The sequence below is a fragment of the Somniosus microcephalus genome, chromosome 2, assembly GCF_052327205.1.
Source record: "Somniosus microcephalus isolate GS21.2 chromosome 2, FLI_Smic_1.0, whole genome shotgun sequence".
Taxonomy (NCBI): domain Eukaryota; kingdom Metazoa; phylum Chordata; class Chondrichthyes; order Squaliformes; family Somniosidae; genus Somniosus; species Somniosus microcephalus.
In genome coordinates this window covers 367011532-367076263 of record NC_140988.1, presented here as the reverse complement: position 1 = coordinate 367076263, position 64732 = coordinate 367011532, and the positions used below count along the sequence as shown (strand labels likewise).

Sequence of the window (64732 nt, the reverse complement as noted above, 5' to 3'; positions counted from 1 at the left end):
GTCAAAGAAGGTGAGTACAGGTGTGGTTGTCAGCACTGTTTTGAGGTTTATCCACTCTTGTTCATGTCTTTCTGTCCATGCGAACTCATTTGTTTTATGTAGCAGGTCTCGCAGACAGGCTGTCTTGGCTGACAAGTTAGGAATGAACTTTCCAATGAAGTTTATCATCCCCATGATGCGTAGCACTCCTTTTTTGTCAGTGGGTCGGGGCATGTTGAGTATGGTATTTACTTTTTCCATATCTGGCTCTATTCCTTTACCAGATAGATTATCTCCTAGGAAAGTGACTTCCTGGATGCCAAACTGACACTTGGCTTTGTTGAGCTTCAGTCCATTCCGGCGTATGCTCTGTAGCACTTTAGTCAGTCTCTCATTGTGTTCTTTCAGTGTGGAGCCCCAGATGATGATGTCATCAACATAGACCCGAACTCCTTCCAGACCTTCAGTTATGTGTTCCATCGCTCTATGAAAGATTTCAGATGCAGATATTATCCCGAAAGGCATTCTGAGGAAACAATACCTGCCAAATGGTGTGTTGAAGGTACAGTGTTTGGTGCTCTCTTCATCCAGTTTTAGTTGCCAAAATCCTTGTGAGGCATCGAGCTTTGTGAAGTATCTGGCACCTGACATTTCACTGGTGATTTCTTCTCGCTTGGGAATCTGGTAGTGCTCACGTTTTATGTTTGCATTTAAGTCCTTTGGATCCATGCATACTCTTAGATCATTGTTCTTTTTCTTTACACATACCATGGAGTTAACCCAGTCTGTTGGCTCTTTGACTTTCCTGATGACTCCTAGTGTGGTCATTCTGTCCAGTTCTTTCTTGAGCCGGTCACGCAGGGGTGCTGGAACACTCCGTGGAGCATGTACCACTGGCTGAGCATCCTCCTTTAGCTGGATCTTGTAAGTGAATGGTAGAACTCCAAATCCTTTGAACACATCCTGGAAATTATTCACTGCAGAATCCAGCAAGTCATCTGGTTTGCTTATGGCACAGTTTATACGGTAGACTCTCTTGACCAGTTCTAAGTCCTCACAAGCTTTGTCACCTAATAGTGAATCAAGTCCTTCAGCCACAACAGAAAACATGAGATGATGCACTTTGTCTTTGACTGTCACTTTAAGTGTGCATACACTTAAGCTATCTATTTTCTGTCCATTATAGTTCTTCAGTAGTACTGACTTTTTCTGTATTTTGGGCTTTTCTTTCATATTTTTAATGTCACTCATACTGATTAAGTTTGCTTTTGCCCCAGTGTCTAGTTTCAATGTTACTAATGCTCCATTTACCTGCAGTGGCATTATCCATTTGTCCTCTTTTACTGCATTAACTTTATGTTCAGCATTGTCCATTCCTGAGGGCTGCACATTTTCTGTATCCTTTTTGATATTGTCACATGACACCATTCCTACAAAAAATGTCTCACTTGAATCAGTGCCCTCAATCACATTGACTTGTTGCCCTTTCTTTGTTTTTACTTTTGAAAAGCATTGTTTGGCAAAGTGATTCTTTCCATTACATTTTGTGTACATTTTCCCAAACGCAGGTCATTGTCTTGACTGGTGCTGGTATCCACAGCGTTTACAATTAAAAGTTCCATCCTCTGATTGCTTTGCATTTCTGTTCTGCCCATGTTTCTTCCCCTTGTAGGACACAGCATCGACAGCAGCACAGTCACTCATTACAGTCGCATCATTATTAATTTCACCGAAAGTCTTTGCGTGCTGTTGAGCTAGCTCACTGGTATGGCATATTTTCACAGCATCCTCCAATGTTAGTTCGGTTTCTCTCAACAAACGTTCCCTGACTTTTTTTATCATGAATACCAAACACAATCTGGTCACGAATCATGGATGATTTCAGTTCAGAGAAATTACATGTCTGTGCTTTCAGTTTCAGATCGGTCACAAAGCTATCAAAAGTCTCATTTTGCTGCTGTGTCCGTGAACGGAACATGTACCTCTCATAGGTCTCGTTCTTTTTGGGAGAACAATGTGTATCAAACTTCCTTAGCACATCGTCCATCTTTTCTCTCTCCTCCTCTTGATCAAATACAGCATATTAAATACCTCTATCACCTGTGGGCCTGCAACCGTGAGCAGTAACGCTATTTTCCTTGCGTCTGGCATCGTACCGAACCCGATGGCGGCAATGTAGAGTTCGAATTGTTGTTTGAAAGTCCGCCAATTGCAGTCGACATTCCCCGTGAGTTTCAAACCCTCCGGTGGCTTCAAATTCTCCATGTCACGTTTCATAATATTCAGCAGATATTACCAATCCTGGTACCATGTTATGTTCATAAATAAATAGACGTTTTCATTGTGAACAGCTAGCTTGAGCTAGTCATTTATTCAGCCATGTGGAGTAGTGTACAGGCATCCATCTTGACTACTGCCCTGTGGGTAGCCCCCTACTAAACATACAGCTCCACCTAGTGTACCATTCTAGAATGACATGTTACTGATCATTACAGGATGTGTTGGCCCGCACTCCCCTACTCTTCTTTGAATAGTGCCAGGGGCTCTTTTACGTCAGTTTAATATCTGATCTGAAAGGCTGTTAAAGATGCTAATATATGTGCAGGTTGAATGTCGTGGCCATTTCTGTTGCAGTGAAAAGCACATGGTGCCAAGAGATTATTCTTCATGCTAATAGTCGACAATTGGCGGGACTAACCTCTGGGGTAAGGGCTGGATTCAATCCAGCATCGCCTTGAAATGGTTTAACTGCCTTTCAGATGAGACTTTGAACCGAGGGCCCATTGGCCTTCTCAGGTGGATGTACTCAAAGAGGAGTAGGGGAGTGCTGTTAAAAAACGCTTTGAGACGTCTTGAGTTGCGAAGTGTATCTTTTTTATGCACACCAATGCAAACAGTGAGAGTGTAACACAGACAACTAGCACTGAAATGCTGAGGTGACAGACAGGCAATCTCCAGCCAGTAGTTATTTTTTTAAATGAGTTCCTCAATGTACACAATAGAAATCCACTTTAAGATGACGGGTTGAATGGTGTGATTGTGGAGCGGGCGGGGGTTGGAGCTTTGTAGATATTCGTGGGACGGGTGATCCTAGGTTCCATGAAGAAGGGCTTTCTATGCCATCAAAAAATCAATCCAAATAGAAATCCCAATTAGCATTTGGCTCAAAATTTTCAAATCAGTAATTGAACCAATTGCACTCTATGGCAGTGAGGTCTGGGGACCACTAACACAACAAGATTTTGCAAAATGGGACAAACACCCAATTGAGATCCTACATGCGGAATTCTGTAAAAGTATCCTCCGGACTCAAAGGAAAACAGTAAACAACGCATGCAGGGCGGAACTAGGCCAATACCCATTAATAATCACTATCCAAAAAAGAGCCACCAAATTTTGGAATCACCTACAAATGAGCAACCCCCAATGCTATCACTACGACGCCCTGAAATGCCAAGAGCTGACCATAAAGAAGAATACCCTCAGTCAACTAGTCCTGGGACTCAATAAAGTAACTAATAACAATACTAACAATAACCAGCCCCAGGACAGTGACAGGGTAACACAAAGAATTCGACCCAACACAATCGTCGCTAAGCAAAAGGAAAAATATCTGTCATATTGGGCAGAAACAACAAAAACCCAAAGCAAACTCAATTGCTACTTGGCCCTAAACAGACAATACAACATAGCTGATTACCTGACCATGGTAAAGGATAACAAACTGAGAAGAACCTTGACAAGGTACAGACTTAGCGAACATAGCCTAGCGATCGAAAAAGGCAGACACAGGCAGACCAGGCTGCCAAGAGAAGACAGGATATGCTCTCACTGCAGTCAGGGAGTAGTTGAGACAGAGATGCACTTCCTCACAGCCTGTGGAAAATATCAGGGCATCAGAGAGAATTTCTATCAAAAATTCTCACAAATATGCCCTGAATTCAGAAATCTGACTGACAACCAAAAACTCCCATTCCTACTGGGGGAGGAGAGAAGCTGTGTAACACTGGCGGCACACTATGTTACAGCTTGCCATGAACAGAGGGACAACCAGTAAACTAAGACAAGAATATATATAAACAAGGCAAAAATATATTTATAAACTCAGGGATATACCTGTTTATACACTGTATGAATGGAACCGCGTTTATGTGTTCAACCATAAATGTATTTTGATGCTTTGGCAACATAAGATGTACCTTATCATGCCAATAAAGCGATTTGTATTGTATTGTATTGTACTTACGCAATCCTATGACCCAGTTATGTTTACAGGAAGATTAAGATTAAGCTATTTCTAGGAATCAGATTTCATGGTGGGTGGAGTTAAGTTTTAGAGAATCTGTTGCCTAACTCCCGAGACTCCCATCGATCTTATAAAATGCAAGCGGGAGCCATCATATATGACTGAAAGAGACAAGATCAATCGGAACTCTCAACTCAGATGTTCAGAGAGTGATAGCCCTCTGAAGTTGGAGCTGCAATGCAACCAATACAGCCGCTCACCCTCATCCTACTGCTTTGCACGGCTCTCAGAGGTACAGTACAATTCAGGCAGTGTACAACATTTCCAGCTTTTTTCCAGTTCTGACGAAAGGTCATCGACCTGAAACGTTAACTCTGTTTCTCTCCTCACAGATGCTGCCTGACCTGCCGAGTGTCTCCAGCATTTTCTGTGTTTATTTCAGATTTCCAGCATCTGCAGTATTTTCTTTTTGTATTAGTGTACAACACAGTCCTGGATCAAGAAGTAACTGATATGTGTAAGCAATGGAAAGTGGTTTAAATGCGTATTTATTGTATAACACCTAGCGAACACTCACTAACCATAGGCATACTTATATATCTCAAAGGGGGCAATAACTGATTATATATTAATGTGTGAAAGGGAAAACTTGTTTCTGGGTGAATCTCGCTATTTACCCAGCTCACCACCTTTTCAAGGGCAATTAGGGATGGGCAATAAATGCTGGCCTTGCCAGCGATGCCCACATCCCATAAACAAATTAATTTTTTTTTAAATAGACTGTTTAGAAATATTGATTATCTTAATATGTAATTTTAAAGAGTTGAAAGATGGGAAAATGAAACGAGAAAGAATACTTAAAATCCAGTGTCATGGGTTTGAAAGTGTAATTCAGTATTCCCAGCAATGTACAGTTTCACCCGTCATACTGTGATTGAGAGACCTGTGTGTATACATATGCGTGGCTATATATTTTATATATATATTATATGTACAGTGCTCTAGTGACATACTGTACATTATTGTGGAAACTGAATTCTAATGCTTGACTTCTCAGTATATTGAATAACCATGCACATTATATATATTCAGCCCGAAGAAGCATATCATCTATTAGAATAATATTGTTCTGAGTGACAAATGTTTTGACATCCCTTATCTGCTTTTTTGGTGAAGATTTTAACCCATTTCTTTTAAATAGATCAACACCTTTGTTAAAGATGGAGAAACTTCACGCTTCTTGACAGATGGAGAGTTCTTGCTGAAAGCACGCTGCCCCAATTTCTGCCCAGTTGTGTTAGGAATGGTGAACAATAGGCGATGAGCGCGAATAGATATTTCAATGTAACACAACCGTAAGAAAAGTTCTGGGCTTTCTGCACGGCGCAGACCCGCAGAATGTTGTGTCAGCGAAACTTTCAGCTTTCGCACCAACTTGCAGCTGATGGCATAGCCACTGCGATTCCTAATTATTGATCAGGAGAAAAAAGCACAATGCCAAACACTGCTCCTGGTTGGAGCCGTTTGATACTGTGTCAATCAACATCTTGAAAAGAGAGAAGGGTGAAAACTTACTGGAAACGAGAGTTAGAAGGATAAGTACAGATAGAGATGATCAGTTTTTGTCAGCAGCCAAGTAAAGTTATGCCACAAAAAAGCAACTGGGCAAGGATTTAGGATATAAGAATGAATCTGTATTCTGGAGTTTCACTACTTTTAGAGGAGGGGGTAACAAGAATCTTTCCTCAGGTAAATAACTGGGTTCAGTAGAAATGATAGAAAATGAGCTGTCTGGTCAATGGAAGGAATGGGATTGATAAATCTTTTGCCCATTGTCTTTTGCCCATTGCCTTTTCCCCATTGCCTTGTGCTATTGGCTTGTTTCTCCCCCTTCTTTGTCCCAGTGCATGGGGTATAACTTTTTACTGTGTTTTAAAGTTAAAGAAAATATTTCTCCCGACCTATCATTATACACCTCCCCAGTTTACTAATGGTGTGGAGATGCCGGAGTTGGACTGGGGTGGACAAATGTACGAAGTCACACAACACCAGGTTATAGTCCAACAGCTTTATTTGAAATCACAAGCTTTCGGAGCGCTGCTCCTTCTTCAGGTGAAGTGGAGAAATGCAAAAAGACACAGCTTATATAGTCAGAGAATCATGTCAGATGTTTACAGGTAACCTTTCCAACTGCCATTTATCACACCTCGGCAGAGAGATAATCACAGCAGTCAAAGGTGTGAATGGTGTCCAAACAGGTCAGTCAGGGAAACATTACATCAAAGAACAATGAGGTGGGGTCACAAGGGGTCAAATATTGCAGATGCTGGGGTCTGTATGAAAAACAAAAAGACAGACAAAAAACATTTTTTTTGGCTGGAAATCACAGCAGGTCCGGCCGCATCTGTGTAGAGAGAACAAGCCAATGTCAACTCGAGTCTGGATGACCTTGCATCAGGTGGGGTTACATGTAGCGTGACATGAACCCAAGATCTCGGTTGAGGCCGTCCTCATGGGTGCGGAACTTGGCTATCAGTTTCTGCTCGACGATTTTGCGTTGTCGTGTGTCTCGAAGGCCACCTTGGAGAATGCTTACCCGAAGATCAGAGGCTGAATGTCCTTGACTGCTGAAGTGTTCCCCGACTGGGAGGGAACACTCCTGCCTGGTGATTGTTGCGCGGTGTCCGTTCATCCGTTGTCGCAGTGTCTGCATGGTCTCGCCGATGTACCATGCTCCGGGGCATCCTTTCCTGCAACGTATGAGGTAGACAATGTTGGCCGAGTCACATGAGTATGTACCATGTACCTGGTGGGTGGTGTCCTCACGTGTGATGATGGTATCTGTGTTGATGATTTGGCATGTCTTGCAGAGGTTGCTGTGGCAGGGTTGTGTGGTGTCGTGGTCGCTGTTCTCCTGAGAGCTGGGTAATTTGCTGCGAACGATGGTCTGTTTGAGGTTAGGCGGCTGTTTGAAAGCGAGTAGTGGAGGCGTGGGGATGGCCTTAGCGAGGTGTTCGTCGTCATCGATGACATGTTGAAGGCTGCGAAGAACATGGCGTAGTTTCTCCGCTCCGGGGAAGTACTGGACGACGAAGGGTACTCTGTTGGTTAGAGTCATAGAGTCATAGAGTAATACAGCACGGATAGAGGCCCTTCGGCCCATCGTGTCCGCGCCGGCCATCAAGCCCTGTCTAATCTAATCCCATATTCCAGCATTTGGCCCGTAGCCTTGTATGCTATGGCATTTCAAGTGCACATCCAAATGCTTCTTAAATGTTGTGAGGGTTTCTGCCTCCACAACCCTTTCAGGCAGTGAGTTCCAGACTCCAACCACCCTCTGGGTGAAAAAGTTCTTTCGCAAATCCCCTCTAAACCTCCCGCCCTTTACCTTGAATCTATGCCCCCTAGTTATTGACCCCTCTACTAAGGGAAAAAGCTCCTCAGCATCCATCCTATCTATGCCCCTCATAATTTTGTACACCTCAATCATGTCCCCCCTCAGCCTCCTCAGCTCCAAGGAAAACAAACCCAACCTGCCCAGTCTCTCTTCATAGCTGAAGCGCTCCAGCCCTGGTAACATCCTGGTGAACCTCCTCTGCACCCTCTCTAACGCGATCACATCCTTCCTGTAGTGTGGCGACCAGAACTGCACACAATATTCCAGCTGTGGCCTAACCAGTGTTTTATACAGCTCCATCATAACCTCCTTGCTCTTATATTCAATGCCTCGGCTAATGAAGGCAAGTATCCCATATGCCTTTTTTACCACCTTATCCACCTGTTCCGCCGCCTTCAGGGATCTGTGTACTTGCACACCCAGATCCCTCTGACCCTCCGTCTTGCCTAGGGTCTTTCCATTCATTGTGTATTCCTTTGCCTTGTTAGTCCCCCCAAAGTGCATCACCTCGCACTTTTCCGGGTTAAATTCCATTTGCCACTGTTCCGCCCATCTGACCAACCCATCTATATCGTCCTGCAGACTGAGGCTACCCTCCTCGCTATTTACCACCCTACCAATTTTTGTATCATCCGCGAACTTACTGATCATACCCTTTACATTCATATCCAAGTCATTAATGTAGACCACAAACAGCAAGGGACCCAGCACCGATCCCTGTGGTACCCCACTGGCCACAGGCTTCCAGTCACAAAAACAACCTTCGACCATCACCCTCTGCCTTCTGCCACTAAGCCAGTTTTGTATCCAATGTGCCAAGGCACCCTGGATTCCATGGGCTCTTACCTTCTTGACCAGTCTCCTGTGCGGGACTTTATCGAAGGTTGTGTCCCGTGTTTGTCTTCTGAGGAGGTCTATGCGATTTTTCGCCAGTTAAGAGAGATTTTTTAGGTGCCAGTTAAAAGAGAGTTTCCTGTATTTAGATGTTTTTTATATTCTTTTTTATTGTGTTTATAGTGAATTTGCCAACCGCGGTTTTACTAACCACGGGGATTTTCAGGGACGTATTCCCCGCGGTTGGGGAGGGATTCCTGTATTTAAAATGAATACATAAAGCCAGCTCACCCTAAACATTTATTGACGGAAAGACTGCGGTAGTTTGGTTTCAGCTGAATGAATGTGTCAGGGATTGTTATGTTTGTGTGTGACTGTGTTTGTATTTGTGTGCGTGTATGTTTGTGCTTCGATGTTAAACTGCCAATTGCTGCTGTTGTGTTAATGTTCATTTAGATTGCATTGTGAACTTCTTTCCAAGCATTTTTTTTTAAAGCAGTTTTTTAAAGCTGCTCTGAACATTATTTGTGCTGTTGCGCTCTGTGACGCACTTTGAAATTGGAACAGAATTTGCAAAAAAACAAAACAAATCTTCCGAACATTAAAATCCCTTCAAAACGGCTTCCTCACCTCGAGATTTCTGTCCTATTTTAAAGTAAGAACTCTGCATTAGATGATATTTTAAACCATGACCTGTGAGTGCCACAGTGCCAAAAATATTCGCACTGAAGTTTCTCAGTGTCGTACTGTGATTGGCAAATCAGGCAGAACTTTGTCACTTAAAGGATTGTGGAATATGTTACCAGGGATGGGTATTTACACTGTACAAATGGATTGCAGAGACAATTAGGGGGTAGGAGCTGTTTAATGGCTTTGCTAAAAGTAGCACAGAGATGCATTTCCATGTTTTGCTGTAGTAAGAAGCGACCAAGAGATACAGTGAGAGGGAGAGTAGACAAGGTTGATCTCTGAAGAAGTGGTGGGCCTGTCAGAGAAAAAAAAGAAAGATTTGTATTTATATAGCGCCTTTCAGGAGCTCAGGATGTCCCAAAGCACTTTACAGCCAATGAAGTATTTTATGAAGTGCAGTCACTGCTGTAATGTAGGAAATGCGGCAGCCAATTTGCACACAGCAAGCTCCCACAAACAGCAATGTGGTAATGACCAGATAATCTGTTTTAGTGATTTGACTGAGGAATAAATATTGGCTCCAGGACACCGGGGATAACTCCCCCTGCTCTTCTTCAAAATAGTGCCATGGGATCTTTTACGTCCACCTGAGAGAGCAGTCGGGCCTTGGTTTAACGTCTTATCCGAAAGATGGCACCTCCTACAGTGCAGCGCTCCCTCAGTACTGCATTGGGAGTGTCAGCCTAGATTTTTGTGCTCAAGTCCCTGGAGTCCATTCACCAGAAATATGATGTTCCTACTTATCCAAATTTATAAATAAAACTAAAGTAAGTAAAGCAACGAAAGAAAAATCCACCGAAAGAACCAGAGGGGAGATGAGGAGATATTATTTTACGCAGCAAGTTGTTATGATCTGGAACGCGCTGCCTGAAAGGGCGGGGGAAGCAGATTCACCAATAACTTTCAAAAGGGAATTGGATAAATACTTGAAGTGAAAAATTTGCAGTGCGATGGGGAACGGACAGGGAAGTGGGACTAAGTGAATCGCTCTTTCAAAAAGCTGGCACAAGCACATTGGGTCGAATGGCCTACTTCTGTGCTGTATGAATCTATGATTCCTATATTTACAGGGAGACGGGGTAGGTGTGGGGAGCGCGGTAGCACGGGGAAATCTGGACAAGGCCGGGGACACAGAGGCCCTGCCGAGTTTATAATTTTTTTATAATTCATTTTCTTCCGTTTCCTGCCCGGCAGCCGGCCAAATTGACAAGGTTGACCAGTTGCTGTGTGGGAAGACCAGCGGCAGGAGGACCCTTGGGCGGGGGGTGGGGGGTACGGTCCCCGGCAATCGAGGGGACAGCAGGTTGCAGATCGGGACTGGGGGGTGGTGGGTGGTCGTCGAGCGCAGGAGGAGGCTAGAGAGGAGCCACGATCGGGAGGGGGGAGACTGAAGTTTTCCTTGAGAGGCCGGGGGGTGTGGGGGGTGGGGAGCACTCCTGCTTCTCCTGGCCCACAGGGAGTGCTGTAAAAAGGCACTTACAGTCTGGAGCCGGCAGCTCCCACCTCCATTTCGCTGCTGGGTTTTCCTGAGCCCCGGGACACCCAGCCAGCAGCAGTTAAATATAAATCAGGCTCCAATTGCACAAGGATCGGGTTGGGGGTCGTGATTTTTAGGTTTTAAACCCGCCCCCCCCCAACCCCGACCTCCTCCCGCGCATCGGTGTGGAGTTAACATCGGGGCCTGTGATTCTAATTCTAACCTTATTTTTATTTATTCATTCACGGGCTGTGGGCGTCGTTGGCAAGGCTGGCATTTATTGCCCGCCCTTAATTGCCCTTGAGAAGGTGGTGGTGAGCTGCCTTCTGGACAACTGAGGGGCTTGCTAGACCATTTCAGAGGGCAGTTAAGAGTCAACCACATTGCTGTGGGACTGGAATCACATATAGGCCAGACCGGGTAAGGACGGCAGATTTCCTTCCCTAAAGGACATTAGTGAACCAGATGGGTTTTTATGACAATCCAGTAGTTTCGTGGTCACCATTACCAATATTGGCTTTTTATTCCAGATTTATTTAATTGAATTTAAATTCCCCAGCTGCTGTTGTGGGATTCTGAACTCACCTCTCTGGATCTTTGGTTCAGGCCTCTGGATTACTAGTCCAGTAAAATTATCACTATGCTACCAATCCTCAACTACTACCCCAGTTCCACTGATCAAACCCGTGAGCATCTGCCCTGCGTGGGTCAGTTCGACAGTGGGCCATGCCTTTACACCCATGAGGCCAGCTGGAAGCCTTCACCCAGCACCTTGCCTAACCCAATAGAAAAGTACTGTGGATGCTGGAAATCTGAAATAACAACAGAATGTGCTGGAAACACTCAGCAGGTCAGGCAGCATCGAGGAGAGAGAAATAGAGTCAACGTTTCGGGTCGACCTGAAACATTGACTCTGTTTCTCTCTCCTCGATGCTGCCTGACCTGCTGAGTGTTTCCAGCGCTTAACTTGCTTAACCCGTTGCCTTGTTCCAGTTTTGATAACGCTGACTTATCCCTTGCAGGGAGATGCTGCACAAAGAGTCGGAAGGGGCGCTCTGTCCAATCCCAAAAGTATGAAATAGCCATGGCGGAAAAGCTGACTGAGCCCTTAAGTTTTTTATCGAAGAATACCACGGAGGTGAGGCTGCCTACCTTTGTTCTCTCCCCTTGTTTGCAAAGAAAAAGGAAGCTGTGGACAGGGCTTGCTTAAAAATAGTTTGAACATTCTGACTTAAGAACATAAGAACAAAAGAAATAGGAGTCCATTATAAAAGATGTAATAGAAGAGCACTTGGAAAACAGTGACAGGATCGGACAAAGTCAACATGGATTTACAAAAGGTAAATCATGCTTGACTAAGCTACTGGAATTTTTTGAGGATGTAACTGGTAGAATAGATAAGGGAGAACCAGTGGAGGTGGTGCATTTGGACTTTCAGAAGGCTTTCGCTAAGGTCCCGCATAAGAAATTAGCGTGCAAAGTTAAAGCACATGGGATTGGGGGCAAGGTACTGACTTGGATAGAAAACTGGTTGGCAGACAGGAAGCAAAGAGTTAGAATAAACGGGTCTTTTTCCGAGTGGCAGGCAGTGACTAGTGGGGTACCGCATGGATCGGTGCCAGGACCCTAGTTTTCACAATATATATTAATGTTTTAGATGAGGGAACTAGATGTAATATCTCCAAGTTTGCAGACGACACAAAGCTGGGTGGGCTTGTGTGCTGTGAGGAGGATGCCGAGAAACTCCAGTATGATTTGGACAGGTTGGGTAATTGGGCAGATGCATGGCAGATGCAGTATAATGTGGATAAATGCGAGGTTATCCACGTTGGTGGCAAAAACAGGAAGGCAGGTTATTATCTGAATGGCACTAGATTGGGAAAAGGGGAAGTGCAATGAGGCCTGGGTGTCCTTGTGCACCAGTCGCTGAAGGTAAGCATACAGGTGCAGCAGGCGGTTAAGAAGGCAAATGGTATGTTGGCCTTCATAGCGAGAAGATTCGAGTACAGGAGTAAGGATGTCTTGCTGCAGTTGTACAGGGCCTTGGTGAGACCACACCTTGAGCATTGTGTGCAGTTTTGGTTGCCGTATCTGAGGAAGGGTGTTCTTGCCATGGAGAGAGTGCAGCGAAGATTCACCAGACTGATACCTGGGATGGCAGGAATGACGTATGAAGAGAGATTGGGTCGATTGGGCTTGTATTCGCTAGAGTTTAGAAGAATGAGAGGGGATCTCATTGAAACTTGTAAAATTCTAACAGGACTAGACAGACTAGATGCAGGAAAGATGTTCCCGATGGCGGGGGAGTCCAGAACCAAGGGTCACAGTCTAAGGATAAGGGGTAAGCCATTTAGGAATGAGATGAGGAGGAATTTCTTCACCCAGAGAGTGGTGAACCTGTGGAATTCTCTACCACAGAAGGCAGTTGAGGCCAATTCATTAAATATATATATACAAGAAGGAGTTAGATATATTTCTTAAGGCTAAAGGGATCAAGGGATGTGGGGAGAAAGCAGGGACAGGGTACTGAATTTGGATGATCAGCCATGATGTCATTAAATGACAGAACAGGCTCGAGGGGCTGAATGGCCTACTCCTGCTCCTATCTTCTATGTTTCTATGTTTCTATGAGCAGGAGTAGCGCATACGGCCCCTCGAGCCTGCTCCGCCTTTCAATAAGATCATGACAGATCTTCGACCTCAACTCCACTTTCCCGCCCGATCCCCATATCACTTAATTCTCCTAGATTTCAAAAATCTATTTTTCTCAGCCTTGGCTATACTCAATGATTCAGCATCCACAGGCCTTTGGGGTAAAGATGACCTTCTCTCCAACATAAGGTCAGAAATGGGGATGTTCGCTGATGACTGCACTGTGTTCAGTGCCATTCGCAACTCCTCAGATAATGAAGCAGTCCATGCCCCATGCAACAAGACCTGGACGACATTCCGGCTTGGGCTGATAAGTGACAAGTAACATTCACGCCACACAAGTGTCAGGCAATGACTATCTCAAACAAGCAAGAGTCTAAACACCGCCCCTTGACATTCAACGGCATTACCATCGCCGAATCCCCCACCATCAACATCCTGGGGGTCACCATTGACCAGAAACTTAACTGGACCAGCCACATAAATACTGTGGCAACAAGAGCAGATCAAAGGCTAGGTGTTCTGCAGCGAGTGTCTCACCTCCTGACTCCCCAAAGCCTTGCAACCATCTACAAGGCACAAGTAAGGAGTGTGATGGAATGCTCTCCACTTGTCTGGATGAGTGCAGCTCCAACAACACTCAAGAAACTCGACACCATCCAAGACAAAGCAGCCCGCTTGATTGGCACCCCATCCACCACCTTAACCATAACATAAGAAATAGGAGCAGGAGTAGGCCATTTGGCCCTTGAAGCCTGCTCTGCCATTGAATAAGATCATGGCTGATCTTCTACATCGTATCCCCTTTCCTGCACTATCCCCATATCCCTTGATTCACTTAATATTCAAAAATCTATTGATCTCTGTCTTGAATATACTCAACGACTGAGCCTCCACAGCCCTCTGGAGTAGAGAATTCCAAAGATTCACCACCCTCTGAGTGAAGAGATTTCTCCTCATCTCAGTCCTAAATGGCCGACCCCTTATTCTGAGACTGTGACCCCTGCTTCTAGACTCCCCAGCCAGGGGAAACATCCTCCCTGCATCTACCCTGTCAAGTCCTGTAAGAATTTTGTATGTTTCAATGAGATCACCTCTCATTCTTCTAAACTCTAGGGAATATAGGCCTAGTCTACTCAATCTCTCCTCATAGGACAACCCCCTCATCCCAGGAACCAGTCTGGTGAACCTTCGTTGTACCCCCTCTATGGCCAGTATATCCTTCCTTAGGTAAGGAGACCAAAACTGTGTGTAATACTCCAGGTGTGGTCTGGGCCCTATATAATTGCAGTAAGATGTCTTTCCTCTTATACTCAAATCCTCTTGTAATAAAGGCCAACATAACATTTGCTTTCCTAATTGCTTGCTGTACCTGCATGTTAACTTTCAGTGATTCGTGCACAAGGACACCCAGATCCCTCTGAACACCAACATTTTCCAATCTCTTATTTAAATGGAGAGAGATTACAAAATGCTACAGTTCAGAGGTACCTGGGGGTCCTTGTGCATGAAACACAAAAAGTTAGCATGCAGGTGCAGCAAGTAGTCAAGAAGGCAAATGGAATGTTGGCCTTTATTGCAAGGGGGTTGGAGTATAACACCAGGGAAGTCCTGCTACAACTGTACAGGGTATTGGTGAAGCCACACCTTGAGTACTGCGTACAATTTTGGTCTCCTTATTTAAGGAAGGATATACTTGCATTGGAGGAAGTTCAGAGACGATTCACTAGGTTAATTCCAGAGATGAGGGGGTTGACTTATGAAGAAAGGTTGAGCAGGTTGGGCCTATACTCATTGGAATTTAGAAGAATGAGAGGTGATCTTATTGAAACATATAAGATACTGAGGGGGCTCGACAGGGTAGATGCAGAGAAGATGTTTCCCCTCGTGGGGAAATCTAGAACTCGGGGGCATAGTTTCAGAATAAAGGGTCGCCCTTTTAGAACTGAGATAAGGAGGAATTTCTTCTCTCAGAGGGTCGTAAATCTGTGGAATTCTCTGTCCCAGAGAGCCGTGGAGGTTGGGTCATTAAATACATTTAAGGTGGAGATAGACAGGTTTTGCAAGATAAGGGAGTGAAGGATTATGGGGAGCGGGCAGGGAAGTGGCTTTGAGCCCAAGATCAGCCATGATCTTATTGAATGGCGGAGCAGACTCGAGGGGACAAGTGGCCTATTCCTGCTCCTATTTCTTATGTTCTTATGTTCTCACCATTTAAAAGATACTCTACTTTTCTATGTTTCCTACTGAAGTGGATAACTTCACATTTCTCCACATTATATTCCATTTGCCATGTTCTTGCCCACTTATTTAGCCTGTCTATATCCCCTTGAAGCCTCCTTGCATCCTCCTCACAACTTACATTCCCACCCAGCTTTGTATCATCAGCAAATTTTGATATATTACATTTGGTCCCCTCATCCAAATCATTGATATAGATTGTGAATAGCTGAGGCCCAAGCACTGATCCTTGCGATACCCCACTAGTTACAGCCTGCCAACCCGAAAAAGACCTGTTTATTCCTACTCTCTGTTTTCTGTCCATTAACCACTCCTCAGTTTGTGCTAGTATATTACCCCCAATCCCATGAGCCCTAATTTTGTTTAATAACCTCTTGTGTGGCACCTTATCGAATGCATTCTGAAAATTCAAATACACCACATCCACTGGTTCCCCCTTATCTATTCTGTTAGTTACAACCCCAAAAAACTCTAACAGATTTGTCAAACATGATTTTTCTTTCATAAAGTCGTGTTGTCTGTACCCAATACTATTATTATTTTCTAATTGCCCTGTTACCACACCCTTAATAATAGATTCTAGCATTTTCCCTACTACTGATGTCACGCTAACTGGTCTGTAGTTCCTGTTTCCTCTCTTCCTCCTTTCTTAAATAGTGGGGTTACATTTGCCACCTTCCAATCCATGGGAACCCTTCTTGAATCTATGGAATTTTGGAAAATGGCAACCAATGCATTTACTATCTCTATAGCCACGTCTTTCAAAACCCGAGGATGTAGGGTCATCGACCTGAAACATTAACTCTGTTTCTCCACGATGCTGCCTGTCCTGCTGAGTGTTTCCAGCATTTTCTGTTGTTGAATAAAAATGAGTTACTTGGTGCTGCAGCATAATCATAGAATCATAGAATGATACAGCACAGAAGGAGGCCATTTGGCCCATCTTCCCTGTGCCGGCTCTTTCGCTATCACATTTGCCCCACTCCCCCTGCTCTTTCCTCATAGCCCTGCAATTTTTTTCCTTTTCAGTATTTATCCAATTCCCTTTTGAAAGTTGCTATTGAATCTGCTTCCACCGCCCTTTCAGGCAGCGCATTGCAGATCACAACAACTCACTGACTAAAAATAATTCTCCTAACCTCCCCCCTCAGGCGGCACTCCCAATAACTGGCTGAGCTTCCTCTGGAGCCTTGAAATTAGATCAACATGTTCAGGACCCCAGGGTATTGGCAGAGATTCTCTTCTTATATGCAAATCACATATTTTGGATTCTGGTTGCATTTGTGCGGTGTGTCAGAGGACATCGCCACCTTCTGCCAGCTAGTTCGTTCATTTAGCTTTTTGGATTTCTTGGTCCACCTTTGCTGAATTCTAAAATGCTCCAAATCCTCAGGCTTACTGCTCTTTTTGGCAACATTATAAGTCTCTTCCTTTGATCTAATACTATCTTTAACTTCTCTTGTCAGCCACGGTTGGACCACTTTTCCTGTGGGGTTTTTTTGTCTTAAAGGAATGTATATTTGTTGTAAATTATGTATTAATTCTTTAAATGCTAGCCATTGCTTGTCTACCTTGTCTACCTTTTAATGTAATTTCCCAATCTACCTTAGCCAACTCACCCCTCATACCTACGTAGTTTGCTTTGTTTAGATGTAAGACCCTAGTTTTGGATTTAACTAAATCACTTTCAAACTTAATATAAAATTCTATGATATTATGGTCACTCTTCCCTAAGGGCCCCTTTACTACAAGGTTATTAATTAACCTTTTCTCATTCCACATTCACTCCCTCCACCATTGGTGCACTGTGGCTGCATTGTGTACCATCTACAAGATGCACTGCAGCAACTCGCCAAGGCTTCTTCGGCAGCACCTCCCAAACCTGTGACCTCTACCACCTAGAAGGACAATGGCAGCAGGTGCATGGGAACACCACCACCTCCCAAGTTCCCCTCCAAGTCACATACCATCCTAACTTGGAAATATATTGCCGTTCCTTCATTGTCGCTGGGTCCAAATCCAGGAACTCCCTCCCTAACAGCACTGTGGGAGTACCTTCACCACACGGACAGCAGCGGTTCAAGAAGGCAGCTCACCACCACCTTCTCAAGGGCAATTAGGGACGGGCAATAAATGCTGGCTTTGTCAGCGACGCCCACATTCCCCGAACGAATATTTAAAAAAATAACCTGTTCCCTAGTTGGTTCCGCAACATACCGATCTAGATACATACTGAGGTTTTGCTTTTTAATTTGGACCCCAACTCCTCAAATTCTCTCAGCAGAACCTCATTCCTAGGTCGTTGGTACTTACGTGGACCATGACAACTGGATCCTCCCCTTCCCACTCCAAGTTCCTCTCCAGCCACGAGGAGATGTCTTTAACCCTAGCACCAGGCAACTCAACCTTCGGAACTCCCCGTCGCCGCTACAGAGAACAGTATCTATCCCCCTGACTATACTGTCCCCTACCACCACTACATTCCCTTTCACTCCCCCCACTTGAATGGCCTCCTGCAACATGGTGCCATGGTCAGCTTGCTCATCCACTCTGCAGGCTTTCCCCTCATCCACACAGGCAGCAAGAACCTCATACCTGTTGGACAAGGGCAAAGGCTGAGGCTCCTCCAGCACTGCACCTGGGGTCCCCTTACCTGCCTGAGTTGCAGTCACACCCTCCTGGCCCTGACCACTAACCAGACCTGTACCACTACCTAACCTAAGGAGTGTGACTGCCTCCTGGATCAAAGTGTCCAGGTAACTCTCCCCATCCCTGATGCCCCACAATGTCTGCACCTCAGACTCCAGCTCAAAAACTCTGAGCTGAAGTTCCTCAAGATGCAGGCATTTACTGCAAACATGGTTGTCCGGGATCACAATGCTGTCCACAAACTCCCACGTGCTGCAGTTGAGGCACACCAGCTGCACTGCCATCCCTATATGACCTTGTTCTATTTAATTAAATTTAATTAAATTTGTATTTGGGTAACTTAGTTTACAGTTTAGTTTCTTGATGACTTAATTGATCTAGATTAAGTTATGGGTAATAAAATTATATATCTACCTGTAACACAAAGCACTACAAGTAGTGTAGGCAAAAATCAGCAACTCCTTCCTCCTTTTCTCCGAATTCCCACACTTTCTAAATTCCCAAATAAAACACCCTGTTTAAGTCCACTCCGTTTAATCCCGCTCTGTGCAGACCATTTAAGGGGAAGCTAGATAAACACGTGAAGGAGAAAGGAATAGAAGCCTGTGTTGATAGAGTTAGATGGAGTAGGGTGGGAGGAGGCTCTTGTGGAGCATATACACTGGCATGGGCCAGTTGGGCCGAACGACCTGTTTCTCTGCTGCAAATTCTATGTAATTTAGAATTTTCCTTCCTCTACTCCATCAAAAATGCTCACTCTTGCTGGGGTAAAGTTTCACGGGTGCCGGTAGCCGAGACCAGGAGTGTCGATGGGTTATTCAATAATGGAGGGACTCAGAGCCCTCAAACAACATCCAAAGGTGTGCACTGAATCGTGATCAGGAGTTTGATTTACCACCCCTCACTCCACTTAGCCCTAGGGGCATTGCTGCCGATTGCCACATCCAACGAGAGTGTCACCTGAGACCAGGGTTTGTAATATGGAATTCCATGCAACTGGACGTAAGACAGGAAATACTGGGAAACACTCAGCAGGTCAGGCAGCATCTGTGGAGAGAGAGAAACAGAGATAACGTTTCAGGTCGATGACCTTTTGTCAACCTGAACCGTTGGCACGGCCCCGATTTTAACTCCAGGTGGATTCCCCGCTCAGGCCCGAGTTAAAATTTCAGTCGGGTCTCAATGATGTCATCGGGGCTGCAAGATGCGTATGTAAAGAAGGACCCAGGTTGGCTCCGGGCCTGTGTCCTTGCCGCCTGCTCAGGAGAGCAGGTTAAAACTGCAGGTGTTGCGATCATGGCGGCTTTCGGACAGGTAAGAGCCGGGGGTGACTTTAACCACCCACCCGCCAGGTTTCTGCTGAGCGAGTCGGGTTAAAATCATCCCCAACTCTGTTTCTCTCTCCACAGAGGCTCCCTGACCCTCTGAGCATTGCCCAGCATTTGCTGTTTTTACTCCAGATTTCCAGTATCTGCGGTATTTTGCTTCAGGTAGTTTGACGTGTTGTCCCTTTCAGTGGGACTGTACTGCACACTGATGGTCATTTCTATTTCTTTTCTTTTTCGGTGGGAATGGCAGAGTGACCAGGAGAAACAAGTGCGGTACTTGCTGCGGTTCAGAGGCAAGGACCACCTCTTGCACCTGGTGAAAGCACGGTAAGCACCTCTCTTATTATAAAGAGGTGGGCACCAGAGCTCCCTCTACATTGTCCTTTGTTCTGCGCGGCCTTGTTTATTTCAACGCGCGGTCCTTTTATATTTCTGCGCGTGTGCAGTATTTTGTAAGAACATAAGAAATAGGTGCAGGAGTAGGCCTTCAAGCCTGCTCCGCCATTCAATGAGATCATGGTTGATCTTCTGCCTCAACTCCATTCACCGGCCCTATCGCCATATCCCTTGATGCCCTTACTAGTCTGAAATCTATCAACTTCTGTTTTGAATATACCTAATGACTGAGCCTCCACAGCCCACATTTTTACAAAAGGTAAATCATGCTTGACTAATCTACTGGAATTTTTAGAGGATGTAACTGGGAAAATAGATAAGGGAGAACCAGTAGATGTGGTGTATTTGGACTTTCAAAAGGCTTTCGATAAGGCCCCGCATAAGAGATTAGCGTGTAAAGTTAAGGCACATGGGATTGGGGGCAAGGTATTGACTTGGATAGAGAACTGGTTGGCGGACAGAAAGCAGAGAGTAGGAATTAACGGGTCTTTTTCCGAGTGGCAGGCAGTGACTAGTGGGATACCGCAGGGATCGGTCCTTGGACCCCAGCTATTCACAATATACATTAATGATCTAGATAAGGGAACTAGATGTAATATCTCCAAGTTTGCAGACGACACAAAGCTGGGTGGGCATGTGTGCTGCGAGGAGGATACCGAGAAACTCCAGTATGATTTGGACAGGTTGGGTGATTGGGCAGAAACGTGGCAGATGCAATATAACGTGGATAAATGCAAGGTCCACTTTGGTGTCAAAAACAGGATGGCAGTCTATTATCTGAATGGCAATAGATTGGGAGAAGGGGAAGTGCAACGAGACCTGGGTGTCCTTGTGCACCAGTCGCTGAAGGTAAGAATGCAGGTGCAGCAGGCGGTGAAGAAGGCAAATGGTATGTTGGCCTTCATAGCAAAAGGGTTTGAGTACAGGAGCAAGAATGTCCTACTGCAGTTGTACAGGGCCTTGGTGAGACCACACCTTGAGTACTGTGTGCAGTTTTGGTCACCTTATCTGAGGAAGGATGTTCTTGCCATGGAAGGAGTTCAGCGAAGATTCACAAGGCTGATCCCTGGGATGGCAGGAATGATGTATGAGGAGAGATTGGGTCGATTGGGCTTATACTCGCTGGAGTTTAGAAGAATGAGAGGGGATCTCATCGAAACTTATAAAATTCTGACAGGTCTGGACAAACTAGATGCAGGTAGAATATTCCCGATGGTCGGAGAGTCCAGAACCAGGGGTCATAGTCTAAGGATAAGGGGTAAGCCATTTAGGACAGAGATGAGGAAGAATTTCTTTACCCAGAGAGTGGTGAACCTGTGGAATTCTCTACCACAGAAGGCGGTTGAGGCCAAGTCTTTAAATATATTCAAGAAAGAGTTGGATATATTTCTTAAGGCTAAAGGGATCAAGGGATATGGGGAGAAGGCAGGGACAGGGTACTGAATTTGGATGATCAGCCATGATCTCATTGAATGGCGGAGCAGGCTCGAAGGGCCGAATGGCCTACTCCTGCTCCTATCTTCTATGTGTCTATGTTTCTAGAGATTTCCAAAGATTCACCACCCTCTGTGTGAAGAAATTTCCTCTCATCTCAGTCCTGAATGGCCCACGCTTTATCTTGAGGCTGTGGCCCCTGGTTCTAGACTCCAGAGCTAAGGGAAACATTCTCCCAGCATCCATCCTATCAAGCCCTGTAATAATTTTGTATGCTTCAATGAGATCCCCTCTCATTCTTCTGAATTCAAGAGAATACAGGCCTAGTTCACTCAATTTCTTCTCATACGACAGTCCCGCCATCCCAGGAATCAATCTTGTGAACTTTCGTTGCACTCCCTCTCTGGCAAGTATATCCTTCCTTAGGTAAGGTGACCAAAATTGTACACAGTACTCCAGGTATGGTCTCACCAAGGCCCTATATAATTGGAGTAAGACTTCTTTACTCCTATACTCAAATCCTCTTGTAATGAAGGCCAGCATACCATTTGCCTTCCTAATGGCTTGCTGCACCTGCACATTCACTTTCAGTGACTCATGTACAAGGACACCCAGGTCCCTTTGAGCATCGGCATTCCCCAATCTTTCACCATTTAGGAAATACTCTGCCTTTCTGTTTTTTCTACCAAAGTGGATAACTTCACATTTATCCACATTATATTCCATCTGCCATATTCTCGCCCACTCACTGAGCCTGTCGAGATCCCCTTGAAGCCTTTTCACATCCTCTTCACAACTGACACTGCCACTGCCACCTAACTTTCTTTCATCAGCAAATTTGGAAATGTTACATTTAGTCCCCTCATCCAAATCATTGATATAGAGTGTGAATAGCTGGGGCCCAAGCACTGATCCTTGCAATACCCCACTAGTCACAGCCTGCCATCCTGAAAAAGACCCGTTTATCCCTACTCTTTGTTTTCTGTCTGTTAACTAATTCTCAATCCATGCTAGTATATTACCCTCAATTCCATGTGCCCTAATTTTGTTCACCAGCCTCTTGTGTGGGACCTTATCAAAGGCCTTCTGAAAATCCAAATACACCACATCTACCAGTTCCCCTTTGTCTACTTCATTAGTTACATCCTCAAAGAACTCCAATAGGTTTGTCAAACAAGATTTCCCTTCCATAAATCCATGTTGACTCTGCCCAATCTTACTAATAGTTTCAACGTGTCCAGTTATTGCATCCTTTATAATAGATTCCAGCATTTTCCCAACTACTGATGTGAGGCTAACAGGTCTGTAGTTCCCCGCTTTCTCGCCCCCTCCTTTCTTAAATAGCGGGGTTACATTTGCTATCCTCCAATTTGCAGGAACCGTTCCAGAATCTATAGAATTTTGGAAGATGATAACCAATGCATCCACCATTCCAATGGCCACCTCTTTCAAAACCCTAGGATGTAGGTCATCCAGTCCTTGGGATTTGTTGACTTTTAGTCCCATTAATTTTGCTAGTACTGTTTTTTTACTAATAATAATTTATTTAAGTTCCTCATTCTCATCATACCCTTGGTTTTCTCGTATTTCTGGGAGGTTTTTTGTATCTTCCTCCATGAAGACAGAAACAAAGTATTTATTTCATTTCTCTGCCATTTCCTCATTCCCCATTATAAATTCTCCCGTCTCTGACTGTAAAGGACCTACATTTACCTTCGCCAGTCTTTTCCTTTTCACATACCTATAGAAGCTTTTACAACCCAATTTTATATTTTTTGCTAGTTTGTGCTCATATTCCATTTTCCCTTTCTTTATCAAATTCTTGGTCCCCCTTTGCTGATTTCTAAAAAGATCCCAATCCTCAGGCTGACCGCTTTTTCTGGCAACATTATAAGCTTCCTCCTTTGACTTAATGCTAGCTTTAATTTCTTTTGTTAGCCATGGTTGGATCACTTTTCCTTTTGGGTTTTTATGCCTTAGAGGAATATATGTTTGTTGCAAATTATGCATTATTTCCTTGAATGTTAGCCATTGTATGTCCACCTTCATACCTTTCAGTGTAGTCTCCCAATCTACCATGGCCAACTTGTCCCTCATACCCTTGTAGTTTCCTCTGTTTAGATTAAAGACCTTAGTTTCAGATTGGACTACATCACTCTCAAGATTGGTAGACAGGGAATGGGTGACTGCCAGACAGAGTAAAAGAACTAGGAAGGTAGTGCAGGAGTCTCCTGGGTCCATCTCCATCTCCATTTCCCATGGAAATGCTTGTGAGCGGCCTGCGGCGGTGCCTTGCAGATCGTCGAGGGAACAATGGCAGTGACACAAGGATTGCATTCTGGGCCAGAAGGTGCCAGATGTTCCATTATCTCGTCTGTTGATTTCAACCACTGCAACAGCTCATTTGGGATGTAGCGAACGTGGTTATGGGCTCGCAACAAAGGAACAGGGTTTGTGAGTTCAAAACGCACTGTGGCAAGTTATTATGGTACAGCACAGAAGGAGGTCGTTCGGCCCATCATGCCTGTGCCGGCTCTTTGAAAGTGCTTTCCAATCAGTCTCACTCCACCCCCCCCCCACTCTTTTCCCTGATGATTTCTCCTTTTCAAGTATTTATCCCATTCCCTTTTGAAAGTTACTATTGAATCTGCTTCCACCACCCTTTTAGGCAGTGCATTGCGGATCACCACAACTCACTCTGTATAAAAAAAATGCTCTTTCTCTACCCTCTGGTTCTTTTGTTAACTTATGATAATAAATTCCAAAAAATGTGGTAATTGGCACCTGGAAAAATTGATCTTGACAGCTGGCAGGTTGTTGTAAACAGTCCAACGCCCAACTGGTTCACCAACACCCTTCAAGGAGGGAGCCTGTCACCTCTACCTGGTTTGGCCCTATAAGTCTACATGGACTTCAGTAATGTTTCTGACAAAGTCCCACATGGGAGACTGGTCAAGAAGGTAAGAGCCCATGGGATCCAGGGCAATTTGGCACATTGGATCCAAAATTGACTTAGTGGCAGGAGGCAGAGGGTGATGATCGAAGGTTGTTTTTGTGACTGGAAGCCTGTGTCCAGTGGTGTACCGCAGGGATCGGTGCTGGGTCCTTTGCTGTTTGTAGTGTACATTAATGATTTAGATATGAATGTAGGAGGTATGATCAGTAAGTTCGCAGATGACACAAAAATTGGTGGAGTGGTAAATAGTGAGGAGGGAAGCCTCAGACTACAGGACGATATAGACGGGTTGGTTAGATGGGCAGAACAGTGGCAAATGGAATGTAACCCTGAAAAGTGTGAGGTGATGCATTTTGGGAGGACTAACAAGGCAAGGGAATACACAATGAATGGTAGGACCCTAGGAAGGACAGAGGATCAGACGGACCTTAGTGTGCATGTACATAGATCGCTGAAGGCAGCAGGACAGGTAGCTAAGGTGGTTATAAAGGCATATGCGATACTTGCCTTCATTAGCCGAGGCATAGAATATAAGAGCAGGGAGTTTATGATGGAGCTGTACAAAACTCTAGTTAGGCCACAGCTGGAATACTGTGTGCAGTTCTGGTTGCCACGTTATAGGAGGGATGTGATTGAAGAGGGTGCAGAGGAGATTCACCAGGATGTTACCTGGGCTGGAGCGCTTCAGCTATGAAGAGAGACTGAACAGGCTGGGGTTCTTTTCCTTAGAGCAGAGAAGGCTGAGGGGGGACCTGATTGAGGTGTACAAAACTATGAGGGGCATAGATAGGGTAGATAGATAGGAGCGTTTCCCCTTAGTAGAGGGGTCAATAACCAGGGGGCATAGTTTCAAGGTAAGGGGCAGGAGGTTTAGAGGGGATTTGAGGAAAAACTTTTTCATCCAGAGGGTGGTTGGAATCTGGAACTCACTGCCTGAAAGGGTGGTCGAGGCAGGAACCCTCACAACATTCAAGAAGCATTTAGATGAGCACTTGAAATGCCATAGCATACAAGGCTACGGACCAAGTGCTGGAAAATGGGATTAGAATAGGCAGGGCTTGATGGCCGGCGCGGACACGATGGGCCGAAGGGCCTCTTTCTGTGCTGTATAACTTTATGACTCTATGAAGTGACTCTGAGGAGGCCGAACAAGCCATTCACTTGTAAAAACAAGAATGGGCAGTAACTGCAGCCTTGCAAGCATCACCCACATCCTGAACTAATCTAAAAACATTTACAATGGGTCAGGTAGGTAGGTGGGCCAAGGTTCAAGCTCCTGGTTACCATCCAGTGTCTGCTGTGAAGGAAGTGTGCGTGTATGAATTCCATTTGCGGACAGAGCCCAGCTTGGCCTCTATGCCTTTCGCAATCACGCATGTCCTTCCATCGCTCACCGCTGGGCTCACAGTGGAAAAATGGTCACTCCAACAGGGTACTATGGTCAATGGGACTGTACCCCAACTTGAGTCAGCACCTTCAGGAAAAAGAGGGGGAAGAAATTGGGGAGAAAAAATGATCACATTCTGGGAAGCAAAAAAAAGTGTGCCCTACTGCATTGGTGTGACATTTTTCCATTGAGCCATATTGTGGGCTCTCTGAGTAAGATTGCCAAACTGATTTGGGTTTTGATAGAGTAGATGGGGAAGAAACTGTTCCCACTGGCAGGAGGGTCGATAACCAGAGGACACAGATTTAAGATAATCTGGCAAAAGAACCAGGCGGGGAGACGAGGAGAATCCTTTTTTTACGCATCAAGTTGTAATGATCTGGAATGCACTTCCTAAAAAGGCGATGGAAGCACATTCAATAGTAACTTTCAATACTTGAAAATGAATGATTTGCAGGGCTGTGGGCAAAGTGCATCAGAATGGGACTAATTGGAGAGCTCTTTCAAAGAGCCGGCACAGACACGATGGGCCGAATGGCCTCCTTCTGTGCTGTAAGATTCTATGATTCTATAATTCTATGATTAGAACAAACTGAGTCAGTTCTGGTGCTGTGTGCCCACGCCCACGCGGAATTGGTGCCCAAACTCATTTTGCAATGGACCCTTGCAGCCAGCGAAGGGAAGAGGCAACTCAACGCATCACGTAATTTTAAGACCAGGACAAGCCGAGCTCTACAGATGTGAGAAATCACAGATTATACAGAGCTTTCCTCACCTGTATCAGAACACAGGGTAAAGTTTCTCAACAGAGAACCAAGGAACAGTCTGCTCTCCTATTAGATTAGCGCAATTAAAAATGAACTTTAAAGCCGTTCCAAACTCACCTGGGAATTTTTTATCCTTCACTTTGCACCAGTTGCAGTTATACCATAGTTTTATTTATACTCAGGATGTGGCGACGCTGCCAAGATAGTACTTACTTTGCTGACCTATAGTTGCCCGGGTAAATGGAGTTGAGATGCAGATCTGCCCTGATCTAATTGAATGGCGGCGGAACAGGCTCGAGGGGGTTGAATGGTGGTGCTGGCGAGCATGGGCCTTGTCCTTGAGCCATTGAGGTTGTTGCGGTGATGGTGCCCGCCAGGGTGGTGTTAGTTTGGGGAAAGCTGAGGTGATGCCAAACTGCCCTGGAAGGCAGTCTCACACCTCTTGGCCACATCTGATTCAGGCAGCCTTGCATCACATTTTCCAGAGGTGCAAAGGCAGACACCACCTCATGCCGACTCTAAACATGTTGAGTAAGTGGTCTATTACGTAAGTCAAAGAAAGGCATTATTCAACCGTGGCTCAGTGGGTAGCACCCGTGCCTCTGAGTCAGAAGTTTGTGGGTTCAAATCCCAACTCCAGAGACTTGAGCACAACAATCAAGGCTGACACTCCCAGTGCAGTGCTGAGGGAGTGCTGCACTGTTGGAGGTGCCCACTTTCGGATGAGACGTTAAACCGAGGTCCCGTCTGCTCTCTTAGGTGGACATAAAAGATCCCATGACACTATTTCGAAGAAGAGCAGGGGAGTTCTCCCCAGTGTCCTGGCCCATATTTATCCCTCAACCAACATCACTACAACTGATTATCTGGTTATTATCACATTGCTGTTTGTGGGAGCTTGCTGTGCGCAAATTGACTGCCGCATTTCCTACATTACAGCAGTGACTCCACTTCAAAAAAACTGCTTCGTTGGCTGTGAAGCGCTTTGGGACGTCCAGTGGTCATGACAGGCGCTGTAGAAATGCAAATCTTTCTTTCTTAATTTGTTTTTAGAAAGTAGCATACCAAAGTATGTTTACGGGTAGACAAACTAGACTTGATTGCGCAAGGAATGCCCCGTGTTCGGACGGCGACCAGTCGATAATTGGAGTTGAATCCATAATGAACTGAGAATTTCAGTCAGATAGTTGTGATGTAGTGTACAAACGCCCCCTATTGTCCGTGAAGGGAATGTCCTTACTTCAGCCTTGTCTCTATTTTCTTTCCCTAACAGAAAGGTGTCATAGAAACATAGAAGATAGGAGCAGGAGTAGCCCATTCGGCCCCTCGAGCCTGCTCCACCATTCAATGCGATCATGGTTGATCATCCAAATTCAGTACCCTATAGAAACATGTGTCAGTTAACAGTCAAGAGTCCTACCTCCACTAAACCAAATTCTTACTTCCAATTCTTACTTTATCACTAATTTGGCCTTTTTAAAATTCAATTGAAAACCATGGGTAAGGGCCAAGGCTCTTTTACATAGACACCACCTCACATCGAATCAAAACAACTTGCATTTATATAGTGCCTGTAATGTAGTAAAACATCCCCAGGCGCTTCACAGGAGCGATTGGAAAACAAAATTTGACACTGAGCCACATAAGGATATATTAGGATAAGTGACTCAAAGCTTGGTCAAAGAGGTAGGTTTTATGGAGCGTCTTAAAGGAGGAAAGAGAGAGAGGCGGAGATTTTTAGGGAGAGGATTCCAGAGCTTAGGGCCTAGACAGCTGAAGGCACGGCCGCCAATGGTGGAGCGATGACAATATTTTGAGTGGGTGGCCTGTTACACAAGTCAATGAAAGACATTATTCAGCTACAGGGCACCACCAAGGTTGAAAAGAGAAGGAGAGAAGACGTGTTAAATAATGACTTTGCTTCAGTATTTAGCAGTGAATTGGATCAGTTGGACATGACATTGGAAATGATATAACCGCATTTAAAATAAAAAGAGGAGGAATATTAAATATACTAATCAAACACAAAGAGGATAAACCCCCCCCTGGTCCGGACGGATTGCATCCATGCATTTTAAAAGAATCTAGGGAAGTGATAGCAGAGGCACCATTACATATATTTAATAATTTGCTTGACCAACCTCATTAAATAGATGCATTTAAGGGGAGGCTAGATAAGCATATGAGGGGGAAGGGAATAGAGGGTTATGCTGAGAGAGTTAGATGAGGAAAGACGGGAGGAGGCTCGAGTGGAGCATAAACACCGGCATGGACTGGTTGGGCCGAATGGCCTGTTTCTGTGCTGTATATTCTATGTAATTCTATGTAAATCATTCAAATAATAATTAGCACATGTTACAGCGCAGATTTTTGTGTTTCATTTCCTCAGAGACCTATTGGCCAAGACCTACAGTGAATCCCACTACTTAGCGGATGGATCCATGGTAACGGAGGGACGACATCGCCTAGTGAGTCTTGACACTAACATTAAATTACATAGTGTTTACAGCACACAAACCGGCCATTCGGCCAAACTGGTTTATGCATTTAAGGGGAGGCTAGACGAGCATATGAGGGAGAAGGGAATAGAGGGTTATGCTGATAGAGTTAGATGAGAAAGAATGGGAGGAGGCTCGAGTGGGAGAAGTTCCCCTTAAAGGCTGGTTAACCAAATTGAGGCTCATGGAATAGGTGGGTCAGTGGCAGCTTGGATAAGGAATTGGCTTAAGGGCAGAAAACAGTGAGTTGCGGTAAATGGCTGTTTTTCAGACTGGAGGATGGTAGACAGTGGTGTTCCCCAAGGGTCAGTGCTGGGTCCACTGCTTTTTTTGATATATATATAAATGACCTGGATATTGGAATCCAGAGTAGAATTTCTAAATTTGCCAATGACACCAAACTTGGGGGTGGCAAACAGTGAGGTTGATACCAAATGACTGCAACAGGACATAGAAAGGCTAGCAAAATGGGCAGACAAGTGGCAGATGGAATTTAATACAGAGAAGTGTGAGGTGATGCATTTTGGCAGAAGGAACCGGGAGAGGCAATATACACTTAATGGCACAGTTTTAAAGAGTGTGCAGGGACAGAGGGACCTGGGAGTTAATGTGCATAGGTCCCTGAAGGTGGCAGGACATATTGAGAGAGTGGTTGGCAAAGCATATAGGATCTTGGGCTTCATAAATAGAGGTATTGAGTACAAAAGTAGAGGAGTTATGCTGAACCTTTATAAAGCGCTGGTTAGGCCACAACTGGAGTATTGCGTCCAGTTCTGGTCACCACACTTTAGGAAGGTTGTGAAGGCCCTTGGGATGGTGCAGAGGAGATTTACCAGAATGGTTCCGGGGATGGGGGATCTTAGTTACAAAGGACAGGTTGGAGAAGCTGGATTTGTTTTCATTAGAGTAAAGGAGGTTGATGGGTGATTTGATAGAGGTGTACAAGATTATGACGGGTTTGGATAGGCTAGACGGGAAAAGGCTGTTCCCACTAGTTGATGGTACAAGGACTAGGGGACACAGATTTAAGGATTTGGGCAAGAGATACAGGGGGGGATGTGAGGAAAAACTTTTTACGCAGCAAGTGGTGAGGACCTGGAACTCGCTGCCGACGGAAGTGGTGGAAGCGGAGACACTCAATGTTTTCAAGGGGAGACTGGATAGGCACTTGAGGGAAATAAACTTGCAGGGCTACAGGGATAGAGCGGGGGAATGGGACTGACTGGATTGCTCTACAGAGAGCCGGCACGGACTCGATGGGCCGAATGGCCTCCTTCTGTGCCGTTTGACTCTATGACTCTATCCCATCTCACTCTGTTCCAATGTAAAGAGCCATCCACATGATTCAGTGAGTCGGTTGTAGAAGCAGCTGAGTCATGTACATCATGGAGATCTCCAGCCTTGTTCCCCGGCCTGTACTGAGTTGGGCTGAGGTTTGTTAGGGAGGTTGAAAGGTGAAGCTACAATTGTCTCCAATGTTCCTGTACTAGGGAACGGGGCAAAAAACACCCGCCGTACCCGATCCTCATCACTGCCCAGCGACCCCTGCTGAGAGGGCATATATGGGGATGATCTGTGATGAATCATGCAGGCAAATAGCCGAGGCTCACACATGGCTCATTGAACCGTATAAAATGGCTTCACTCGGAGGGTTGTGAATCTCTGTGAATCCCAGTGGGCTGTGGATGCTCAGTCGTTGAGTATATTCAAGACTGAGATCGATAGATTTTTGGGCACCGAGAGAATCAAGTAATATGGGGATCGGGTGGGAAATTGGAGATAAGGTAGAAAATCAGCCATGATCTTATTGAATGGCAGAGCAGGCTCGAGGGGCTGAATGGCCTACTCCTGCTCCAAGTTCTTATGTTCTTGTGGCTTCTTGTGGCTACTTTACATTCAGTGCCTGTGACACAGGACCGCGGAATGGTGTAATAAACTAGCCGGGAAATAGAAGAAACATTAATTTTACGATGCAGACATCCATTAAAGCAAAGGTTTACAGTGTGCATGATGTAACAAGGTATTAAAAGTTATCAGACAATTAACGCATTCAATCAGACACTTCTCAATTCTGTTCCAGAATCACTGCTGCTACACGGGCTTTGTCGAGGGAGTAGAAGATTCTTCGCTGTCTCTTTGCACCTGCCAGGGTCTCAGGTAGGAATTGTAGCCTCGACGTTCAGTCAATGAGTGAACCAGCACACACAACCTGATGAATTAAAATGTCAGCTGTGGCTCAATGGGTAGCACTCTCGCCTCCGAGTCATATTCTCGTGGGTTCAAAGTCCCAATCTAGGCTGAGGGAGTGCTGCACTGTCAGAGGTGCCATCTTTCAGATAAGATGTTAAACCGAGGCCCCGTCTGCTCTCTCAGGTAGATGTAAAAGATCCACTATTTCGAAGAAGAGCAGGGGAGTTCTCCCCAGTGTCCTGGCCGACATTTATCCCTCAACCAACATCGCTAAAAAAATATTTGCTGTCTGTTTGTGGGAGCTTGCTGTGCGCAAATTGGCTGCGGTGTTTCCTAAATTACAAGAGTGACTACACTTCAAAAGTGATTCAACGGCTGTCTGAATGGGATGTCCTGGGGTCATGAAAGGTGCTATATAAATGCAAGTCCTTTCTTTTTATGCGATACCAGCCTTTATCAAAAGGAAAGACTTGCATTTCTATAGCGCCTTTCACGACCACCGGACGTCTGAAAGTGCTTTCCAATCAATGAAGTACTTTTCTGAAGTGTAGTCACTGTTGTAATGTGGGAAACGCGGCAGCCAATTTGCACACAGCAAGCTCCCACAAACAGCAATGTGATAATGACCAGATAATCTGTTTTTGTGGTTGAGGGATAAATATTGGCCAGAACACCAGAGATAACTCCCCTGCTCTTCTTCAGAATAGCGGCTGTGGGATCTTTTACACCACCTGAGAGAGCAGACGGGGCCTCGGTTTAATGTGTCATCTGACAGTGCAGCACCTCTGACAGTGCGGCACTCCCTCAGCACTGCACTGGAGTGTCAGCCTAGATTTTTGTGCTCAAGTCCCTTGGAGTGGGATTTGAACCCACAACTTTCTGACATTAGCAGGCAAGTATACTATTCACTGAGCCACAGCTAGCACTGCTAGGTGCCTGTCATTTTGAGAAACCCATGAATGCCTTTCATTGCAGCGGCTACATATCGATCGGAGACCAAGGCTACTCCATTGACCCCGTGGAAGATGGCAGCCACAAACACAAAGTGAGCAGGTCAGAGCACGTCCGGACAAAGAGGCACCTTCCCCTGGCCCCCGTGAATCTCATGGTAAGAAACCAAGGTTAACCCTTATTTCTAGAGGGGATAGAATTGAAAGCAGAGAAGTTATGTTAAACATATAGAACCTTGGTTGGACCACACTCGGAGCACTGTGAACAGTTCTGGTCTCTGTATTACTAAAAGAATATAGAGGCACTGGAGAAGGTGAAAACAAGATTCACAAAGGTGATACCAGAACTGCGAGGTTATAACTATCAGGAAAGGCTGAACAGGCTGGGGCTCTTTTCTCTAGAAGAGAGAAGGCTGAGAAGTGACCTGATAGAGGTCTTTAAAATGGTGAAGGGGGTCGATAGGGTAGACATAGAGAAGATATTTCCACTTGTAGGGGATTCAAAAACTAGGAGCCATAAATATAAGATAGTCACTAATCTAATTAACCTGTGGAATTCTCTACCACAGAAGGCAGTTGACGCCAATTTATTAAATATATTCAAGAAGGAGTTAGATATATTTCTTAAGGCTAAAGGGATCAAGGGATATGGGGAGAAAGCAGGGACAGGGTACTGAATTTGGATGATCAGCCATGATCTCATTGAATGGCGGAGCAGGCTCGAGGGGCCGAATGGCCGACTCCTGCTCCTATCTTCTATGTTTCTATGTTTCTAATAGGGAATTCAGGAGAAACCTCTTTACCCAAAAAGTGGTGAGGATAGTAGGAGGATGAGGAAGCAGAAGAGTAGTGTGGTTGAAGAGGGGACATTTGAAGTTTGAGAGAGATGTAATAAGACAAAGGCAAGTTGGCTGAAGGCTTCTCCATTGATGGTGAGGAAGAGGGTGTGTGCAGTAGACCAGAGTTGGAAGAGCTGAAGGCTTAGAATAGTGAATAACTTTTTAAATATAACCTCTAACTCTGCCATCTTGAGCATCCCTGATTATAATCGCGCAACCTTTGGTGGCCGTGCCTTCTGTGGCCTCGACCCTAAGCTCTGGAGTTCCCTACCTAAACCTCTCCGCCTCTCTACCTCTCTCTCCTCCTTTAAGACGCTCCTTAAAATCTATCTCTTTGACCAAGCTTTTGGTCACCTCTATTTTACCCTTAGGTGGCTCGGTGTCAAATTTTTTGTCTTACAATACTCTTGTGCAGCGCCTTGGGATGTTTTACCACGTCAAAGGCGCTATATAAATACAAGTTGTTGTTGTTGTTGGAGTGACTGCTTTCAGTTGGACAGTTAACTTGCTACAGTTGGCAGGAGGCTTGTATTCGAGTCCCACCAGAGGGCTTGAGCGCACAATCGAGGCTGACACTCTGTACAAAAGTGCAGGGAGTTCTCTCCTTTGGATGAGGAATTAGGCTGAGGCCTGTGTGCTGTAAAGGTGGATACTACAGATGGCATGGGGCTGCCTGAAGAAAGGCAGGGAAGTCACCTAGTGTCCTGGCCAACATTCCTTGCTCATTCCATCACCGTCAAAAAACAAATAAATTGGTCACTCTTCTCCTTATAACAACAGAAAACGCTGGAAAAACTCAGCAGGCCACAGCAGCATCCATGGAGAGAGAAACAGAGCCAACGTTTCAGGTCAAAGATCTTTCATCAGAACAGGAAAAAAGCAGGAAAAGGAAAGCAAGTTTAGGGGCTGGGAAAAGGGGGAGAAACATAGAAACATAGAAGATAGGAGCAGGAGTAGGCCATTCGGCCCCTCGAGCCTGCTCTGCCATTCAATGAGATCATGGCTGATCATCCAAACTCAGTACCCTGTCCCTGCTTTCTCCCCATATCCCTTGATCCCTTTAGCCTTAAGAAATATATCCAACTCCTTCTTGAATATATTTAATGAATTGGCCTCCACTGCCTTCTGTGGTAGAGAATTCCACAGGTTCACCACTCTCTGGGTGAAGAAATTCCTCCTCATCTCAGTCCTAAATGGCTTACCCCTTATCCTTAGACTGTGACCCCTGGTTCTGGACTCCCCGGCCATCGGGAACATCCTTCCTGCATCTAGCCTGTCCAGGCCTGACAGAATTTTATAGGTTTCGATGAGATCCCTTCTCAATCTTCTAAACTCCAGCGAGTACAAGCCCAATCGACACAATCTCTCCTCATACGTCATTCCTGCTATCCCAGGTATCAGTCTGGTGAATCTTCATTGCACTCTCTCCATGGCAAGAACGTCCTTCCTCAGGTAAGGCGACCAAAACTGCACACAATACTCAAGGTGCGGTCTCACCAAGGCCCTGTACAGCTGCAGCAAGACATCCTTGTTCTTGTACTTGAACCCTCTTGCTACGAAGGCCAACATACCATTTGCCTTCTTAACCGCCTGCTGCACCTGGGAGGGACTGAAAGAACAAAAGGGAAGGTCAGTGATAGGATAGAAAGCAGGAGAGATTAAGAGACATTAAACAAGGTTGAAGAGACAAACGGAAATCCCTTCGAAGAGAAGAGCAGAACTTCTTCTCATTACTGTTTGTGTGATCTTGCTAAATGGAGCAGTCACTTCAGCGTAAGTAATTGTACGTGACGTGCTTTGGGATGTTTTTGAGAGATATAATAAGGTGCTCTATCAATGCAGGCTTTTCTTTCTTTGTGTAAGTAATAAGAGAACTGCAGGGACAGGCATACATCATTGTGTTCTTTTTCTTCATTTTTTTTACTAGAGTCGCAACACCAATCTCAGCATTGAGCTCTTCCTGGTGGCTGACAGAGAGGAGGTAAGATTTTTCATTGGAACACAGGAGCAGGCCATTCATGCCCCTCGAGCCTGTTCCGCCATTCAATCAGATCATGGCTGATCTGCACTTCAGCTCAATGTCCCTTGATACCCATCCCCTTCCCCTCAAGGAGCTTTGTCTCGATGACTGAATGGGTAAATTGCAACACCCCGGTTATGGTGCCCAACCATCCAGGCCAGGGATGTCCCAGGTTTGATGTTCCAGATCACTGCCCAGTTACCCCATCTGCTGGAAAGTGAGTGTGCGGACATCAGGGTCCATCTTGGCTGTGACCGCTGATGTAAAAAGACTACTGGGCACTTGGTTTGAGTATAAAACAAGGCTTTAATCAACTGTTTCAAAACCATGAGATTTCTAGTTACATCACTAGTTCCTGGTTACAGAAACAAGTGGGCCCATGCCCGAGTATTTATACTCCTTAGACGGCGCCACCAGCTGGCCACCCAGTGTTACTTCATGTGTCATGATAAGATTCATGACAACTGCCAAATGGAGAAATACATTAATCTCCAGGCTAGCACACATCAAGGGTTGCCACTCGGGGGAGGTATTAGAGGCCTGTTTGGCTCTGTGAAACCACACTCTTCCATTAGTCAGCAACCTCAGGAGAGAACGGCAGAACATTCGGGACAATAAAGCCCTGCACGGTGTTTTATACGGTAGCTGAAACTGGGGAAAAGAGGAGACTTCGGAGTGATGTAACCAAAGGTCCCAAGTTCATGGTGGGGTCTGGCAAGATTGATCCAGGCAAATTACTCACCATGGTGAAGAGTTCAAACAACAGAGAGAGACACAAGTTAAAGGATTAGAAGGCGAAGAGTAAAAAGGGAGGTCGGGTAGAACTTAGTCAAGTAAAGTGTTTGTGGGAATAATTTACCGTGAAGGACAGGGAAACAATCAATGCAAATGGGTTCAAGACAGGATTCGAGGGGCTATTCCCTGATTTTCTGTTGCAGGTAGGGAGCCACGTCTGCCAGAAGTGCATATTGGAAATTTGGGTGTGCATGACGTTCGATTATCCAACCATTAAATGACCGGGCACCACCTAAGGCAGATTTTCCCATACGGGCTGCCCAGGGGTAGACACCCCGGCAGTGGCAAAAATTGAGGAAATTACTCGTTTCAGAGAGAAAATGAATTGAGCGGTACGGTGAGAAGTTGGAGGGGCGGGCGGGGCAGGGGGAAGGGGTGGGACGGTGTGTACGGGGAGTAAATCTTTCAGAGAAGGACAGGCTTGTTGGGGCTACTGGGCTTCCTTGCACCTTCAGGCCAGGAAGGGAGAAAAGAGCATGAGAGCAAAAAAAAACCCCAAAATCGTTGGTTTGTTCCAGTTTTCGAAAGTGCATTGTTGACATTCTCTTCATAAACACGACTTAACCGCTCACTGTCATCTTGTTTTCCACAGTTTCTCCAAAACGAAGGGGACCTCAGGAAGATGACGGAGCGTTTAATTACTCTTGCCCATCACGTTAATCAGGTAACGGAAATGAAACGTTTCTTCTTGGAAAGCTCAGCCGAAAGGTCAAGGCCCATAATGCAGCACTCTAATGAGGATGGAAAGAGTAGGGCAGAAGATGGCGACACTCAAAACAGCCAACCTTGGGTTTTAAAAGGCTGTCAAGAAAGAATTGCATTTCCATAGCGCCATTTCACGACCTCAGGACGCCCCAAAGTGCTTTACAGCCAATGAAGTACTTTTTGAAATGTGGTCACTGTTGTAATGTAGGAAACACGGCACCCAATTTGCGCACAGCAAGCTCCCACAAACAGCAGTGTGATAATGACCGGATAATCTGTTTTTAGTGATGTTGATTTGAGAGATAAGTATTAGCCCGGACACCAGGGATAACTCCCCTGCTCTTCTATTGAAATAGTGCCATGGGATCTTTTACATCCACCTGAGAGAGCAGACAGGGTCTCATCAGTTTAGCGTCTCGTCCGAAAGACGGCACCTGTCCGACAGTGCGGCGCTCCCTCAGCACTGCACTGGGAGTGTCAGCCTAGATTTTTGTGCTCAAGTCTCTGGAGGTGGACTTGAACCCACAACTTTCTGATTCAGAGAGGTGAGAGGTGTTACCCACTGAGCCATGGCTGACATCCTAGATCATAGATCGTAAGAGGAAGGGAAGAACGAGGGAGTTAAGAAGTTGAGGCCCTGGAAAGGGATGGTTTAGAATGGGAGACGGCCCGAAGAGTCTTGATGGCATGACGCTGACTGCAGGGAGAAGGACGAACAATGCTGCAAGCAAACGGGGAGAAAAATCATCGGGGCACTAAAAAGAATTGTGCTTCTTTTTACATTTTATTTGAAGGATGTTCTGGCCATGGAGGGAGTGTAGCGAAAATTCACCAGACTGATACCTGGGATGGCAGGAATGACATATGAGGAGAGATTGGATCGATTGAGCTTATATTCGCTAGAGTTTAGAAGAATGAGAGGGGATCTCATTGAAACTTATAAAATTCTAGCAGGACTAGACAGACTAGATGCAGGAAGGATGTTCCCGATGGCGGGGAGTCCAGAACCAGGGGTCACAATCTAAGGATAAGGGGTAAGCCATTTAGGACTGAGATGAGGAGGAATTTCTTCACCCAGAGAGTGGTGAACCTGTGGAATTCTCTACCACAAAAGGCAGTCGAGGCCAATTCATTAAATGTATTCAAGAAGGAGTTGGATATATTTCTTAAGGCTAAAGGGATCAAGGGATATGGGGAGAAGGCAGGGACAGGGTACTGAATTTGGATGATCAGCCATGATCTCATTGAATGGCGGAGCAGACTCGAGGGGCCGAATGGCCTACTCCTGCTCCTATCTTCTATGTTTCTATGTTTAATACTTGTTTTATTAGGTATAAAAACAGTGCAATGGCTAGTGCAGCAATAGAGTGATAGGGCAGTCAGACAAAGTGAAATAAATCAAATTTTACAACCTCCGCCTCCTGCCCAGCAACAGCCAAGTGCTGCCTCCCTCTTGTGATTACCAAGCACCACCATTGTAGGTCACTAGGCACTTACATTCCTCACAATAATCCTCCACTCAATGTAGCCATGGCAACCGGCAAGCTCCGTAATGTGCCACTGTATGACATGGGAGACAATCCTCAATAGGGACTCCTGTTTTATCCGAAAACAGTTAATTTTTTTTGATCTCGGGTTGCGAGCGACTCTGGCAAGGCCGGCGTTTGTTGTCCATCGCCAGTCATCCAGATAAGGTGCCGGTGGGCCTTCTTTTTGAATCGCTGCAGTCCCTCGTAGTGATGGTGCTCCCACGGTAGTGCTTTTGGCAACAAGAACCATAACAAATTTTGCATTTAGATAGCGCATTTAACATGGGAAACGTCCCAAGGCATTTCGCAGAACTGCAATCAAGTATTGGGTCAAGAGTGTAGGGTTTGAGAATGAGTTGAAGAGTGAGGTAGCAAGACGGACGGATATAGGATGGGTGTGGGGCCCAACTCCCTGAAGGCTGTGCCATTGGAAAATAAAAAGAAAGACTTGCGTTTCTATAGCGCCTTTCACAATCTCAGGGCATCCCAAAGTGCTTTACAGCCAATGAAGTACTTTTTGAACTGTAGTCACTGTTGTAATGTAGGAAACGCGGCAGCCAATTTGCGCACAGCAAGCTCCCATAAACAGCAACGTGATATTGACCAGATAATCTGTTTTTTTAGTGATGTTGATTGAGGGATAAATATTGGCCAGGACACCGGGGAGAACTCTCCTGCTCTTCTTCGAAATAGTGCCATGGATGATTGAATGAAGCGAGGGATAAATTTAAAGAGGGTCTCAGTGAGAAATTCCAAGGAAGATTTACAGGTTCTAAGCCCACTGTTGGGATTCTATGTTTTTCAGATCTACTACAAGCAGTTAAATATCCAGATTTTTCTAGTTGGCATAGAAATCTGGACAACTGAAAACAAGATCAGCTCCAGCCGGGACACCTCAGAGGCTCTGCTAAAGTTCATGAAATGGAGAAGTGAAGATCTTCTGCCCAGGAAACACCACGATAACGCCCAACTTGTCAGGTAGCTTTGAGGCTGTGCCATTGTACAACTACCACCTGTGGGGGAGGGGGAGGGGTGCCGCTGGTTTCAAAGGGGCATCATTGCCCATGAAAAGTTGCACATCAGGTAAGTTCTGGACCAGAAAGGACCCGTTTTAGTCCACTATCTGATCCCAAAGTCTGGAAAATATCTCCCACACCCCTCAATTATAGCACAGAATATACAGCACAGAAACAGGCCATTCGGCCCAACTGGTCTGTGCTGCTGTTTATACTCAAGTCTCCTCCCATTCCCATCTACCTCATCTCAGCCTTTCATAAGAACATAAGAATCAGGAGCAGGAGTCGGCCATTCGGCCCCCCGAGCCTGCTCTGCCATTCAATAAAATCTTGGCTAATCTTTGAGCTCAACTTCACTTTTCTGCCCGATCCCCATATCCCTTGATTTCTTTCAACTCCCACAGCTCTTAATAACTTCCCTTACTTAATACCTGTCCCTCTACATCTTGAATTACTGCATATTTGGTGGTGGGGGAGTGGGGGAAGAATGTTTGTACATCTACATATTAACCATGCTTATCATATTGGCATTGCGCCATGGTACATAAGAATTAGGAGCAGGAGTAGGCCATACGGCCCCTCGAGCCTGCTCCTCCATTCAATAAGATCATGGCTGATTTTCGATCTTAACTCCACCTTCCCGCCTGATCTCCATATCCCTTGATTCCCCTAGAGTCCAAAAATCTATCGATCTCAGCCTTGAATATACTCAACGACTCAGCATTCACAGCCCTCTGGGGTAGAGAATTCCAAAGATTCACAACCCTCTGAGTGAAGAACTTCCTCCTCATCTCGGTTTTAAATGGCCTACCCCTTATCTTGAAACTATGCCCCCTAGTTCTAGACTCTCCAGCCAGGGGAAACAACCTCTCAGCATCTACCCCATCAATCCCCCTCAGAATCTTATATGTTTCAATGAGATCACCTCTCATTCTTCTAAACTCCAGAGAGTACAGGCTCAATCGACTCAATCTCTGCTCATAGGACAATGAACCTATGTTCTTGGATTGTATGGCGATGCATTTCTCTACTGTGCCACCGAGGGGAGCTCTAGCTTTGCATTCTTCTTACAATAGACTTCAGGCAGCAAGATCCTCGATACAGATCTCTGCACACTGCTGTAGTAGCTGGCCCAACGAGACTTTATTGGAAATGTTTACTTTTCGGATGTTATTTAAAGGGGATGTCTTGCTGTCAATAGTGCTTTAGAGCCAGCTTGGTTTGCCTTTCGCTGAACAGTTTTCCCTTTTTGTTTTTTTTTTCTCCCCAGTGGTGTGCCTTTTCAAGAGTCGGTAGGGCAAGCCTACCTGAACGAGATGTGCTCGAAGGAGAGAAGTGGAGGAGTTGTCAAGGTATGGCCGGATGTTGCTTGTTCAGCAGATCTTTTGGGTGAATTGTTGTGTTCTTTGAGGTGAATGCTGGCAACATTGGAGACTTCTTCAACCAGTGTCAGCGATGGGTCAGATAATTTGTGGGTATGGTAAGGCCTGGATCATGTATAGCATGGATCAGAGAAAGTGTTGGTCAGATAAATCGTGGGTCAGATATAGCATGGATCAGATATAGCATGTGTCAATAAATTGTGGGTCAGATATAGCAGGGGTTAGATATAGAAGGAGTTAGATATAGGGCAAGCCAGTTAAAGTGTGGTTCTGATATAGCATGGGTGAGATATACCCAACAAGTTGCTTATAGCCCAGGACAAATATAGCCCAGGACAGACAAAGTATGTGTCAGATGTAGCAGGGGTGAGATATACCCAACAAGCAAGATATAGTACAGGTTAGATATAGGACCAGTCAGGAATAACATGAAACATAGAAACAAAGAAGATAGGAGCAGGAGTAGGCCATTTGGCCCCTCGAGCCTGTTCCGCCATTTAATGAGATCATGGCTGATCATCCAAATTCAGTACCCTGTCCCTGCTTTCTCCCCATATCCCTTGATCCCTTTAGCCTTAAGAAATATATCTAACTCCTTCCTGAATATATTTAATAAGTTGGCCTCAACTGCCTTCTGTGGTAGAGAATTCCACAGGTTCACCACTCTCTGGGTGAAGAAATTCCTCCTCATCTCAGTCCTAAATGGCTTACCCCTTATCCTTAGACTGTGACCCCTGGTTCTGGACTCCCCCGCCATCGGGAACATCCTTCCTGCATCTAGTTTGTCTAGTCCTGTTAGAATTTTATAAGTTTCAATGAGATCCCCTCTCATTCTTCTAACAGATATAACACAGGTTAGACATAATATGGGCCAGACATCTTACAAGCCAGGATATAACATGGGCAGGCTATCACCTAGCTTGGACATAGCACGAGTCAGATAAAGCACCAGCTAGAAATAGTACAGGGTAGACACCGCATGGGTCAGATGTATCACAAGTTCAATATAGCTAGGATCAGATGCATCACAAATCAGACATAGCACGAGTTAAATATAGCAGAGGCAGAGATAGCACGGGACAGAAATAGCACAACTACGCTGGTCAGATGTAGGATTGGATAAAGCATGAGTTAGATGTAGCACGGGTTGATGCAGGTGCAGAGTCAAGCTCTCTTAGCTTCCCCCTTACAACATGCCCTGACACTAACATTAAGAAAGTGTGACACTTCCAATTCTCACACCTGCTGACCTCGTGACCTCTCTCACTAGTTTTGCCAAATAGTGTAGAATTATGGCCAATTTTGTGCTGTAGGTGTGTTCCCACTTGGAACTGGATTAAGACGGTGAAACTCTTCTCATTTAGGGGCCAGCAAAGAGAGAGAGGGCAGATTCACACCCATTCGCCTGAGTGTGATGCAAGTTCAAGACATAAAGCAAAATAACAACAGAAAATGCAGGAAAAACTCGGCAGGCCAGGCAACATCCGTGGAGAGAGAAACAGAGTTAAGTTCAGTCCGTAAGGGGGACCCCGAGCTTCCGGTCGCCTGTCATTTCAATTCACCGCCCCACAACCACTCAGACCTCACCATCCTTGGCCTCTTGCATTGTTCCATGGAAGCTCACTGTAAACTCGAGGAACAGCACCTCATCTTCCGATTAGGTATTTTACAGCCTTCCGGACTCAATATCGAGTTCAACAATTTCAGATCATAACCTCGGCCCCTATCATATTTTTATATATTTTTTATCCACACTTTTGGTTTGTGCCTTTTCCTTTTTCTCTCTCCCACATGGCAGCTGTCTCTCACTCTGCCAGCGCATTTCACACTTCATCTAGAGCCATTGTTTGTTTCTTTACCTGTCCTATTACCATCTCGTCTCACCTTGAATATCTCTTAATGTCTCTTCACCTCTCAGACCTTCCCTTTCGTTCTTTCATCCCCTCCCCCATTTCCCAGCCCCCAAACTTCCTTTTTCATCCGTTCCATTTCCTGCTTTTTTCTCAGCCCTGACGAAGGGTTTCGACCTGAAACGTTAACTCTGTTTCTCTCCACGGATGTTGCCTGGCCTGCTGAGTTTTTCCAGCGTTTTCTGTTGTTATTTTGGATTTCCAGCATCCGCAGTATTTTGCTATCGCTAAAGACATAAAGCAACTATTTTCACTGAATCAAAGACTAAAAAGAGATTTAATTGAGATTTGTTTAAACAATGAAGGGCTTTGATAGGGTAGATAGAGAAAGACTATTTCCTCTAGTTGCGGAGTCAGTGGCAAGATCAGTTTAAGATTGTCTGTAAGAAATGTGCTGAGACTATTTGCCTGAACACGGGGGCCCCACAAAGATGTGTGCTGAGCCCCCTCCTCTACTCCCTCTTCACCCACGATTGTGTGGCTGTTCATGGTTCCAACACCATCATCAAGTTTGCGGATGACACCACGGTAGTAGGCCAGATCACCAACAACGATGAGTCAGCCTACAGGGAGGGGGTCCAGCATATCGTGAAGTGGTGCGCCGATAACAACCTGGCCCTTAACATCAAGAAAACCAAAGAAATCATTGTGGACTTCAGGAAGTCTAAAGGCGGAAGTCACACCCCCATCCACATCAATGGGGCTGTGGTGGAAAGGGTGGACAGCTTTAAGTTCCTCGGAGTCCACATCACGGAAGACCTCTCCTGGTCCCTCAACACCTCCTCTCTGGTGAAGAAGGCCCAGCAACGCCTATATTTCCTAAGGAGGCTGAAGGGATGTAACCTGTCACCCCTGATCCTCTCTAACTTTTACCGCTGCACAATAGAGAGCATCCTAACGAACTGTATCACAGTATGGTATGGCAGCTGTAGCTACTATGACTGGAAAGCCCTGCAGCGGGTAGTCAAAACTGCCCAACGCATCACCGGCACCCGGCTACCGACCATAGAGCACATATACCAGAAACGCTGTTTACGGAGGTCACGGTCCATCATCAAAGACCCTACCCACCCCAGCCACAGCCTGTTCGCCCTCCTGCCATCTGGGAGACGCTACAGATGCATTTGCACCCGTACGACCAGATTTAGGAACAGCTTCTTTCCCAGGGCTGTCATCCTACTGAACTCCACAAATAAACTCTAAAGCCTGCACATCTGCCAATGCACTTTATTATGGTTATGTTTATGTTAATATACTACAAGCCAAATGTATGTTGAATGTTTAAATGTCTTAATCCAAATGTACACTCTCGGGAGCCGCAAGCCTACATTTCGTTGTACTGCACTTGTGCACTAACAATGACAATAAAAGTTGATTTGATTTGATTTGATTTAGGCCTCAGCTAGAGTACTGCGTACAGTTCTGGTCACCACATTACAGGAAGGATGTGATTGCACTAGCGAGGGTACAGAGGAGATTCATGAGGATGTTGCCAGGGCTGGGGAATTTTAGCTATGAGGAAAGATTGGATAGGCTGGGGTTGTTTTCTTTGGAACAGAAGAGGCTGAGGGGAGACTTAATTGAGGTGTATAAAATTATGAGGGGCCCAGATAGAGTGGATAGGAAGGACCTACTTCCCTTAGCAGAGAGGTCAATAACCAGGGGGCATAGATTTAAAGTAATTGGTAGAAGGATTAGAGGGGAGTCGAGGAGAACTTTTTTCACCCAGAGGGTCGTGGGGGTCTGGAACTCACTGCCTGAAAGGGTGGTAGAGGCAGAAACCCTCATCACATTTAAAAAGTACTTGGATATGCACTTGAAGTGCCGTAACCGATGGACCAAGAGCTGGAAAGTGGGATTAGGCTGGAGAGCTCTTTTATGGCCGGCTCAGACACGCTGGGCCGAATGGCCTCCTTCTGTGCCGTAAATGTCTCTGGTTCTATGAGATGGGTTAAGAGAAATTTATTTGCACCGACGATTGTGGGAGCATGGAATGTTTTTCCACAGGGAGAGAATGAAGCAGAAACTATTGCGTCTTTCAAGAGAAAAGTAAATAGGTATTTGAAGCAGCGGAAGGCACAGGCCTAAGGGGAGCGAGCGGGACAATGGCATTAGTTTTGGACTGCTCTAGTGAAGAGTCTGAATGAGCTGAATGCCTTTCTTCTGTGCTGTAAACCTCTATGGTTCTATAGATGAAAGCACAGTGTACAAAAAGATTTATGCATTCATACCAAGGTGTGGATGCTGTTGTATGGCTCATGAGGTACCACGCTAATGAACTCCTTTTTTTGGTGCATTTGCAGGATACACGGGATGGTACCAGGAAGGTGGCTAACTATATTGCTCATGAGATAGGTCACAATCTGGGAATGTATCACGATCAACCCACTTGTCACTGCCCTGTCACCTCTGGGAAGTGCTTACTGGCAATATCAACTGTGTAAGGACAATTAACATTTACCTCATTCCATTTAATGAGCTTTTGAATGTCAGGTAGCTGGCTTGACACTTTACATTATGGTCATTAAAGGAACGTTGCCTTCCTAAAAATTTTTTTTAATGTCTTCTTTGTAAACTTTACTCGTAAACACATTGGGAGTCATTTTAACTTTGGGCGAAAGTGTAAAATGGGCGATATGAAATAATCCGCCCATTTGTACACTTCTCCCGATTCCCGTTTCCATTGACTTCAACGATATTGACTGCCACTGACTATCGGCCACAGGTAAAATTGCCCCTATCGTGTGGCGAAATGTGTGCTGGTGTAGCACCTTGTCACATTGCCGAGATGCCTCAAAACTCTTCGCGCGGCGAGGTATCCTTTGAAGTGCAGTGACCAATGTTTATGTAAGCGACTGTGACCACCATTCAGTGATGGCAAAAATAGCACCAAAAACAGACCATCACTTGATTGGCACATGTTGTCATCGTGATGACAATGATGCCCGGCACAATTGGCTCATTTCCATTTCAACCAAAAAAAAACACTTGTCCAAAACTGTAAAGAACCCAAGTGTAGATGGGAGAAGGACCTACCCTCTTGAAGTGGCAGGAGCACCGTATATATCTCATGTAAGAGATGAAGATAGTTTTAGTGATCCTTTCTTCCCCCAAGCACTTTGCACCTTCACTCTCAGCAGGGCAGAGGCTTCGGTGGGCCAGAATGGCAATCCATTGGAGACCCTGTAGGTTAAGATTCTTTTCGATTCTCATTTCCATTGAGATGGCATGCACACAGCAGACAGGGCCTTAGTTCTAATACCTCATCAGCTGGTGGCACTGCCAATGATCCGGCACTCCCTCAGTACTGCTCTGGCGTGTTAGCCTCTGCTATAAGGTGAAGCCCTAGTGTGTGATTAAAACCCAATGAGACTGCTATCAATCAGGCCAAACCGACGAAAAAATTCTCCTCACCTTTTCCGTGGTTCTTTTGCCAATTACCTTAATTCTGTGTCCTCTGGTTACTGACCCTCCGGCCAATGGAAACAATCAAAAGCCCTTCATGATTTTGAGCGCCTCTATTAAATATCCCATCCCTATCTCTGTAATCTCCTTCAGCCCCACAACCCCCCCGAGATATCTGCGCTCCTCTAATTCTACCCTCTTGAGCATCCCTGATTATAACCGCTCAACTATTGGTGGCTGTGCCTTCTGTTGCCTAGGCCCTAAGCTCTGGAATTCCCTGCCTAAACCTCTCTGCCTCGCCACCTCTCTTTACTCCTTTAAAATGCTCCTTAAAACCTACCTCTTTGACCAAGCTTTGGGTCACCTGCCCTAATTTCTCCTTATGTGGCTCAGTGTCAAATTTTTTGTCTTTTAATACTCCTGTGAAGTGCCTTGGGATGTTTTACTACGTTAAAGGCGCTATATAAATACAAGTTGTTGTTGTTAATCTTCTCTGCACTAAGGAGAACAATCCCAGCTTCTCTAATCTCTCCACATAACTGAAGTCCCTCATCCCTGGTACCATTCTGGTGAATCTCCTCTGCACACTCTCCAATAATGATAAAAGATTTATGCAAGCTCTGTTTATTTTCATTTGTTTACTGTCTTAGTTTCCCTAAAATAATTTTTTTTCTAAAAACATGCTTGCTTTTCCCGCAGGTGGGTGATGAATCCGATATTCAGTGACTGCAGTAAAGAATTCCTCAACCAGTTCTTGAAACAGCATGACATCCGCTGTTTAATGGATCAACCAGATATCTCCATGGTGAGTGAGGATATCTCAGATTGATTCAACAAAAATAAATCCCACTCAGATAACCAGTTCCACCTTATTTGGCAAGGCAGGCAATTGGGAATGGTCTTAGATAATTCTATCTCCAGTTTAACTTTCCCTCTGCTGACTCCTCTGTCTCTGCCAGTATAGCAGCTATTGTTATTTTCGTTGGCATGGAAGATTTTCCAACTCGCTCTTGCCCTCCTTCAGATCTGATGCCATGTCTTGGCCCAATCCTGCCTGTCATTCTATATCCCTTGTTAAATCTCAGCCTCCGGGGCCAACTACATATCTGCTCGAAAATTTGCTTTTAGTGTTTCTAAATGTGACTTTATTTGAAGCATCAACAGCTGTCTCCCTTCCCTATCCATTTTTTTAATTATTCATTCACGGAAGATGGGCGTCACTGGGAAGGCCAGCATTTATTGCCCATCCCTAATTGCCCTTGAGAAGGTGGTGGTGAGTCGTCACAGTTGATAACACAGTGGCTTGCTAGGCCATTTCAGAGGGGAGTTAAGAGTCACAACATTGCTGTGGGCCTGGAGTCACATATAGGCCAGACCGGGTAAGGGCGGCAGATTTCCTTCCCTAAAGGACATTAGTGAAGCAGATGAGTTTTTACGACAATCCGGTAGATATATGGTCACCGTTACAGGTACTAGCTTTCTTTTAAATTCCAGATTTATTTAATTAATTGAATTTAAATTCCCCAGCTGCCATGGTGGGATTTGAATCCACGTCTCTGTATTGATTTCTATGTGGGTTCAATGACGACACATTGAAGAAAGAGAATGTCTTTTAATCTAACGTTTGTTCATCTAAGTTAACAGCATTACAGGAGACACCATGTTAGAGATCCATCTAAAACAAAACTAAAACTAAACTCTGCCTCTCTCACATGCCCTCTGCTGGTAAGGCATAAATAATCAAACAGGCAAATATGCTGGTAAGGCATCATAATCAAACAGGCAAATACCATCACTATTTGCTGATATCATTACAGTCTCCAAATCATTAGTCCAGGCCTCTGGATAACATAACCACTATGCTACTGTAGGAATTATTAGCGGGGATGGGGTTATTGTCTCTGGCCAGTCAGAAGCCTCTGAGCTGCTCCAGGGACCCCCGTGCGGTTTCGAAGCGCTCCCCTTTTCCTGGTTCTGACCACCGGACTTATTCAGTAGCGATGTAGACAGAAAAACGTGACTCGTGGTTGGGTGCAAAACAGACCAGTATTTATTGAAACAAAAAGAAAGAAACAATTTAAAAATAATCGATACAACACACCTATGCCTGGTACAGCACTTTTGCTTAACACAGTTCACTTATCGTTTACTACAGCACTCTTTTGCTTAGTACAACACTGTTACTTAAATACAGCACTTTTAATACAGCTACGTAGTGTCCACTACAGCACTCTTCTGCTTAGTGCAACACTGTTACTTAAATACAGCACTTTACTTCTCACAGTACACTTTAGTGTCTACTACAGCACTCTTTTGCTTAGTACAACACTGTTACTTAATAGGGGAGGAGAAAACGGACACAACGAGGGAAAATTGACTAAAATTACAGTTTAACAAGATTCCCCTTAATTCCCACCCCTTAATACCTATTCTAAGTTGCCTTGTGATGGGCCAGAAAATGTATGCTCACCAGTGAAATGCCTGCTCCGTGCCCTTGCGGTCTTAGATTCTTCACCACCCTGAAAATAGAAATACCCCAGTGTTTAAAAGTAACTGCTGGTATTCCATGCCCTTGGGCAGGCTCCTGAATAGTAGATGGGGCACGGAGGTGAGGCTGCAGAGAGAGAGAGAGAGAGATGGCTTCTTGCGAAGCTATCTTAAAGCTATCAAAATCTTCCCGCACAAATCCGGATGTATCTGGGCTAAACAAAAGGGATCCAAACTGTCCCCATTGACTGTGATGGGTTTTGGATGAATTACCCATTTCCCTTGTGATGGGTTTTTGAATGTATGATGGGTTTTTGAATGTATCCCCATTCATCATGATGGATTTGAATAGAGCTGTCTTGGTTTGAAAAAAACATGTCTATTTCCTTAATTGCTGAGTAAACAGCCCTTGGATGTTAGTGTAAACAATCTGATTGTCCTGTGGTCACGCCCAACCGCAATTGATTGGCAGTCTCAAGTGGTTAATCCTTTGTGTCAACATTGTAGACTCTCCGTAAACAAACATCGATTGTCCTGCAGGGAAACTCCCTGAACTGCCTTTGATTGACAGTTTACTTCAGGGGCTGTTTTTTTTTTCTAAATCCTTTGTCAGCCATCTTTGATTTTCCCTTTTCATATGCACACAGACTGTGTGGTGTCTTCTGCCATGAGGTCAGACAGCCACCTTTGGTTATCCTTTTTCACAGACACACACAGGTTGCCTTTCAAGTCCTTTTTGTCAGCCCATGCTTTGAACAGAGACTGTCTTTTGTCTTCTGCCACGAGGTCTGACGGCCATTTTGATCCCTGGATTTTTAAAGGTATATTCTACCCAGGTATTCTTTAATCAAAAATCAATCTTCGGAACGGTAGAAAATTTCAAAATTATTGCGAAATCCTACACTACAGTTCCCTTGTTCCTGGCAGCAGATAGTCCTTTGGGTCTCTTCCCAAAGTGTCTAACTTTAGTAAACCCTCCTTTCTATCCTGACAGTGCAGTCGATAGTTCTGCTAAAGGGAAAGCTGACCATTTTATTCCCCCAACTCCATTCACACTGACCTTGGTAAAGACCCTCCACTGCTGCATTCCATTGGATCATTAGGATTGGAATCATTTGCTCTGATGAGTCTGCTGCATCCCAGATTCCAGGAAGACCTCCGGTCCAAATGGCCCCTTGGGTTAAGATATATGTCCTACACACCTGTACTGTTCTATTTCTTCAATCTCTTTCACTTCCCGTCCACCTTTTCGGAAACATGCCTGTGTTCACCTGTACCTTTCACTCTTCAAACCCCTGCCCTATTCCCTTTACTTTTTAAAAAGTATGGAAGCTGCTATTAACTCTCAAATTATCCATCGCCTTGAAGGCTCTGGCCTAATCCATCATTGACAGTATGGTTTCTGGCATGGCCATTTTACTGGTGGACTTGTTCCCTATATTGGAACTCTGATCTTGTGGTCAATCATCGGCCATTGACTTACCTCTCCAAGGGCTTGGTACCATGAACTTCAAAACGAGTTTCCACCAATGGTCTCCCACCAAACCTGTTCTAATTTCCTCTGAAATGGCTCTTTGGTGAAGTAGTTGAGGCTCATCCTCTGACCCTTCATTAACTCAGCGGTTCGCCAGAGTCTGCTCTCTCCCCCACTCTGATCAGCCGCGGTACCCTGTCTGAGCTTCCCCATCCCAGCCTAAAGGCTGCGTCCCTGGATGTGAGTTTATTTTGAGACAGTGACGGCACCAAAGGTAACTGGTTTCATTGTTTTGTTTTCTCAGAATATCACAGTCTCCTTAGTAAATGATGATACCTCGAAGAACTATAAAATTGGTAAGTACATGTCTGGGTAACAAGGGGGCAGAAAATGAGCATGATCACCAGATAGAGTAAATAAGAAGAAACATGTTTCCACTGGCAGGAGGGTTGGTAACCAGAGGACACAGAACCAGAGGGGTGATAAAGAGAATTCTTTGTAAGGCAGCGAGTTGTTATGATCTGGAATGCATTGCTTGAAAGGGCGGTGGAAGTAGATTCAATAGTAAATTGCAAAGGGCAACTGGAGATATGCTTGAAAAGGAAAAATATAAGGGCTATGGGAGAAGAGCAACGAAGTGGCACAGAACTGGCACAGCCACGATGGGCCGAATGACCTCCTTCTGTGCTGTATGATTCTATGAAGAACAAAGGGGGAAGGTAGAAGACTTTTTGCCCTCACACTAAAGATTATTAGGACATGGAATATTTTCCCACACGAAGCTATTCGGGCAGAGCTTGGAACATCATTTAAACTGGAAGTGGATTAGTATTTGAGAAGAACATAAAAGGATAGAAAGGGCAATGAAATGGGATTAGATACAGTTAAAAAGCTAGAACCAGCTCAGACAGGATAGGCCAAATGGCCGCCTTCTAGGCTGTAATTTCTGCGATTGTATTAGGTAAATTCACCAATCATACACTTCCAGTGGGGAGCCACCCCTTTAAGGGAGTGCGGATTGGAGAGAGGACTACACTACTGTAGAGTTGATGCTCCTTTCGAGGGAGGCTGTCCACTCAGAGTGCAGGATCGGCGAATTTACCCTCGTAGGAACTAACCATTTCTCTGTTCCTTCACACTTGGGTTTCATTTTTAGTGTCATCAAGTCTAGTTAGTTAAAATAGTGAGTAGGCGAGACGTACAGACTAAGAAGGTCCCACAGTCAATATGTGTTATGTGCTGAGTTAGCTGTTTTCAGTTGGAGTAACTAGTAAGAGCATTGCTATTGGCCTTAGGCTGAGGATAGAGAAAATCAGCTCGGGTTGGTTGTAATGCTCTCCTATTGTCAACACCCGCCGTCTAGATCATGCATCACGTGGAGGAGGCCAGTTGTCCTTGGAACCTTAGCAGGAAGTGCCTTCAAGGGCAGAGGGAGGGCAGATGGAAAAGTGGCAGAAAAAGAAAGTGTCGGGGTTGGGAAATAGAATTTTTCATTTTGGCAACACATGGAAATCAGGAGCATAGATTATTTTCTGCGGAATGGATGCTGAATGTCTTCTTGACATCCATTTTTCTTGTTCCCAATGATAGGTGCTGTCGTCTCTGCATCGTTGCTCTTCCTCATTATTGCTGGACTTCTGATGGTAGTTTTGCTGAAGAAAGGGACAAAAAGCAATGTTGGGAGCAGATATTACACTTCCGAAAATCTCCTTCAGCAAAGCACTGTCGAATTAAACGAGTGCGAGCGAGGTAAAGAGAAATCTTCCACGTCGCCCCTCCAAAGCAAGCAGCTAGCTCCACGGAGCTAATTGAAGGGGCTCTCGCCTTCATGTTCTCAGGACCGGCCGTTTGTTCCCGCCCATTTTGGCTTCGGAAAACGGAAAGAAGATCGGCGTCATTCACTACACAACGATGTCGGAAACAAGTGACGCAAAGGCAAGATTTCTGCAATCACGTTCTGGACGTCTTCCCAGTGGGAAGGAACACCGGGCGGGGTGTATGATGGGCCCCTGATCTGCTACCGCCAACCGTTAAAATCAGCCCTCAAGTGTCTCAAGATTTGCCAAAGATATTTTTTGATGAAGACTTTGCTGCTTTAAAGACTCCCAACAAAGTGGAGAGACAAAAGCCAGAGTGAGCATACTTAAAACTCACGCCAACTTTGTTGTTAATATTAGTGAAGGTAAGAATTTCAGATAGGAACCTAGGATGTAGCTTAGCCACAGTGAAACTTGAACGATCTCCAACAAATGTGAACACTTATTTAACCAGAATTATTACTGCAGGGCAGTAAGAGGGACAGAGTTGTACATATCCTCCCTTCTTCTTAGGCAGTCCCTCAGAACCGAGGATGACTTGCTTCCACACTAAAAATGAGTTCTCAGGTGAATGATGAGTCCAATGCGGGACCTACAGTCTCTGTCACAGGTGGGGCAGACAGTGGTTGAAAGGGCGGGTGGGTGGGGTGCTTGGGTTGACATGCTGTTTGCGCTTGGCTTCCACTTGCTCTCAGCGAAGAGACTCGAGGTGTTTGGCGCCTTCCCGGATGCTTCTCCTCCACTTTGTGCGGTCTTGGACCAGAGATTCCCAGGTGTCAGTGGGGATGTTGCACTTTTTCATGGCGGCTTTGAGGTGTCCTTGAAGCATTTCCTCTGCCCACCTGGGGCTCTCTTGCCGTGCTGGAGCTCTGAGTAGAGCGCTTGTTTTGGGAGTCTCGTATCGGGCATGCGGACAATGTGACCCGTCCATCGGAGCTGATCGAGCGTGGTCAAAGCTTCGATGCTGGGGATGTTGGCCTGAGCGAGAACACTGACGTTGGTGCGCCTATGCTGCCAATGGATTTGCAGGATCTTGCGGAAGCAGCGTTGGTGGTACCTCTCCAGTGCTTTGAGGTGCCTGCTGTACATGGTCCATGTCTCTGAGGCATACAGCAGGGCGGGTATCACTACTGCTCTGTGGTCCTGGCCTTCAAACACTCTCTTTCTCAGGCGGCCGAAGGCTGCACTGGCACACTGAAGGCGGTGTTGGACTTCGTCGTCGATGTCTGCCCTTGTTGACAGTAGGCTCCCAAGGTATGGAAAGTGGTCCACGTTGTCCAAGGCCTTGTCGAGGTCGAACTCCAAACCATCGTCAACACCTTCACCGAAGCGCACGAGAGCATGGGCCTTACACTAAACATCCGTAAGAGAAAGGTCCTCTACTACCAACCTGCCCCCGCCACACAGTACTGCCCCCCCGATTATCATATCCTCTATCCACAAATAAACACACTCACGCTGCATTCCTTTGCGCATTGCCTTTTGGCAGGTGTAACCAACGTTCCCTCTGAGCTGCGCGGGTGCGCAGGCCGCGCTGCAATTGGGAGGACCCGCGTAGGCCGCTCACAAGCTGGAAGTGATACCGCGCATGCGCGGCCGTGCAGCATATTTAAAGCGACTGCGTGCGAAAAAAATTAGAGGGATCATTGGTGTTATCCCTTTTAAAATAAATGGGTTCGCCGTACCAAAAGTGGCTAAAAAAAAACAGCCAATGCTTTTCGTTCTGATGAAAGGTTCCACACCCGAAACATCGACTCAATTCTATTCTCCTCACAGTTGCTGCCCGACCTCCTGAGTGTCTCCAGCATTTTCTGTGTTTCTTTCCGATTTCCAGCATCAGCTGTATTCATATTCCCAAAGTAATGTGCACAGAAATGTAACAAAATCACGTTAAAACATTCAAACCTCAACTTATCTTGCCTCGGTTGAGTCAGCATATCCAGTCTAGCTGTACTCCGCCAACTTGGTGGTGATGTGATAACGACCAGCTATTCTGTTTTTAATGGTGTTGGTTGAGGGTTGAACATTGGCCAGGGTACAAGGGAGAGCTCCCCTGCTCTTCTTCAAAATAGTGCCATGGGATCTCTTACGTCCATCTGAGAGAGCAGACAAAACCTCGTTTTAATATCTCATCTGAAAGACGGCACCTCTGACAATGCAGGGCTTCCTCAGTACTGCGCTGGGAGTATCAGCCTAGATTTTTGTGCTCAAGTCTCATGGAGTGGGGCTTAGAACCCACAACCTTCTGACCCAGAGGCGAGAGTGCTACCCACTGAGCCACGGCTGACACCACGACTGTTGAATCAACCTCATCAAATTCATGATCTGCCCTGCTATTGTAAATCTGAATAATTATTATTCATCTATAATATTTGCTTCTGTTTCTTCTGACTTGTGTTAGAAAGTCAGAAGCTTTGACCTGCAAAATGTGAAATGTTGTCATCTGTGAAATAAACCTTTTTGTATGCTAGCGAAAGGCGTGATTTATTCCTGTATATTTTATCGAAGACAAAGAGTGTAGCTTTTTAAAAAAATATATTAATTCTCGGGATGTGGGCTCGCTGATTGTTAGCTTGTTATTATTTAAGAAAGGTGAGAGAAAGAAACCAGGAAATTATAGACCTGTTAGCCTAACATCTGTTGTGGGGAAGTTATTGGAACCTATAATTAAGGACAGTGATTAAGCGCCTAGAGAAATTTGAGCTGATTAGAGAGAGCCAATATGGATTTGTAAAGGGTAGGTCATGCCTAACGGACCTAACTGAATTTTTTGAGGAAGTTACTAAAGTACAGGAAACTTTTTTTTATCTGGCACGGACGGGACCGATGTGGTGCCGGTTCATCAAAAATTCCGGTTAACCGAACGCTATAGTAAAAGATAGGGAGAGCTGAGAGCTCCGTATAAAGCAACAAACCCTGTTGCTTCTTCAGAACAATGGGCACAAGTTGCAAGCATCTCTGTAGCTTAGCAACAGCTGCAGCCACACCCTTGCACAGCAAAAAATGGAGTAAAAAAAGTAATAAAAGTTACCTGAACCTACTCCTGAATTTTGCCGGTCAACTGAGATTTCCGGTTATTTAGGTGCCGGTAAATCGAAAGTTTCCTGTAGTAGACAAGGGAATGTCTATGGATGTAGTTTATATGGACTTCCAGAAGGCATTCGATAAGGTTCCACATGAGACTGTTAGCTGAAATTAAAGCTCATGGAATTGAAGGCATAATATAGGAGATTCATTAAGCGGTAGTAGACAGAGAGTAGGGATATGTACTCGAATTGGAAGGAAGTGACGAGTGGTGTCCCACAAGGATCTGTGCCGGGGACTCAACTATTCAGTATATTTATTAATGACCTAGATAATAGCGAGCCAAAATATCCAAGTTTGCTGATGACAAAGATTGGTGGCATAGTAAGCAGTGTAGACTGGAGCATAATATTACAAAGAGGCATGTAAGTGAGTGGGTGAAACTGTGCCAGATGGACTTCAATGCAGGTAAGTGTGGGGTCATCCATTTTGGACCACAAAAGGATAGATCCCAGTGACGTAATAAAACTCACTACGCACTTGGTTTGAGTATAAACCAAGGCTTTAAACAACTTGTTTCAGAACATGGAAGTCTAGTTGTATTTCACTAGCTCCTTGTCTTACAAAATGTCCCTGGGAAGCTGGGGCACACACCCGAGTATTTATACTCCTTGGACGGCGCCACCAGCTGGCCGTCCAGCATTATTTCATAAGTAGTTGATTGATGATGAGATTTATAACACCCAGTATTATTTAAATGGTGAAAAGCTAGGAACAGTGGGGGTCCAGAGAGACTTAGGGGTCCATGTACACAGTTCACTAAAATGTAGTGGTCAGCTATAAAGAATAATCAAAAAGGCCAATGGAATGTTAGTCTTTATAACTAGAGGGCTAGAATGTACAGTGGAGGAAGTTTTGCTTCAGCTATACAAAGCCCTGGTTAGAACACATCTGGAGCACTGTGTACAGTTCTGGGCACCGCATCTTAGAAAGGGTATACTGGCCTTGGAAGGAGTGCAGCGCAGATTCACCAGAATGTTGTCAGGGCTCCAAGGGTTAGATTATGAGGAGAGATTATATAAAATCAGAGCTAGGCCATTAAGGAGAAAAGTTAGGAAACACTTCATCACACAAAGGGTGGTAGAAGTGTGGAACCCTCTGCCACAAAAAACAGGAGATACTAGCTCAATTAATAATTTAAAATCTGGGATCGATAGATTTTTGTTAGGTAAGGTATGAAGGTATATGGAGCCAAGGTGGGTGGTGGAGTTAAGATACAGATTAGCCATGATCTCATTGAATGGCGAGACAGGCTCGAGTGGCTGAACGGCCTACTTCTGTTCTTATGTTCCTGGGACTTGAGAGCTGGCATCACAGTACATAATATTTCCCATGGAGACAAACGATACCCCAACACCATCCCAGTTACAACTGAGCAATTGCTAGGCCACTTCAGAGGGCAGTTAGGAGCCAACCAGTGTAGGTCAGCGAGCACGGAGGCTGGGTCGGGGGGTACTTCCCGTGTACCAACCCCAGTGTCTCATGCAAACATGCATCAGTTTCTTATTAGAGCTCAGTGTTCTGGTCTCACTCACCTTTCCTCAAAACCCATTCGCACTCATTGTCAACTAGGCGTTACAAATCATAGAATCAGAAATTTACAGCACAGAGGAGGCTATTCAGCCCACCGCATCTGTGCTGGCCGAAAGAAGCATAGAAAAATAGGAGCAGGAGTAGACCATTTGGCCCTTCGAGCCTGCTCTGCCATTCAATATGATCATGGCTGATCCTCTATCTCAATACCATATTCCCGCTCTCTCCCCATACCCCTTGATGCCTTTTGTGTCTAGAAAACTATCTATCTCCTTCTTAAATATATTCAGTGACTTGGCCTCCACAGCCCTCTGTGGTAGAGAACTCCACAGGTTCACCACCCTCTGAGTGAAGAAATTTCTCCTCATCTCAGTCCTAAATGTCCTACCCTGTATCCTGAGACTGTGACCACTCATTCGAGAGCCCCCAGCCAGGGGAAACATCCTCCCTGCATCCAGTCTGTCTAGCCCTGTCAGAATTTTTATATGTTTTGATGAGATCCCCTCTCATTCTTCTAAACTCTAGCGAATACAGGCCTAGTCGACCCAATCTCTCTTCATACGACAGTCCTGCCATCCCAGGAATCAGTCTGGTGAATCTTCGCTGCACTCCCTCTATGGCAAGTGCATCCTTTCTTAGGTAAGGAGACTAAAACTGCACACAGCACTCCAGGTGTGGTCTCACCAAGACCCTGTATAACTGTAGTAAGACATCCTTGCTCCTGTACTCAAATCCTTTTACAATGAAGGCCAACATACCATTTGCCTTCCTAACTGCTTGCTGCACCTGCATGTTTGCTTTAGTGACTGGTGTACAAGGACACCCAGGTCCCTTTGCACATCAACATTTCCCAATCTATCACCATTTAAATAATACTCTACCTTTCTGTTTTTCCTACCGAAGTGGATAACTTCACATTTATCCACGTTATACTGCATCTGCCATGTATTTGCCCACTCACTCAACTTGTCTAAATCACCTTGAAGCCTCTTTGCATCTCCTCACAACTCACAATCCCACCTAGTTTTGTGTCATCAGCAAACTTGGAAATATTACATTTGGTTCCCTCATCCAAATCATTCATGTGTATTCTGAATAGCTGGGGCCCAAGCACTGATCCCTGTGATACCCCACTAGTCACCGCCTGCCACCCTGAAAAAGACCCATTTATTCCTACTCTCTGTTTCCTGTCTGTTAACCAATTTTCAATCCATGCCAGTATATTACCCCTAATCCCATGTGCTTTCATATTGCACACTAACCTCTTATGTGGGACTTTATCAAAGACCTTCTGAAAATCCAAATACACCACATCCACTGGTTCTCCCTTATCTATTCTACTAGTTACATCTTCAAAAAAACTCCAGTAGGTTTGTCAAACACAATTTCCCTTTCATAAATCCATGTTGACTTTGTCTAATCTTGTTGATATTTTCTAAGTGTCTTGTTATCACATCCTTTATAATAGACTCTTGATTTTTCCCTACTACTGATGTTAGGCTAACCGGTCTGTAATTTCCTGTTTTCTCTCTCTCCTTTTTTAAATAGTGGGGTTACATTTGCCACCCTCCAATCTGCAGGAACTGTTCCATAATCTATAGAATTTTGGAAGATGACAACCAATGCATCCATTATTTCCATGGCGACCTCTTTTAGTACTCTGGGATGCAGATTATCAGGCCCTGGGGATTTATTGGCTTTCAGTCCCATTAATTTCTCCAGCACTATTTTTTTTACTAATATTAATTTCCTTTAAGTCCTCCTTCTCCCTAGACCCTTTTAACATTCCTGGGAAGTTATTTGTGTCTCCGTCTGTTGAGACAGGACCAAAGTACTTGTTTGATTGCTCCTCCATTTCCTTGTTCCTCATTATAAATTCTCCTGTTTCTGGTCTTGGTCCTTTTTTGCTGAACATTAAACTGCGCCCAGCCCTCAGGCTTGCTACTTTTTCTGGCAACTTTATATGACTCTTCTTTGGATCCAATAGTATCCTTAATTTCTTTTGTTAGCCATGGTTGGGCCGCTTTTCCTTTAGTGTTTTTGTGCCAGAAAGGAATGTGTAGCTGTTGCAATTCATGCATTCGTTTCTTAAATGTTAATCATTGCCTATCCACCGTCATGCCTTTTAATGAAGCTCCCCAATCTATCATAGCCAACTCACTCCTCATACCTTCGTAGTTTCCTTTGTTTAGATTTAGGACCCTAGTTTCGGATTGGACTTCTTCACTTTCCATCTTAATGAAGAATTCTATCATGTTATGGTCACTCTTCCCTAAAGGACCCCGCACAACAAGGTTATTAATTAACCCCTTCTCATTGCACAATACCCAACGAGGTTAGCCTGTTCCCTAGTTGGCCCCTCAACGTACTGATCTAAAAAACCATCTTGTACACACTCCACAAATTCATCCTCCACAGTATTATTGCTAATTTGGTTTGGCCAGTCTATATGTCGATTAAAGTCACCCATGATTACTGTAGTACCCTTGTTACATGCATCTATAATTTCCTGTTTGATGCCAACTCCTACATTACCACAATATAATTGCAAAATACTGCGGATGCTGGAAATCTGAAATAACAGAAAATGCTGGAAATACTCAGCAGGCCAGGCAGCATCCGTGGAGAGAGAAACAGAGTTAACGTTTCAGGTCTGGGACCCTTCATCAGAACTGGAAAAAACTGGAGATGTAACAGATATTAAGCAGGTGCAGAGACAGGGGGCGGGGGGGGGGGTTAGGAGGGGAGGAAGGAGTAGAAAGAACATCCTGTACTTTTGTAAGAGGCAGGAAAGATAAAATGTTGCAAATGGGAATGGCAAAAATCATACTGCATGAAAAATGGGGGCAGGGATAATTATCTGAAATTGTTGAACTCAATATTGAGTCCGGCAGACTGCAAAGTGCCCAATCGAAAGATGAGGTGCTGTTCCTCGAGCTTACGTTGAGCTTCATTGGAACAATGCAATAGCCCGAGGACAGAGTGATCAGAGTGGGAGTGAAGCGGTGAATTAAAGTGACAGGCGACCGGAAGCTCAGGGTCACCTGTACAGACTGAACGGAGGTGTTCCGCAAAGCGGTCGCCCAATCTGCGTTTGGTCTCCCCAATGTAGAGGAGACCGCATCGTGAGCAGCGAATACAGTATATTAAATTGCAGGAAGTACAAGTAAATCGCTGTTTCACCTGGAAGGGGTGTTTGGGGCCCTGGATAGTGGGAAGGGAGGAGGTAAAAGGGCATGTGTTGCATCTCCTGCGCTGGCACGGGAAGGTGCCAGGTGAAGGAGCAGGGCTGTTGGGGGTGATTGAGGAGTGGACCAGGGTGTCGCGGAGGGAGCGGTCCTACATCACCACTACTGTTTGGAGGCCTATAGACAACTCCCACCAATGTTTTCTGCCCCTTGGTGCTTCTTAGCTCCACCTAGACTGAATCTACATCTTGATTTTCTGAGCCAATATCTTTTCTCACTATTGCTCTGATTTCATCCTTTACTAACAACGCCACCCCACCTCCTTTTCCTTTTTGCCTGTCCTTCCTAAATATCGAATATCCTTGGGTATTCAACTCCCAGCCTTGGTCACCCTGCAGCCATATCTCCGTAATCGCAATTATATCGTATCCGTTTACATCTATTTACGCTGTTAATTCATCTACCTTATTACGAATGCTTCGTGCATTCAGATACAGTGCCTTTAGATTTTTAACATTTAACATTTTTAGACATCTTAACATTTTTTTGTACTATTGCGGGAAAGAAAAAATGGTAAGACAAATAAAGTGTCTTACCATTTTTTCTTACCCGGACCCTATTTGTTAGTGCACTCCTTTGTTTGTACGCTCTGTCCCTTCCTGACACAATCTGGTTATCCTTACCCCAATCACTTTTCTGCACTGCTTCCTTGTCTTTTCTCTTTAGCATTCTAGATTTCTCTCCACTGGGACCCCCACCCCCCTTATTTAGTTTAAAGCCCTATCTATCTCCCTAGTTATTCGATTTGCTAGACCTCTGGTCCCAGCAGGGTTCAGGTGTAGTCCGTCCCAACGGAACAGCTCTCTCTTTCCCCAGTACTGGTGCCAGTGCCCCACGAATCGAAACCCACTTCTCCCACACCAACCTTTGAGCCACGCATTCATCTCCCTGATCCTATTGACCCTATGCCAATTTGCTCATGGCTCTAGTAATAATCCAGAGATTATGACCTTTGTGATTCTGCTTTTTAATTTAGTCCCTAGCTGCTTAAACTCTCTCAGCAGAACCTGTTTCTTTGTCCTACCTATGTCATTGGTACCTACGTGGACCACGACAACCGGATCCTCCCCCTCCCATTCCAAGTTCTTCTCCAGCTCGGAGGAGATGTTCTTTACCCTGGCACCGGGTAGGCAACATAGCCTTTGGGACTCATGCTCCTGACTGCAGAGAACAGTGTCTAACCCCCTCACTATACTGTCGTCTACTACAACCACCTTCCTTTTTACTCCCCCCACTTGAACGGCTTCCTGTACCACGGTGCCGTGGTCAGTTTGCTTGTCCTCCCCACTGTCCCCGCACTTGTCCACAAGGGTTGCAAGAACCACGAATCTATTGGACAAGTGCAGGGACTGAGGCTCCTGTAATACTACCTCCTGGATCCCCGTACCTGCCTCACTCGCAGTCACATCTGTTGTGTATGTACCGTTAAGAGAGAACTACTTTTACAGCTCCTGTATACTGTAGTACCGGCAGTGACCACACCTGTATATAAGCCCGGAGCAGGCTTCTGTACTGTTAGTTTTTTAGACTACCCTCCTCCAGTAAACACCTGTTGATTGTTGATCTGCAGTCTCCGTCTATATATTGAAGAACACCATACCTGAAGATTCACGGATTTAGCAGTGGCGATGAGGTCGATTCGAACCTACCTGCAACTCTGCATTTCCTCCCAAGGATTCGTTCCTGGAGGACAGTGGAAGAAGTCGAGGCCAGAAGCACGGGCGTCGACCATGAGCAACCGCCCAGTCATCCGGCAGAGAGTGAGCATTGCAGGGGAGGCTGTTGAGAGCTGGGCTTGGTTCTCCAGCCACGACGATTCAGCAACAGGCTGGCAACAGGTACAGCGCAGACCCTTCCCTGACAGCGGCGACTGGAGCCGACCGATGGCACAGAAAAGGCCGAGCAGTGTCGACGGGGTAAGTGAGAGGGTAAAGCGCACAGGGCGCAGCCGGGGTTTGAAGACCGAGCGGCGTCGACGGGAAAACAAAAAGAGAGAGAGGGTAAAGCACAGCCGGGGTTCAGGACTGAGCGGTGGCAACATTAGAGGTGCACAGGAAAACGCGCAGAGCGCAGCCAGGGCTTAAGGGCTGAGCAGCGAGCGTGGGAGATGCCATTTTTGAAGCCGCAGCGGGGAAGAAGGGCGAGCGCGGGAAGAAAGGGAAGCACGGGAGACACCATTTTAGCCAGTCTAACCACACCCAGGGATGCAGAAGAGTGGCAGTGTCACAGCGTTCGACAATGAAGTCGAAGATTGGGCGACATATGTGGAACGCATTGAGGTGTACTGCAAGGCGAATGAAGTGCCAGATGCCAGGAAAGCACTGGTTTTGTTGAATTCCATGGGTGCAAAAATGTATGGCTTACTGCGAAACCTAATAACCCCAGAGAAGCCAGTGGATAAGGATTTCGAAAGCATAGTGGAAATCCTACAGGACCACTTAAACCCCACACCGCTGCTGACAGCAGAAAGATTTAAGTTTCACAAAAGGAACCAGCATAAAGACGAAAGTAATGCTGAGTATTTAACGGAACTGCGCAAGCTATCGAAACACTGCCAGTTTGGAATGGGACTAGCAGATATGTTAAGGGACAAGTTTGTGTGTGGGCTTCAAAGTGAAGGAACCCAGAACCGGCTTCTATCAGAAAAGGATCTTACGCTGGACAAGGCTTTCAGCATGGCAGTATCACATGAAGCAGCCGCACAGGGCGCTGCAGAGATACAGCGGAGACCGCAAGAATATGGCACCAGTGAAATGTCATAGGGAGCAGGGAAGTGTTATCGCTGTGGAAAAAAACACACGACCAGAAGGATTGTTGGTTCAAGGACCAAGTGTGCAGACAGTGTGGAAAAGCAGGACACATAGCAAGAGTCTGCAGGTCGGGGAAGAAAACCAGCAGCAAGAAATCTCCACAGGAGAAGTACAAGAAGGTACATAAGGTGACGGAGAGTAGTTCAGACGAACAGAAAAGTGATACAGACTCCGGAAGCAAGGAGCTGGGTTGTCTGAAACTACATAATGTAATCAAAATGGAGGATCACCAGACTATGTGGGTCACGCTCAAGATAGACGGAGTCCAAGTGAAAATGGAATTGGACACAGGATCAGCCCTAACAGTCATAAACCGAAGGGACTACAAGCGGCTATTCTTACATATACCCTTGAGAGCTACAGAGATTGTCTTGAAGACGTAGACGGGGCAAAAAGTCTACCCCAAAGGAAAAATAAGGGTGAACATGATATACAATGGCCAGGAAATACCAAAAATGGACCTATATGTATTGCCAGATGGAGGACCACCACTACTAGGACGTGAATGGATCCAGAAGATACAATTAGATTGGCATTCCATACAGGCACTGACGGTAGAGGCCAAAAAGGATGACGACGTCACACCTGGACGACTGTCAAAAATGCTAACTGACGCACAAGAAGTGTTCCAGGAGGGACTCGGAACACTAAAAGGCATAACAGCGACGATTAAAATAGAGGAAAATGCAAGCCCAAAGTTTTTTAAGGCCAGACCGGTGCCATATGCGATCCGCCCAGCCGTCGAAGCAGAGCTGGAAGGTTTGGAACGTTCAGGAGTACTGTCCAAAGTGGACTGGAGCGGGTGGGCTACACCCATCGTTCCTGTAATGAATAGGTCGTTGAGTAATACGCCTGGGGAACCAAAGAAGGTTTGCATCTGTGGGGACTTTAAGGTGACAATGAACCCAGTTCTTCACACGGTACAATATCCGCTTCCGCGGATAGAATATATTTTCACCTCACTATCTGGAGGAAAACGCTTCACTAAGATTGATCTGGCCCAGGCGTACCTGCAAATGGAGGTAGAAGAAGCCTCGAAACAATACCTCACGATCAACACTCACAAAGGTCTCTACCAATACAACCGGCTGGTGTTCGGGGTAGCATCGGCTCCGGCTATTTGGCAAAGGGCAATGGATCAAGTCCTGCAAGGGATTCCAGGGACCCAGTGTTATTTGGACGATATTCTGGTCACGGGCGAAAATGACAGTGATCACCTCGCCAACTTGGAGCAGGTGCTCACTAGATTGAAGGGATATGGGCTACGAGCTAATCACCACAAATGCGAGTTTTTCCAAAAGCAGATCTCGTATTGTGGCCACGTTATTGATGAAGAGGGGTTACATAAGTCCCCTGAAAAGATTGAGACAGTAGTCAAGGCTCCAGCACCGGAAAATGTGTCACAACTGAGGTCGTTCCTCGGGCTGGTGAACTACTACCATAAGTTCTTACCAAATTTGTCTACAGTATTACACCCACTGAACACCCTACTGCAGGCGGGGGTACCATGGAAGTGGAATGACGAATGTAAACGAGCTTTCCAGAAGTGCAAAGAATTGATCACATCAAAAGAGGTGTTGGCCCATTTCAACCCAGCACTACCAATTCGGTTGGCGTGTGATGCATTACCCTATGGTATTGGAGCGGTGCTGTCGCACAAATTCCCAGACGGGTTGGAGAGGCCAGTAGCCTTTGCGTCTCGGTCACTAACCTCAGCCAAGCGCAACTACGCCCAGATTGACAGGGAGGCCCTCAGCCTAGTATGGGGAGTAAAAAAATTCAACCACTATCTGCACGGGCAGAAGTTCACCTTGCTGACTGACCACCAACCACTTGTCTCCATCTTTAATCCAAAGAAGGGCGTTCCGGTGATGACTGCGCAATGGCTACAAAGATGGTCCCTTTTTCTAGGGGCGAACCAATATGAAATAGGGTATAAGGGCACGAAACAGCATGGAAACGCTGATGGGCTATCACGCCTGCCACTGCCTACTGCAGAGGAAGCACCAGCAGTGGACCCTGTCGAAATATTTTATTCGTTGATAATTGAACACTTGCCAGTAACTAACGCGGATATAGAGAAGGAGACCTGAAATGATCCGGCACTGTCTCGGGTATATGATTTGACGGTGAAGGGATGGCCAACACATGGCGACTCACTGTTGCCAGCATTCTCATCCAGAAGAGAACAGCTGTCAGTATGCTAGGGGACAGTGATTTGTGGATCCCGAGTGGTAATTCCACCCAAGTTAAGGGAGAGATTGCTCAATGAGCTTCATGAAGGCCATCTGGGAGGGGTGAAAATGAAAGGCCTTGCTAGGGCTTATGTGTGGTGGCCGGGAATCGATCAACAAATCGAGGACCTAACAAAGAGCTGCTCAGGATGCCAGAAGGTCCAAAATGCACCACCACATGCCCCTCTACACCCATGGGAGTGGCCCTCCTCTCCATGGCAACGGGTGCATATTGATTTTGCTGGTCCATTCATGGACTCAATGTTCTTAATAGCTTTGGATGCGCACTCGAAATGGCCTGAGGTGATCAAAATGTCCTCCACCACTACGGAGAAAACGATTGCAGTCCTACGGACCATATTTGCCAGGAACG

At 45.4% G+C, this 64732-nt stretch overlaps 1 protein-coding gene across 1 annotated transcript; it reads left to right on the top strand.

Moving 5' to 3' along the window:
• The first annotated feature begins 4357 nt into the window (after positions 1-4357).
• Positions 4358-52070, top strand: LOC147123748 (snake venom metalloproteinase BjussuMP-2-like). Its single transcript, XM_086004919.1, has 14 exons — positions 4358-4517; positions 11646-11761; positions 19744-19820; positions 28823-28901; positions 31012-31088; positions 32097-32229; positions 34838-34891; positions 36318-36389; positions 38765-38937; positions 40246-40327; positions 44571-44707; positions 46372-46477; positions 49938-49989; positions 51224-52070. Exons 1-14 carry the CDS (start codon positions 4463-4465, stop codon positions 51439-51441), a joined length of 1431 nt encoding a protein of 476 aa, XP_085861045.1. The 5' UTR covers positions 4358-4462; the 3' UTR covers positions 51442-52070.
• The last annotated feature ends 12662 nt before the right edge of the window (positions 52071-64732 follow it).

Bases quoted from the DNA above. Each gene is read 5' to 3' on its own strand.
- LOC147123748 (XM_086004919.1), top strand. From the start codon at position 4,463: ATGCAACCAATACAGCCGCTCACCCTCATCCTACTGCTTTGCACGGCT. The intron at 19,821-28,822 runs GTAAGCACCTCT...TCATTTCCTCAG, and splicing joins TTGCACCTGGTGAAAGCACG to AGACCTATTGGCCAAGACCT. The intron at 28,902-31,011 runs GTGAGTCTTGAC...ATTCTGTTCCAG, and splicing joins CGGAGGGACGACATCGCCTA to AATCACTGCTGCTACACGGG.